Source organism: Amblyraja radiata, chromosome 40, assembly GCF_010909765.2.
Source record: "Amblyraja radiata isolate CabotCenter1 chromosome 40, sAmbRad1.1.pri, whole genome shotgun sequence".
NCBI classification, from domain to species: domain Eukaryota; kingdom Metazoa; phylum Chordata; class Chondrichthyes; order Rajiformes; family Rajidae; genus Amblyraja; species Amblyraja radiata.
In genome coordinates this window covers 15,951,344-16,023,432 of record NC_045995.1, presented here as the reverse complement: position 1 = coordinate 16,023,432, position 72,089 = coordinate 15,951,344, and the positions used below count along the sequence as shown (strand labels likewise).

The following is a 72,089-nucleotide window of genomic DNA, read 5'->3' as shown; positions in this document are numbered from 1 at the left end:
GTTGGATCAATTCCATAATTGAGGTCCACTGGTTTTATACGCTTTGGAAACTCATAGGAACAGAGGAAGATGGGAAAAACCGTGTCCATACCTTCCATCAGTACTGTCTGCTTCCTTCCATGAAACCAATTTTCTATCCAGTCAGCTAGGTCTCGCTGGATCCCTTGTGATCTGGCCTTCCAGAGCAGCCTAGCATGCAGAACTGTGTCAACTGTCTAGCTGAAATCCACACATACTGCACAACTTTGACAGCCCTTCCCTCATCGACATTTTGGTTATATCTTCGAAAAATCAATCAGATTCGTGAGACTTGATCTCCCATGTACAACACCCTGCCCACTATCCTTAAACAGCCCTTGTCTATCTGAATGCATGTATATCCCTCAGAATACTCTCTAGTAACTTTATGACCACAGATGTTAGGCTCACTGGCCTATGGTTCCCAGGCTTTTCTTTGCAGCCCTTCTTAAATAAAGACGTTTGCCACCCTCCAGTCTTCCGACACCTCTCCCCTAATTAATTATGACATATATCTCAGCTGGGACACCTGCAATTTCTTCTCTAGCTTCCTTCAGTGTCTATGGCCACATCTGATCAGGTCCTTGTCTACCTTCATACACGTTGGGACGTTCACTACCTGATACTGATTGCACTCAAAACACTTCCTTTGATTGCCCCAAGTTCCACAATCTCCAAAGACGTACAGGTTTGTTGGTCAATTGGCTTGATAAATGTCCCTAGTGTGTGCAGGATTGTGTTAACGTGCGGGGATCGCTGGTCGGCATGGACCCGGTGGGCCGAAGGGCCTGTTTCCGAGCTGTATCTATAAAATTAAAGCTACATGACTTCCTCCATGGTAAGCAACAATGGTTGTGAAGTTTCACTATGTTGAAAAAGTTACAGCTACAATTCATAAAATTAGATAAAAACACAACATAGTAATTACACACAAAATGTGTGGGAAGGAACTGCAGATACTGGTTTAAACTGAAGATAGACACAAAATGCTGGAGTAACTCAGCGGGACAGGCAGCATCTCGACTCAAAACATCACCCATTCCTTCTCCTCAGATTGGCTGCCCGTCCCGCTGTATTACTCCAGCATTTTGTGTCTACTATAGTAATTACACATGCGTTCTCAACAAATGATCTGGGTGATCGATGGCTTCAAGTGATTAAATAAATGCAGCAAACAATAAATCACTATTGATTAGTCACAGCTGACAGCTCACTGGAAGATAATGCACTATCTGGGTCAAAATCATCATAGCCAAAACAATGCAAGAAGATTTACTTCAGAAGATACACAAACACCTTTTGAGAATCGAAAGGTTAAGGTGAAAACTCAATCAGCTATAGAATACATTGACATATGCAAAGATAGAGAGGAGAATGGTGTCAACATGGGAATTATCCAAGTATGTGGCCCAATGGTGCAGCTGGTAGAGCAGCTGTCTCACAGTGCCAGAGACCTAGGTTCAAATCTGACCTTGATGATGTCTGTGTGGAGTTTGCACATTCTCCCTGTGACTGCACGGGTTTCCCTCCACATCCCAAAGACATGCGGATTTGTAGGTAAACTGGCTGCTGTAATGTGTGGGGAGAGGATGTAGAAGTGGGATTACATGGAATTAGTAGGAATGGGTGATGGATGGTTGGCGTGGACCCGGTGGACAGATGGGCCTGTTTCCATGCAATATCTTTCAATTCAATTCAGTTCAAAATAGAAAAAACAGAAACATAGAACAGAAAGGTAGACCAAACACAACAAAACGGAGAGGCAATGGCTATTCACATATCACCAAGACATAGTCTAGGAGCAGATCTGTTCACATGCAGTCGGGAATGGCACCAATATTTCCTCCATTTCTGTGCTGAACTAGCAGCAATTTTTTGTCCTTTTAGATTAAAAAGGGGGTAAACCACAGGCTGTGAAACATGGAAGACAAATCAATCCCTGAATGCTTTTGGTCTCAAGATAATGCAAAGAGAAATTGCCTAATCATAGCAGATCAACTATTGATCTGGTGTCCGATAATTATTTGCACTCCTTGTTGCCGTTATTTTCTTGTATAACTATATATGTTGCTTGTATTATGTTTGTGATATCATTGTGTTGTGAACCAGCCATGCCAAGTGAAAATATGTGCACACAAATTAAGACATTGACCACAATCTGATAAATGTGACAACACATTTACAAATCCTAACAGCCACAGGGTCATGACGGTTTCAGAATCACTGTGGAGTCTGAAAGGTCTGGGGAACTATCGGCTTTTATCTGTAGGGTTATAAAATATTGATAACTCTGGCAGATAGTAACATGAGAGGGATGTAATTCAGTCTGATCCTTCGAGTTTCTGAATATCTGAAGTTAAATGGAATGTCTTTTCTTCAAACTAAAGCAGCATAGCAACAAATGCTTTTGACAAATGAATCAATTTAGAATTGTACACCATATGTGTCCATCTTATTTACTATAGACTTTAGAAATACAGCATGGAAACAGGCCCTTTGACCCATTGAGTCCATGCTGACCAGCGACCCCCCTGCACTAGCACTACCCTATACACTGCCCTATACCCACACAACTTACAGAAGCCAATTAACCTACAACCCTGTACGTCTTTGGAGTGTGGGAGGAAACCGTAGCACCCAAAGAAATCACGTGCGTTCACAGGGAGAACATACAAACACCATACAGACAGCACCCGTAGTCAGGATCAAACCAGTTCCTCTAGTGTCGTAATTAGCAACTTTACCACTGTGCTATCCTATTTTTGTAAAGGGATAGGACATTTCAGGTTTGAGATAGCCCCATAATGTGATTTGTTTTGTTTAAAATGCTGTTGTACTGACCAAAGGGGTATTTAACTGTTATTTGTCATTCTTGCAGTAGCAGAATATTACTAACAAGAGTCACCTATTGGAGAATAGGTTTATCATATTGTATATCCACTCCATCAGGCTGAAGAAGGATCCTGATCTGAAACGTAGTCTGTCTATTTCCTTCCACGGATGCTACATGCCCAGTTGAGTTCTTCAATAGTTGGTTTTACGTGGCATATGCCTTTGGTTTTACAATTCATTTTGAAGATGTAACGGCACAATTTTAAAACTGTTAAAATCAATGGTTAAAATGAGTAAAATCACTATTCAGACTTCTGAACCAATATGGGGATTTTACATTCCACATGGGTGCAGTGCAGTGGGAGAGTTGCTGCCACACAGTGCCACCGGGTTCCATCCTGACCATGGGTACTGTCTGTACGGAATTTGTGCGGTCTCCCTGCGATCGCATGGGTTTTCTCCGGGCGCTCTGCTTTTCTCCCATATTTCAAAGACACGCAGGTTTGTAGGTTACTTGGCTTCTGTAAATTGTCCCTAGTTTGTAGGATAGAACTAGTATATGGGTGATCGCTGGTCAATGTGGACTTGGTGGGCCCAAGTATCCATGGATCTTGCTTCCAAGTTGTATCTCTAAACTAAACTAAAAAGTACAGGGACATCAGATCAATGTCAGATTAGAATAAGCTCCTCACTACCCCAACACGTAAGCAATTTTCAACACCTAACTTCAATTTAACTTCCATTTAGTCATAAGTCACTGGCAAAGTTCAACGATTCTTTAAATTGAAAACAGTTAGATAAAAACACAAATACATTTGTTCAGAATTAGCCTCTAACATTGGTGCAAAATAATAACATACCCCAGGGAGTTAAAATAATAATGACCGCTGAAGCTTAAAGCAAAATAAATCTAATAACGAAAAATAAAACCTCCCTCTGTGTTTCATATTCATCCCGCAGACAGAAAATCACAGAAACCTATTCTTGGGATAGTCGAATGCACAGGGAGGAATTAATGAACAGTAAAGACATGAAGATCACTGTCTCAAAGCACAATTGCAGCATGTTGAATACTGAAATAGTGCAACCAGTATACAAGTTGTACCGCAGTGATGATAATATGCTCCTTGGCCCAGAGTCTCAGTTCCAGCAATTGGGAGAAGCTAGGCCACACTGTTGATCTCGGAGCTGGGAATAAACCATCGACCCTGCCCTGGGGAAAAGTCGGAGACTCTGCTGGGGGTTCGGGGATCGTTAGTAAAGAATTGGAGTCACAACTGCTGTAGGAAGGGATGTTTGGGTAGGCAGCATGGTGGTGCATTGGTAGAGTTGCTGCCTTACAGCATCAGACATCCAGGTTTGATCCTGACTATGGGTACTGTCTGTGCGTAGTTTGCACATTCTCCCAGTGACTGAACGGGTTTCCTCCTACATTGCAAAGACATGCCTGTGTGGGTTTGTAGGTTAATTGGCTTCTGTAAATTGCCCCTTTGTGTGTAGGATAAGGGATGACACGGTGGCAGTGGGAGAGTTGCTGCCTTACAGTGCCAGGGAGCCAGGTTTGATGCTGACTACGTATGTGTGGTGTTTGTACAAAGCTTGTATGTTCTCCCCATGACCGCGTGGGTTTTCTCCAGGTGCTCTTGTTACCTCACACACTCCAAGGACGGTTAATTGGCTTTGGTCCAAAATGGATAACCACACATTCCTCCCCTCCCCATCATCTCTCTCCCCCACATCTCTGTCTCCCCATCATCTCTTTCCCCCACATCTCTGTCTCCCCATTATCTCTCTCCCCCGCATCTCTGTCTCCCCCATTATCTCTCTTCCCCACATCTCTCCCCCACACAATTCTCTCTCCCCCACATTCTCCAAACATCTCTCTCTCCCCCACATTCTCCCCACATCTCTCTCTTCCCCACAATTCTCTCCCCCCCACATTCTTCCCACATCTCTCTCTCCCCACATTCTCCCGCACATCTCTGTCTCCCCATTATCTCTCTCCCCCGCATCTTTCCCGTCTCCCAAACCTTTGTCCACTCATTTCAATGATCAGATAAAAATTAAACCCACCAAAGATGAGAAGAATTCACCAGAGGAACTCCACCTTGGGGTTATTCAAATGCCATTTGGAAGATTGCTGCAGTAAGTTAAAAAACAAACTCCTTGATTGGAGACGGTACACACAAAAATACTGGAGTGACTCAGCGGGACAGGCAGCATCTCTGGAGAGAAGAAATGGGTGACATTTCGGGTCAAGACCTTCTTCAGACTGATTGGAGATATTAGTCATGTTTCCTGGACAAAAAGGAAATCCAAAATATATTATCCAAGGTTTGTGAGTCTTTTGTTCTTATCTGCCTAAGGTGTTTTTGTTTTGGTTAAACAAATTAGAATCCAGTTGGCCATTTATTTAAATTGAATTCCTGCTATGTTTTGTGTCATTAATTAAGTTCTCATCAAACAATTACCTCAGCAATGTGTATGGTGTTGAAGAATTTGTTGCTGTTAATATAGCTGCACTTTTTAAATTTCCACAGCAATCTTGTGAATAATTATTTTCTGAGCTCAAGTTGCTGGGTGGTTACACATTGATGCTCTCAGAGTAAATCACATTTATGACCATTTCCAGTTGAAACCATGCCAATTATATTTGTCCAGGCTCGTTCAGATGTGAGTTGTTCAGGCATCACCGATGAGAATGCAGGGAGGAACACGATGGTTTCATTCTCTGTGCTATGTTCCATTTGGAGCACCTCGGAGGAATTTGGTCTCGAAGGCTTCCTGATGTCAGTGTGCTCCCAGGAGCATGTTTCACCAATCTTGCAGCATTGGGCTACTTGTATGCAAGATAGAACCTGTATCATTCTCCATTTATCGCACTGCATGACTGCCATTCGTCAACACATCTGATCACCCACACCACCAACCTCCTCGAATCTGCATTATTCCCCCCTCCACCCACCCTGCTTCTTATTCTACCACTTTGGACATCCCAACCTGATGCTGACCTTCCCACTCCACCTCTCTTGATGATAGCTATGATTCTCATTCCTCTCAATGCCTTTGGCCAGCTGCCCCAAAGCCTCCCTAATACTTTCCGCACAGTCTTCCCAATATTTCCTTAATCTTGAACTGTACAAAATTGAGATGGGGGCCAACAGGATAAGAGGAGAGGATGGACACAAAATGCTGGAGTATCTCAGCGGGACAGGCAGCATCTCTGGTTAGAAGGAATGAGGCATTTCAGGTCGAGACCCTTCTTCAGTGCAGAGTTAGTTTATAGCCCAAAGGGGTCACAGTCTTAAAATATAGGGTTGGCCACACCCCAGTCACTTCCTCTTCTCCCCTCCTTTATCAGGCAATAGATACAGATGTGAAAACGCATACCTCCAGTTTCAGGGACAGATTCTTCCCAACTTTATCCGGCAACTGAACCATCTAGTCACTAACTAGAGAGCGGCCATCTACCTCACTAGAGACCTTCAGACAGGAATGGGCGATTGTTCCACTCATGCTTCTACTTATTTCCTTGTGATTCCTGTCCACTGCTGCCAGACAGTCACCAATTCCCAGCCTCCATGGGTGACCCAAGACCACTTCTTCTCCTACCCCATGTGCGTCTGTGCACCACCACCAACTGCCTCTCCCCACCCACGCAACCCACTTGGCCTGCCCACCTCCTCCCCTCACTGGAGGCCTGATGGGACATGTAGCTGGCCTCTTGAGCAATATCTTGGGAAAAGTGTGCTAGGAAGCACATTTGCAAACATGACAACATTTAACATTTGGTTGGAATGGAACACATGTGACAAGGCACCGTGAAATTCTTTGCTTGCAAGGTATGTAGATAATCGCCACATAAACGGCGCTGCAAAGTTGCAAAGTACCCCTGCCGGCTCCTCTTTTGTTCTCCCCCCACCCCACCCCCACCCCCCACCCTCCCCACCCTACTCCACACCCTCCCCCCCTCCTCCTGGTGGTCCCCACATGCCTGCTCCTCTCTTGTTCTCCCCCCCCCCTCACCCTCCTGGTGGTTCCCCCCATGCCGGCTCCTCCATTGTCCCCCCCCACCCTCCTCCTGGTGGTCCCCCCATGCCTGCTCCTCCATTGTTCTCCCCCCCCCCACCCTCCTCCTGGTGGTCCCCCCATGCCTGCTCCTCCATTGCTCCATTGACAAACAGTGACTGTGGTCTTGCACTGGGATAATAACCAAAATGGTTTATTTCCGACATATGTGTGCTCCACAGTAAATTCTCTGTGAGCATGCACACCAAATGCATTTACTCATGCAAGCAGAGGATTTTTTGTAGCTTTGCAGTGGTTTGGGTACTTTGGAATTGGCAGGCTTCTGTACAAAAGGTCAAGCTTAGCTGAAGTGACAAAGGGACACCAGGTGCAAGAGGCTCATGTAATTAAATGTTGCCATCAAGTCTTTTTTGTATACATTGTTTGTAAGTAAGCAGAGTAAGTGCCTCTTAATGTGATATCATCATATGTGTAAGAAGTGATTGGCATGTAGGGATGGCCCTCCCATTGCATCTTCGTGCCTTTAGTGTCCCCGCATCCGTTTAGGGGTATAAAAGTGTAGGTGATTCGTTTGGCCGTGCCGCTTGTCTCTTTCTTCTATTCTGTTTACATGAGGCAAGTGTGGGCTCGAGTGAGTGGATCCAAGTCCGGCTCCGTGGTACCGTTTACAAATAAAGAAGAGTTTGGACTCCAGTGTTTGTTTCAGTGACAATTAGATCTAATTACTGATGATTCATTAAATAATGTTTCGTGCGCTGAAGCACTGAGATTTACAAAGGAAAGGACTTTTAATTCATTGCAAAAAAGCCAGTTTCCAATTTGTCTTGAATCAGACTTTATAAAGTAGGTCAAATTAGCATAATTAATTCATCCTTATTCCAATAAGGTTATCAGCCGCACCAGATCTGTTTAAATGATAGGATTTTAAGCTTTTGAAAATAAATTACAGATGAAAAAACTGGAAATGATTGTGCATAAATCTTCATGTTGAGTATTACAAAGTAGAATTGGCAAAGATGTGAAGCAATAAGGTACCTTTTTATCTTTCATAATATTTTTAATTAAAATTGAAACCCCACGAAATTGATTACCTATTATGTTATTCTTTAAACTAATTATTCTTTGTGTACAAGGTATTGAAAATCATGACCCATATGAACTTTGCTTTTAAATGTTGCTATAATCTTGCCAGTGTCAGGCTTTCAAATCACCTCACTGTAATATCTGGAACCATGATGTATGTGTAGGGCGCAAATGTCAATTATTTTTCTTTTGTTTTTTTTAAAGTTACTGCATTTTCAGAGCCTCCAGCCCTTAGTAGAAGAATATTTCACAGATTCCTCAGCGATTCCTACTCCCTCTGTTCCCTGCTGAATACCTTGCCCATCGGGAAGATTTGTTTTCAGCTGCAGTCTATGGGATACCATAGGCAACAAATGGGCTGAGTACTAATAAAAGGTGTTGTAGATAGAAGCAGTTATGAGCTCTCCAGTGTTCATGACCTTGAACAGTGAGAATCAACAAATCTCAATTGAAACTGAATTAATGCCAAATGAGATACAAGGCGGATCCCTACACGGGCCAACTCCGTAATGTAGTAGATAGACACAAAAAGCTGGAGTAACTCAGCGGGACATGCAGCATCTCTGGAGAGAAGGAATGGGTGACGTTTCGGATCAAGACCCTTCTTCAGTCTCGACCCAAAACATCACCCATTCCTTCTCTCCAAGAGATGCTGCCTGTCCTGCTGAGTTACTCCAGCTTTTTTTGTCTATCTTCGGTTTAAACCAGCTTACAGAAATGTTTGCACCAAGTAGGTTTGCAAATGAAATCACATTGTTTAAAAAAACATTTGGGCAGGTACATGGATAGGATAGATTTAGAGGGATATGGACCAAACGTAGGTAGGTGGGATACGTTGGTCGGCGTGGTCAAGATGGGCCAAACAATGGGCCTGTTTCCATGCTTTATGAATTGATGACTGTATGTGTGAGAGTTTTAGTGCTGGCTAATATCAGGAATATGAAATGTTCACAGGAATATGAAATGTGAAGACTTTGAGTTGAAATTGGAATCATGCATACCCTGCTCACGAATGGCATAGGAAATATGTCAAATTACCCTGCATAATGTAACCATTGTGCCATTTATATCTCCTACATTTTCCATTCAAATAGCCCACTACAAACAAAAAATCCCTTGCAATGTTCTGATGATTGTTACTTTATTGCATTGTTAGCAGCTGCTTAGTAATAATCCAAATTTAATTTGTAACCCATGCCATCTTCATAGAGAAAGACAATGTGATTAATATATCAAACTTTATTGATGCATTCAAAACCTGAAAAATCCAACATAAATTATTAAAAGTTCAGTTATAGAGTCATAGAGTGATACAGTGTGGAAGCAGGCCCAACTTGCCCAACATGCCCAACACCGGCCAACATATCCCAGCTACGCTAGTCCTGCCTGCGTGCGTTTGGTCCATATTCCTCCAAACTTGTCCTATCCATGTACCTGTCTAACTGTTTCTTAAACGTTGGGATAGTCCCAGCCTCAACTACCTCCTATGGCAGCTTGTTCCATACACCCCACCATCCTTTGTGTGAAAATGTTACCCCTCAGATTCTTATTAAATATTTTCCCCTTCACCTTAAACCTAAGAGGTTGTGATTTTAACACCAGTGACATGGCTCAATGTTGGTCCTCTCCTACCATGGCAACCATCTAAGACTTTAATATGTCAGTGGACAGAGCTAAATAGCTGGATGGCAAAGTTAAATCCATCACTGCTGGTCTGTGATACAGAGGCAATGCACATAATTGTCAGTCCAATTGCACTGATTACATTCAACGCCCCTAAGTATGACCAAAACAATGGTTTGTTCAGCTGCAACACAACATCCCAACTCCAATAATGCTTCAGTCTATTAAGACAAGCTTGCTAAATTACTTTTTCAATACCCTACCCACCTGTGATTCCACTGTCAGGAAGCTATGGTCTTGCACCCAATGTTAATGAGTTCATAAGTTCTTGGAGCAGAATTAGCTCATATAGCCCATGTCTACTCATGGCTGATCTATCTTACCCACTCAACCCGATTCTCCTGCCCTCTCTCCATAACCCCTGACACATTACTAATCAAGAATCTGTCAAGTTCCGCCTTAAAAATATCCATTAGCTTGGCATCCATTCTTGCTTTCACTGAAACATAGCTGACTGGGAATGACAACAGTGACAGCATGCACATAGATGGCTTCGGGTCTCCTGTAAGGTTAGACCGTGATACTGAACTGACTGGCAAGCACCATGGCGGTGGTGTCTGCCTCTACATCAATCCACGCTGGTGCAAAACAGTTGTTGTCAGAGAAGAACTGTGCAACCCTGACATTGAACTCTTGGCTGTCTCCCTGCGTCCCTTCTACCTTCCCAGGGAATTCTCACAACTGTTTTTCATTCTGGTTTATATCCACCCCAGAGCAAATGCATCCACTGCTACGGAACATATAAGAAATATGCTCGACAGACTCGAACTGATATCTCCGGACGCCCCCAAATTCATCATGGGTGACTTCAATCACTGTTCAATTGACAAGTCACTTAAAGGATTCTACCAGTATGTCAACTGCACCACCCGTCTAGGGAAAACACTGGACAAATGCTATGGGTCAGTCCCAGACGTCTACAGAGCCGTCTCCCTCCCTCCCCTAGGCTCTGCTGACCACCGCAGCATACTGCTCGTTCCTGCCTACACACCTGTGGTAAAGAGAACAGAGAAAGTCATCAAGGACATCAAACAGTGGACACCGGACAGTATTGACAGGCTTCAAGGGTGTTTTGAAACCACAGACTGGAACACCCTCACATCCTCCTCCACCAACATCAGCGAGCAAGCGGATACAGTCTCAGCATACATCACTTTCTGTGTAGACAATATTATCCCCTCCAAGAAGGTCACAATCTTCCCTAACAATAAACCCTGGGTGACTAAAGATCTAAAAAACATATTGAATAAGAAAAAGAGAACATTTTTTACCGGTTCTGAAGCTGAGAAGAAGGAGGTAAACAGAGAGGTCAAGCGGGCCATAAAAATTGCCCAGCTGAAATACAAGAACAAAGTGGAGCAGACCTTTGGAAAAGGGAACCTCCGTGCGGCTTGGCAGGGCCTCAAGAACATGGCAGCAGTGAACTCTGTCTCTACCAGCCGCAAGCCCATTCAGGTAGCAGGAAGCAGCTTCACTTTACTCCCGAATAATCTCAACTCCTTCTACACCAGATTTGAAAAGGACAACAGCACCCAGCTAGAATCAATCGTCTCCACACTCAGACCTGATGACTCCGGCCTCAACATCAACACATCAGAGGTGGTGAGAGCCCTCAAACGGACTAAAAAGAACACAGCTCCAGGGCCAGATAACATATGTGGGCGGACCCTATGGCACTGTGCTGAGCAGCTGGGAGGTGTGTTCCAGCATCTGTTCCAGGGCTCTTTGACCAGCAGCACAGTCCCCGCGATGTGGAAAAACTCAACAGTGATTCCCATCCCAAAGAAGGGCACCACCAAGGTCCTGAATGACCTTAGACCGGTGGCTCTCACCTCCCTGATCATGAAGGCCATGGAGAGGATCATCAAGGAACACATCACCAAGGCAACTGGCTCGATGATGGATCCATTGCAGTTTGCTTACCAGGCTGGCAGGGGTGTCGATGACGCAAAAATATTCATCTGAAACACCATCCATAAGCATCTGGAAATCCCCAAGACCATAGCCAGACTTCTGTTTGCAGACTTCTCATCAGCATTCAACACCATGCAGCCACATATTTTGGCTGAGAAGCTCATCACCCGCTTCCACCTCAACCACCAACTCACTCTGTGGATTATAGACTTCCTCACCAACTTCCTTCACCAGGTTGGTGAACCACACCTTGTCCGACACCCTCTTCACCTTCACTGGCTCTCCACAAGGCTGTGTCCTCTCCCCACTTCTCTTCATTCTCTACACTGAAGACTGCAGATCCACCCAGCCAAACTGCCACTTCGTAAAATTTGCTGATGACACAGTCCTCCTGTCTCTGCTTCCCAGCCATACACAACATCACAGCTCAGCCCTGCAGGACTTTATAGTATGGTGTGAAAAGTCTTGTCTTGAGCTAAATATAAGCAAAACCAAGGACATGATTGTGACTTTCCCCCCCCCCCCAACAGAGACAGATGGCTGAGGCAGCCACCACTATCATCCAGCAGGAGCCAGTGGAGATAGTGGAGGTATACAAATACCTGGGAACAGCCTTCGACAACCTGCTAAGGTTTTCCTCTAACACAGAGGAAATCCTTAAAAAGTGCCATCAGAGACAGTACCTACTCATGAAGCTGAAGTCATTTGGGATTAACAAAGACATTCTCACCACATTCTACTACGCATTCATTGAAAATGTAATAACCTTCTCTTTCACTAGCTGGTTCCACTCCATCACCCTGCAAAACAGAAACCGCCTGTTGAATGGAGTCAAGGTCTGCTCAAAAATCATTGAGCAGCCCGTCCGAACTCTCACTGCCCTATGCGACCAACAGTCTGTAAAGTTAACACGCAGGATTCTTCACGACCCCTCTCACATCCTGTTTCCTGAGTTTGAGTGGCTCCCCTCAGGACGCAGACTCCGCTGTCCGGGTTGCCGGACACAGAGGAGGAAGGCAACCTTCATCCCCAGGGCTGTCCAGCTTTTTAATGCTGATCACTGACTCATGAACATATGAAATGAAATAACCTTCTATATGCACTTTTTAATTGAAGCACTTAGGAAGCACTTTAAATACTATTACTATGTGTTGAATGTTGATGTGCGGTGTGTGTTGTGTGATTGTGCAGTGTGTCTGTGAAATGCGTGTGTTGGTTTATTGTGCAGTATGCGTGCTGCTTATGTTTGTTGATTGTGTCCCTTTTAAAAAAGCTACTGCAATGCGCCCTTTTAAATTGCTCCTCGGGGACGAATAAAGTGCTTTGAATTGAATTGAATTGAATCCACAGCCATCCGTGGCAATGAATTCCACAGGTTCACCACCCTCTGACTAAATAAATTCCTCCTCATCTCCTTTCTAAATGTACATCCTTTTATTCTGAGGCTATGGCCTAGACTTTCCTACTAGTGGAAACATCCTCTCCACATTCACTCTATCCAGGCCTTTCACTATTTTGTAAGTTTCAATGAGGTCTCCCCTTATCCTTCTAAACTCCAGTAGGTGCAGGTCCAGTGTCGTTAAACGCTCATCATATGTTAATCCAATGATTCCTGGGATCTTTCTCCTAAACCTCCTCTGGCCCCTATCCAACACCAACACATCCTTCCTTAGATATGGGGTCCAAAACAGCTCACAATACACCAAATGCAGTCTGATGCCTTATAGAGCCTCTGAGTAGTCAATCAATTGCACTGAAGCCTTTTTCACTGTCATAGTTTTCTATAGTATTCTGTGCTTTCTTTATATATCACCGACTAACGTTGGTTCAAACACCATTATTCTATTCCCATGAGGGTTCAGTGGTCACCAACTCTATGTTTCAAAACAATTTAGGGAATAAATATATCTCTTTATAGCAAATTACTACTAAAATCTTTCTCAACTGTAATTTGGTTTCCATATGCAAAACATAAAATATAAATTACTTGGATAACTATTTTAGAAATTGATTATATTAACTTCTATGGCATTTCTCCATATTCCAGCTTTAAAGATGAAAGATTATTCATTTGGAATTTTCCCTTTGAAAGTGGGGAGAAAATGAAGATCATTTTCCTTCCACTGTTTACGGAAGGCTAATGGGCCTGTCCCACTCGGGTGATTTTTCAACGGATTGCTGGCGACTGTCGAGTTGCCGGCAGTCGCCTGAAAAACCGGGAACTGGAACGGCGACAGTCAGAGTGGAACACACACACATAAACACATCGCAAAGGCGGGGAACAAGGCAAGCGGGGGAGCGCTGTCTAAACATTTCCCACGGTGCAAAGCCAAGGAGATACAGACACACACCGCGATGAACAGGAAAGTTGATGCTGTAATTAAGACAACTAAAGCACAGTGTATGGTAAGTCCTTTAAAAAAAAGGGGGGGGGGAGAGGAGGGAGAAGTAGTGGAAACAACTTTTAAGAAGCCAGAGAGGCACAGCTGTGACGTTCAGTGGACATTTAACATTATCCGTCGGTTCCATGGTTCTGAAAACTACTGCTTACCCTTTTCCCCTCAATGAGCCAATGAAATTCACTGGTCAGCACCGGCTCCAACCTATGAGAACCTACAAGAACCTTCGACCTTCTGGTGACCCATCTACGGCTCGAGAATTCTCGCTAATCTCCATGGCGACTTCATTATAGTCGACGCTCATTTTCAACATAATGAGGCCGCAACTAGTTCCCAAATTGTGGGAACTCCTCATGACCATGAAGATGACTCTCCGGCAACCACCCGTGAACATGTGGGGACCATATGGCCATTGCAAAATCTCCTCTGCAGTCACCTAAAAAGTCGCCTTAGTGGGAAAGGCCCATTAGTTTTACTTTTTGGTTTTAGAAATACAGGCCCTTCACCCACCGAGACCAGCAGACCAGTGATCCCCGTAGACTAGCACTATCCCACACACTTAGGGACAATTTACAATTCTTACCAAAGCCAATTAATCTACAAACCTGTATGTCTTTGGAATGTGGGAGGGAAACGGAGCTCCTGGAGAAAACCAATGAAGGTCACAGGGCAAACGTACAAACTCCGCACAGACAGCACCCGTAGGCAGGATTGAATTCAGGCCTCTGGCGCTGTAAGGCAGTAACTCTACCGCTGTGCATTATTAGCACATGTACTTTTCCATAGGAAATAGCTCAAGCAAGAGTTAAGGGAAAACTGAATAAATATCTCAAGCAGAGGAAGATAACAAATATGGATTATAAAGTGGCAGATGAGAGCGGAGAATAGTGATGGTGGTGTAGATTTTGGGATTAGCATAAGGAAAGTAATAACATAATATGATGGAAGAAATATTTACAAATTGTTCTACAAGAGTCTGTTCTACTTATGTCCTACTGCATTGGTTTGCAAATACACTTTTCTACAACTGTGAAATAAACCCCAAGCCACAAAGTGGCATCAAAAATAATCCATTGGCTTTATTTGTATTATTACAAAACTTGTTATAGTGGAGAAAGGAAATCATAAGCTAGAGAATCAATTTATAACCAATGTCGGTCTCACAGGACTATGCTTGGTTTCAGTTTTTATATTTAAGAGTTAATAAAATTTGATACCGACAAAATTAAAATATTCTGTGTGTATTTTTCTTACTTTCTCTCTGTGCCTTTAACTGGGACAGTGTAGAAGAGATTGATTGAATTGTCTGGATTGACTGAAAGATACAGCATGCAAACAGGCTCTTTGGCCTACTGAGTGCACATTGACCATCGAGTCCAGATTGACCTGTTCACACTAGTTCTACATTATTCCTCTTTGACATCCACTTCCTGCACACTAGGGACAATTTGCAGAGGCCAATTAACCTACAAACCCACACGTCTTTGAGACGAGGTAGAAATCCGGAGCAACCGGAGGAAACCTACACGGTCACAAGCAGAGCGTACAAACTCCACACAGACGGTACTCGAGGTCAGGATCGAACCTGGGTCTCTGACCCTGGGAGGCAACACCTCTACCGGCTATGCGACTGTGCGTCCTGTGGCACTGTGATGTGATGAAACAAAGCCCACAAAGAAGTTTGTTAGTCATTTCATTCTAAAGTTGCAGATTTTGCATCCATTGCTCATCACAGAGTGAAGAAATATAAATAGGATCAAAAATGGCATCGCTGAAATATCGGTATTAAAATATAAATACTCGAAGCTTCACATACAATACTGTGTAAGCATTCCTCTTTGTTAACTAAATGATTATCTGTGAATTTCAAATATCAACTAAACTTTCACTGATTTTTATTGTAGACTATTTCTGACAGATTGAATATTTGTGTCAGCACGATTTTGTTCTATCATTTACTAGAAGAATCAAATACACAGGACAAGATGTTAAGAAGTCCCTTGTGCCAATAGGTGGGGAGCATTTCACGACATTCGTTGATTGTTGAGAGTGGTAGATGCTCAACATATGTGGGGGGGGGCGGGGGGGGGGTGGGGGAGTGGATACGTATATCTTGGCCTGGGTAACCTTTAGGACAGTTGGGCACAGGACACATCATCAGTAGTGTACCCTTGCATCACTGGGTCTTTCGGCCTTTTAACACTATACACCCTCCACAAGGGCGGCCCGCTGCAGGATGATCAGCCCTCAGCGCGTGTCCCGTGTCAAACCGTCCCAAAGATTCACCCTGAAATACTTGGGGCCCAGCATGGGTCTTTCCGCTTGAGCCAAATCCACCGGCTGCTACTCTCAGCCGCCTCTGAGAGTGATCTTATGGTCTTCCGCAGAGCCTGACCGTGGATTCCAAGCTCCTTCAGCAGTCTGATGGTAGATGATGCAACAAATCCTCTGCATCCCAATTCAACTGGATAGACTTTGGTGTTCCAGCCACGCTGCGTTGCCTCTGCTGCAAGCTCTGCGTAGCGCAGCTTCTTACGCTCATAGGCCTCCTCAACAGAGTTCTCCCATGGAACTGTGAGCTCTATGATGTAAGCAGTCTTCTGTGAAGGGGACCAGAACACCAAGTCTGGCCTGAGGTTGGTGGAAGCAATTTCAGGTGGAAAAACTAGTTGTCGGCCGATGTCCGCCAGCATCCTCCAGTCGCGGGCCCTGCATAGGTTTCCTTCTTCTGATCTGGTGGAAGGATGTTTAGATGTTTTCTGTCCTTCTCGGACAAAGGTTGTTGCCCTTAGTGGGAGGGGGTTGCTTGCTCGCGGAGGCAAGGAGTTGGTCGCACACCGCCTGTTCTCAAGGGCTGATGCCAGGCTTTTTAGTACCTGATTATGCCGCCACGTGTATCTCCCTTGCGTGAGGCTGGTCTTGCAGCCTACCATGATGTGTTTGAGGGTCGCTGGAGTTGGGCAGAGGGCACAGGTTGGATCCTCGCCGTACCACTGATGGAGGTTCTTTGGTGATGGAAGCACGTCATAAGTCGCTCTGATGATAAAGCTGATCTTGCTTGCTTCCATTTCCCATAGTTCTTTCCAGCTGATCTTCCTCCGCTCCACACCTTCCCACTGCATCCATTGCCCCTGTTTGGCAAGAGAGACCGCCTTTGCACTTCTTGCGGCCTCCTCTTGTCGCCGCACCTCCTCGACCACCAATGTCCTCCGCTCTGATGTTGTGGCCTTTCGCCAAGTTGGTTTACTTGTCGTAAGGCCAAAGCCTCCTCTTCCCTGCTGGACTTGCCCCACGATGTCTTTGTATCTCAGGGCTGATGAAGCTTGCTGTACTGCATCAGATGGCGTCCACTTCCGGCCAGTTACTAGGGGCGGCGCAACAGCACTGATGGTCTTGTCTCTAGATTCCCTCAGTATCATCTGAAGTCTTACTTTAGAACACTTGTATTCCTCTGTTAGACTAGTGAGAGGTAGTTCCAGGACCCCTTTGCCATATAGGCCGATGTTAGTTAGACATCGTGGGACCCCGAGCCATTTCTTCGCGTATGAAGGTATGGTTCGCTCCATCTTCTCCACAGTTGTTATTGGGGCTTCATAAATGGTCAGTGGCCACATTGTCCGAGGAAGGAGTCCAAACTGTAGGCACCAGAGCTTCAGTTTCCCAGGCAGTAGGGTCTGATTGATGTTCTCCAGGCCATTGACAATTTATTGCCTTAGTTGTTCCACCTGCTCTTTATCCTTGAGACTTGCATTGTACCATCTGCCCAGGCTTTTAACTGGCTGTTCAGACACTGTTGGTATAGGGTCGTCACCGATACAGAACCTTGTGTCTCTAAGCACCCCCTTGACTATGGAGATGCTTCGAGATTTACTTGGTTTGATCTTCATTCGGGCCCACTTGATGTTCTCCTGCAGCTTTCCAAGTAGCCGCTTGGTGCATGCTGCAGTAGTGGTTAGTGTGGTCATGTCGTCCATGTATGCCCTGATGGGTGGCAGACGGAGCCCAGCCCTGGTTCGTTCACCGCCCACCACCCATTTTGAGGCCCTGATGATGACTTCCATGGCCATTGTAAAGGCCAAGGGTGAGACTGTGCAGCCTGCCATGATGCCTACTTCCAAGCGCTGCCATGTTGTACTGAAGTCAGCTGTTGTGAAGCACAGCTGCAGGTCTTGGAAATAGCTCTTGACCAGTGTGGTGATGAGCTCTGGTACATGGAAAAAGGCAAAAGATTCCCAAAGGAGTTCATGGGGAACTGAACCAAATGCATTGGCCAGATCGAGGAAGATCACATGTAGGTCTCTCTTCTCCTTCTTAGCTGCTTGGATCTGGTGCCAGATCATGCTTGTATGCTCCAAGCAGCCCGAAAATCCTGGAATTCCTGCTTTCTGTACAGATGTATCAATGTACTTGTTTGTTACCAGATAGGTGGACAGCCTTTGTGATACAATGCTGAAAAAGATTTTTCCCTCGACGTTGAGGAGACATATTGGCCGGAATTGGCTGATGTCTGACGCATCCTTTTCTTTAGGTATTAGCACGCCGCCGGCCCTTCGCCACGCCTTAGGTATTGTTTGCTTCTTCCACACCACCCTCATGAGCTTCCATAGAAAGCGTAACACATCCGGTGCGTTCTTGTAGAGCTTGTATGGTACTCCATTTGGCCCCGGAGCTGATGCTGCTCTTGCTCGCCAGACAGTGTTCTCTACCTCTTTCCATCTTGGAGGGCTGGTGTCCAGGTTGAATTCAGGTGGTTGAATAGGCGGGATGTCATGTGGGATGACTAACTGCTCATGCCTTTTCGTGTCTTGGTGGGCCTTTTCCAGGTGTTCCTCCAATTCCCGTTTTGATGTTTTCAAAGTTCCACTTTTTTCCTTTGCGAAGAGGTCTTTGATGAACTTGAAAGGGTCTTTGTAGAACCGTGTTCTTGTGTGTTCTTTCTTCCTGCGAAGTTTCCTCAAGTTCTCTGCTTTTCGCAAGGTTGCCAATCGGCTCTTGATGTCCTCTTGGAGTAGCATGAGACCTTCTCTCTCTGCCTCAGTTGCTTTTTTCCATTGCTTTTTCAACTGTCTCCTCTCTCTGATTAGCCTCTCGATCTCCTGCTGCCTCCTGGACTTGATTGGTGTTGGTAATTTCTTTCCACCTCTCCCTTTACTCACCCCAAACCGTTCTTCTCCATAGCTGTAGATTGTGTTGCCCATCCTTTCAAGCTTTTCCACTGCTGTGCCCGCTTGTTGCTCCAAGATATGTATAAGGTCACTGTTGACCGTCTCCCACTCTTTCTTTTCAACAGCTTTGGGCCATTTCACTCCAGGTTTGTGCCCTTTGATCTTTCCCTCCAATGGAGGTCTTTGTCGTTGTTGCGTGGGCTCCTCCACCGGCATTTCTGTGCTTGTATCACCCTCTTCCGTGACATGGGTGCTGATGCTCTGCGAACTTTGGTTTGAGTCCTGTCGCTGTGCTTCACTCGACTGATTTGACTGGTTGCTTCGTAAGAAGTACTGGTCAATGCGAGGCCCATGTCTCTGCTCTCTCAAGCACTTTTTCTTCCCTTGGTGGATCTTCAAGCCCTTCACTGATGTAATTTTCTCCCAACCACAAATGCACACCTGAAGTTTGTGTCCCGCAGCTGTTGTGGATGTCTCATGTGCCATGCTCTCCTTGTCCGTAGTCGTTTCCGTTCCTGGGTCTGTAACCGTGTTATCAATCGGTGAGCCATCTTCCGCCCCCGCTCTCGCAGGCTCTAGGGGTATTCTCTTTAATTTACTTTTAGTAGCATTTAGCGGGTGTCTCCAACTAACTGAAACAGCGTTGGGGACTGCTATCATGGGTAGCTAGCCCATGACGGCCCCAGTGGGGTCTGTTCCCTCCTGTCAGCTGTCTCTCCAAGCTGTCACGTGGACTTTCCCATGTTGTCAGCTGTCCTTTCACAGCAGTCACTGGACGAGTCCAGATTATCATAATCAAATACACAGGACAAGATGTTAAGAAGTCCCTTGTGCCAATAGGTGGGGAGCATTTCACGACATTCGTTGATTGTTGAGAGTGGTAGATGCTCAACATATGTGGGGGGGGGGGGCGGGGGGGGGGGGGGGGAGGGGGAGTGGATACGTATATCTTGGCCTGGGTAACCTTTAGGACAGTTGGGCACAGGACACATCATCAGTACTATATTACAAATTGTTCATTTCTATTGCAAAATAATTGTTAAGTACAGCACCATTTTTCAAATACCAACCAAATGTTTTGCTTTATTTGATTTGCAAATGTCTGATCCAAGAATATTAATAAATAATAATCAAATTATCTGTGTTTTTTGATTTGCTGCGAGGAAGAGTGTTTAACATTGACCTCAATTTGGCTAATTAGACAAAGAGCAGGAGGAAGAAAATCAGGGATAGGTTAATGTCTTAACAAAGGGAGTAAGGTTAAGACATTAACCTATCCCTGAAGGTTCTTGACTTTTTCCCACAGTGAAAATCCAGTCTATCACAGGCTCGTCACTTCTTTCCATTCAATCCAACTTCACGGAGGATGCCATCGGGAATGCTGGAAATATTGTCATGGATGTCTACTATCCTGGCTATTTCCCTTTTTTCTCTTATACTTACTGGGAGACGAAACAGGACTTAAAAACTTAGATGTTGAGACTTGAGAACAGGTTCTTTCCCACTGTATCTGACTCATGAATCAATCAAACCTTTCATAGCCCATTTCCGGAGATATCACCATATAACCATATAACAATTACAGCACAGAAACAGGCTATCTCGACCCTTCTAGTCCGTGCCGAACACGTATTCTCCCCTAGTCCCATATACCTGCGCTCAGACCATAACCCTCCATTCCTTTCCCGTCCATATAACTATCCAATTTATTTTTAAATGATAAAAACGAACCTGCCTCCACCACCTTCACTGGAAGCTCATTCCACACAGCCACCACTCTCCGAGTAAAGAAGTTCCCCCTCATGTTACCCGTAAACTTCTGTCCCTTAATTCTCAAGTCATGTCCCCTTTTTTGAATCTTCCCTACTCTCAGTGGGAAAAGCTTATCCACGTCAACTCTGTCTATCCCTCTCATCATTTTAAAGACCTCTATCAAGTCCCCCCTTAACCTTCTGCGCTCCAAAGAATAAAGCCCTAACTTGTTCAACCTTTCTCTGTAACATAATTGCTGAAAGCCAGGCAACATTCTAGTAAATCTCCTCCGTACTCTCACTATTTTGTTGATATCCTTCCTATAATTAGGCGACCAAAATTGTACCCCATACTCCAGAATTGGCCTCACCAATGGCGCGTACAATTTTAACATTACATCCCAACTTCTATACTCAATGCTCTGATTTATAAAGGCCAGCACACCAAAAGCTTTCTTTACCACCCTATCTACATGAGATTCCACTTTCAGTGAACTGTGCACAGTTATTCCCAGATCCCTCTGTTCACCTGCATTCTTCAATTCCCTACCATTTACCATGTACGTCCTATTTTGATTTGTCCTGCCAAGATGTAGCACCTCACACTTATCAGCATTAAACTCCATCTGCCATCTTTCAGTCCACTCTTCCAACTGGCATAAATCTCTCTGTAGACTTTGAAAATCTACTTCATTATCCACAACCCCACCTATCTTAGTATCATCTGCATACTTACTAATCCAATTTACCACACCATCATCCAGATCATTGATGTACATGACAAACAACAGTGGACCCAACACAGATCCCTGTGGCACCCCACTAGTCACTGGCCTCCAACCTGACAAACAACCAGCCACCATTACTCTCTGGCATCTCCCATTCAGCCACTGTTGAATCCATCTTGCTACTCCACCATTAATACCCAACCATTGAACCTTCTTAACCAACCTTCCATGAGGAACCTTGTCAAAGGCCTTACTGAAGTCCATATATACAACATCAACTGCTTTACCCTCATCAATTTCCCGAGTAACCTCTTCAAAAAATTCAAGAAGATTAGTCAAACATGACCTTCCAGGCACAAATCCATGTTCCTAATCAGACCCTGTTTATCCAGATGTTTATATATATTATCTCCAAGTATCCTTTCCATTAATTTGCCCACCACTGACGTCAAACTAACAGGTCTATAATTGCTAGGTTTACTCTTAGAACCCTTTTTAAACAATGGAACAACATGCGCAGTACGCCAATCCTCCGGTACTATTCCCGTTTCTAATGACATTTGAAATATTTCTGTCATAGCCCCTGCTATTTCTACACTAACTTCCCTCAATGTCCTAGGGGATATCCTGCCCGGACCTGGAGACTTATCCACTTTTATATTTCTCAAAAGTGTCAGTACTTCCTCTTCTTTGAATCTCATAGTTTCCATAGCTACTCTACTTGTTTCCCTTACCTCACATAATTCAATATCCTTCTCCTTGGTGAATAGCGAAGAAAATAAATTGTTCAATATCTCCCCCATCTCTTTTGGCTCTGCAGATAGCTGTCCACTCTGACTCTCTAATGGACCAATTTTATCCCTCGTTATCCTTTTGCTATTAATATAGCTGTAGAAACCCTTTGGATTTACTTTCACCTTAATTGCCAAAGCAACCTCATATCTTCTTTTAGCTTTTCTAATTTATTTCTTAAGATTATTTTTACATTCTTTATACTCCTCAAGCACCTCATTTATTCCATGCTGTTGTAGATCTCTCTCTTTTTCCGAACCAAATGTCCAATTTCCCTTGAAAACCATGGCTCTTTCCAATTTTTACTATTTCCTTTCAACCGAACAGGGACATAAAGATTCTGTACTCTTAAAATATCACCTTTAAATGTACTCCATTTCTCTTCCACATCTTTCCCATAAAACAAAATGTCCCAATTTACGCCTTTTAAATCCTTTCGCATCTCCTCAAAGTTAGCCTTTCTCCAATCAAAAATCTCAACCCTAGGTCCGGTTCTGACCCTCTCCATAATTATATTGAAACTAATGGTATTGTGATCACTGGTCCCGAACTGTTCCCCAACGCATACCTCTGCCACCTGACCCGTCTCATTTCCTAACAGGATGTCCAGCACCGCCCCTTCTCTAGTAGGTACTTCTATGTATTGCTGCAAAAAACCTATCCTGCACACATTTTACAAACTCCAACCCAACCAGCCCATTTACAGAATGTGTTTCCCAGTCTATGTGTGGAAAATTGAAATCTCCCACAATCACTACCTTGTGCTTACTACTAATATCTGCAATCTCCTTACATATTTGCTCTTCCAATACTCGCTCCCCATTTGGCGGTCTATAATACACCCCTATAAGTGTTGCTACCCCTTTCCAATTTCTCAGTTGCACCCAAATAGCCTCCCTAGACGAGCCCTCTAATCTATCCTGCCAAAGCACTGCTGTAATATCTTCCCTGATAAGCAATGCAACACCTCCACCTCTTGCCCCTCCAATTCTATCACACCTGAAGCAACGAAATCCCGGAATCCCCCAACCATACTAGTTTAAAGTCTCCCCAGTAGCCTTTGCAAATCTCCCCGCCAGGATATTGGTCCCCCTCGAGTTCAAGTGCAACCCGTCCTTTCTGTACAGGTCGCACCTTCCCCAAAAGAGGTCCCAATGATCCAGAAACTTGAATCCATACCCACTGCACCAGTCCCTCATCCACTCATTTATCCTCCACCTCGCTCCATTCCTACTCTCACTGTCGCGTGGCACAGGCAGTAATCCTGAGATTGTTACCTTTGCAGTCCTTCTCCTTAACTCTCTACCTAACTCCCTAAATTCTTCTTTCAGGACCTCTTCTCTTTTTTTACCTATGTCGTTGGTACCTATATGTACCACAACCTCAGGCTCCTCTTCCTCCCATTTCAGGATTTCTTGGATACGTTCAGACACATCCCTGACCCTGGCACCAGGGAGGCAAACTACCATCCGGGTCTCCTGTCTGCATCCACCGAATCGCCTATCCGACCCCCTGACTATAGAGTCCCCTATTACAATTGCCCTCCTCTTCTTTTCCTTACCCTTCTGAGCAACAAGACCGGTCGTTATGCCAGAGGCCCGGCAGCTGTCGCTGCCCCCAGGTAGGCTGTCTCCCCCACCTTTACTCAAACATGAGTACTTATTTTCAAGGTGTACAGCCACCGGGGTACTCACCAGTCCCTGCCTCTGCCCGTTGCCCTTCCTAACTGTGACCCAGTTTTCTGTCTCCCGTGGTCTTGGAGTGACCACCTCCCTGTAACTCCTATCTATGACCTCCTCATTCTCCCTGAGCAGACAGAGGTCATCGAGTTGCTGTTCCAGGTTCCTAACACGGTCCCTTAGGAGCCCCATCTCGACGCACCTGGCGCAGATGTGGACGTCTGGAGGGCACTCAGACTCCATGACCTCCCACATCTGACATCAAGAACAGTAAACTGCCCTGGGCCTCATTCTCCCCCTTATCCGAATACAATAAAGCCTTACCCGGGATACAAGCCAATCAGCTGCTTCCTCCAGTCCTGTAACGGCTGCTTCCTCTAGTCCGTTCGACCAATCAGAGGCTTCCACCAGCCCCCTTAATTTGATGTGTGATCTGCGAAAGGAACGTTGCAGATTTTGGTCGCTTCTCCCTCTGTAACGGCTCCCGGGCCTCTGTTGAGACAAGCCCCGCGATGGGTTTTTTAACTCACCACACGAAGGTCGCTCCTCCCTCTGTAACGGCTCCAGGGCTCCTGGGATGTTGGAGTCGGCGGCCACAGCACTACAGAGCTTACCGCACGGCGACCCGGTAATGCATCGTCCGCTCCATGAAGGTGTCCCAGCGCTGTGCCGCCGCCGAAGCTGTAGTCCCGGCCGGTCCCGACAGGAAACTCCGCTCCAGTCTGATGGTAGGCCGTGGGTTTTGAATTACATTTTACTCAGACGCAAGCCAAGGAATGGCATCATTGTTAGCTGTTAATTGGACATAATCACCCTCAGCAAATTGACAATATCCTATTGAAAGACAGTGGGTGTTTAAGCTGTCAGGCCATTTTATTATTTGCCAAAATATACATCTCAATAGCATAATGATAGAAAACTTTTCTACACATCACTCATAAGTCTGGAGATTTTTTTAACGATACATTTAGCTTCAGAAGCATTTACCTTTTGCATGTACAAACCCACTTCAGAACCATGGGCGATTTAAAAATTTTACAGACAGATTTATCACTTCTGAAACTTTTTAGATACCAAAGGAATCAAGAAAAAACACAAATAATGCCTCGCTGTTGATGAAATGCAGTGAGCAAAGCCGATAATTCCCAATATTTGCAATCTCGATATCTGCACGGCCAATGTTCACCAAGCACTTTAGCTGTTGTTGTTCCTTCAGCTCTCGCTTCTCTTTACCTTCATTTCGCTTCACTTTTGGAATTCTGAAGAAGGATAGATTTCTCTCACGGTTACCCCGACTTCCACAATTATTTACAGCGCAGAAATTCGCCATTTTGGCAGTTTTTAACCAGTAGGAAAGTATGCCTCCAGATGGATTGAGCGGCTTCATGCGTCATGCCCTTTGACCCGGTGACCTTGCATGCAACCCTCTTATACACACACACGCTCTCAGACACACACACTCTCAGTCACGCACGCACTCTCACTCACGCACGAACTCTCACTCACGCACACACTCTAACTCATGCACACACGCACGCACTCTCAGACACGCACACACTCTCAGACACGCACGCACTCTCAGACACGCACGCACTCTCAGACACGCACGCACTCTTAGACACGCACGCACTCTCACGCACAAACACACAGACTCACTCAAACACAGACTTACACACACACAGACTCACACAGACTAACTCACTCAGACTCACTCACTCACTCACTCAGACTCACTCACACACAGTCACACACTCACACACACACAGTCAAACATACACACAGTCACTCACACACACAGTCACTCACACACACAGTCACTCACACACACAGTCACTCACACACTGACACACACACACAACCAATAATAAAATGCCAAGTAACCTCAGAAAGTGGTAAACATAGTGTGGAAACCGAATGATTCAAACGTTTAAAGTCTCCAAATTTGCAAACACTTTACAACCAATACATTTTCTGCAAACACAAACACACACACACTCACACACTCACACACTCACACACTCACACACTCACACACTCACACACACACACACACACACACTCACAATCAATACTAAAACATTAACAACTCTGATTTTTCATCGATGGGAAAAAGCCTCCGGTCCAGCTCAGCGGAGGGGGACCCTGAGCGAGGTGGCCAAAAATCACGGCCGTAAGTGGCGGCGTTCTTTCAGAAAACACGATACAGAAAGTCAGAAAGTGGTCAAGATCTTAGTTTTAGTAATATAGATGAAGTAAACAATTCAATTCCAAAAATTGCAATGTTGCGCTTGTCAAAGTCCAAGCCTTTACTTTCCACTCTCTTCATGTTTATTTTTTTGCTGTTTCAGCATAGATGACAGACTCATCTTCCTTTGAAGAAACAAGGTTCTGAAAGAGAAAAATATACCAATTGTACGTCTGTTGCTGTTGTCGCTGTTTAGATCAGTAAACAGATTACAGCTTTAATTCATACTTGTACGATCTGTGATTTCAAGAACATGAATCAATATACATACAGTGCCTGATGCTTGATTGGAGGACAGTGTATTATCGCTGTTGCCTGCAATAAATGCAAATATCACAATTAAAAATGACATTGGTGGATGATGTTGACAAAGGAAACGACAAATGGAATATAAACGTCTAAAGCTTACTACATTTTGCTCTTCCTGACAGATCAACAAGACATTGGATTACAGAAAACCCATCTGTCATACCTCTGCATTTACAGTGAGCTGCAGGAATGGTCACCATGAACAAGACACCCTTATATTGCTACAGAAGGAATCGACTATGAATAAGAGAACTAGCACAGCAATTGACAGAGCAGCAGCCCTGGCAGGCCATAAGCTACTAAGCTGCATCTGTGGCTGGGAAAAGATAACATCAGAGAAGGGTCTCAAGATCCACCAGGGCAGGGAAAAGTGCCTTGGAGAGCTTGGTGTGGGGCCTCGCATTAACCATGACCTTCTAAGAGGAAGGCCAAACCAGTCGAGTGACGCCCAGTGGCAGGTTAACCACCACAGGCCACAGGGTATCAGCAACCCAGGCGAAGCTCAACCAAGTACTGTCCCACCAACGGACATGAGTCCAGAGCTCAACCAACCACAGTCAGCGGTAGAGAGGAAGATGGAAGGAAAAAGCAGAATGGAGCAGTCACTGGCTGTGGCTGAAGAGAAAAGTTGCTGTCTGGGCTGCCACGTGACTGACCATCTAGAGGCTAACCATAAGACACACACCCAGGGCTGATCACCCTGCGGTGGGCCTGCCTCGACTGAGGGTGGGTGTCTTGTGATAAAAGGCCGAAACACCCAGTGATGTTGAGGTACACAACTGAAGATGTGTCTGGTTGGTAGCAAATTCACCTAGTGGTCACCCCCAAGAATATCGGGTGTCAGTTGTGGTGAAGAACCTTAGGGATTGTAACATCCAGTCCTACTAATCAATATCAAAAAAATATTGTAATTCAAGGAAGATTGTGCTGATCACTTCGAGCTCAGTCAGGAGTTGTGCAGAAGAATGTTCTTCAGATGGACATAAATGGTGTCTTGGTTTCACTCCCCATCACCAACGCCAATGCACAACAGTGTTGTAACAGCAGCCTGGATGTCACTGGTTGGATCTCTGGAGTGGCTATTGTACCCATTCAGAGTAGGCTAGGGGACCAGAGCCCACAGAGTAGGTTAGAGGACCAGAACACACTCCCTGTAGTTTAGGGGACCAGAACACACTCCCTGTAGTTTAGGGGATCAGAACACACTCCCTGTAGGTTAGGGGACCAGAACACACTCCCTGTAGTTGAGGGGACCAGAACACACTCGGAGAAGGTTGGGCTCCTAACTGAGCCTCAGCTGACTGTCCCACTTCATGTCGATGGGCCGAGTGAAGGACTTTATCCCAGGAATGCCTGATGCTGTTGTAAGGTGGGCAAAGACAGCAGGGTTTCAGACTACTCAGTGCCAATAATCCTCACTGTGATAAAAGATTAAAACATATTTAAATAAAGCCATTTTACCACCAGTTGCTTTAGGCTGGAAGGAGATGGATCCATAGTGAATACCTTCCTCTGTATCTGCGGAAATAAGTTGGAAACAAAGAATTTATTTGTATTTGAAAAATGATGATTTAAGTCAATGTAGGATCACGATATGAAACGCTGATCATTGTTTTCCCTCCATAGATGCTGCTCGACCCACAGAGAACCTCCAGCAGTTTGAAAAAACCCTCCATGAAAAGTCACATCTCCTAACATCCTTGTTTTGACTTCTTCCTGGGACGGTGGAAATTACAAAGAGAATTTGAGTTAATTTGGCTCGTGGAGTTTAGAAGAATGACAATGATTCTCATGGAAACATAGACAATTCCAACAGGTAGACCAGTCTGGATGGAGGAAGATGTTCCCTGTTGGGGGGAGACCATGACCAGGGGTAAAGGTTTAAGACAAGAGACAATAAGGATTAAGATGAGGAGAACAAAGAATCTGTTACATTCTCCACCACAGATTTGACTGGAGCCAAATCATTCAGTACATTTGAGGAGTTGTTGAATTCATTGACAGATACACAACAATGGCGAGATACAGATACAGGTACAATGACAATGTTGCCTGCAGCAGCAGCATCAGAGGCATTTGGACTAAGGCAACACAACACATAAATGAAGCATAAATTACAAAGACCACTTGTTAGTGGAAAAAAACTCCAAAACACAAATTAGAGACCTTGTCACATGTGGACTAAGATCAAGGAATATGGGGAGATATGATCAGCTGAGGTTCAGTTTAGTTTATTGTCATGTGTGCCCAGGTTCAGGGAAAAGCTTTTGTTGCATCAGCAGAAAGACAATATATGAATACAATCGATGCCTTTACAGTGGATCACAGTGGAACACAATTGATCCATACTGTGGAACAAGGTAAGGAATTTATATTTTTCTCATTAAAACATGAGCAATGTCTGATTTATTGAAATGTTCCTTCAGATATTTCAAGAAAGATTACTCTGTTGTTCATCATAAATGTGATCTAAATTCTGGCAAAAACAATACTGTCCACCATTTGACCAGCACTGCAGAGGTACTCCAGATGGCCAGCCCTGCCGGCAGTCTGTTCGTTTTTTCATCTTTTTGTTATTTTAGCGTTTGTCTAAAGTTTGTTTTAATGTACTTCAGTTTGTTTTATGTGGGGAGAGGGGGGAAACTTTTGTATGCAGATTCTTACCTTCCCGGAGAGGTGATCATTTTTCAGGTCACATTCTCCTGGGTTAGGCTCTGCGGCCTACCATCGATGGAGTTGAAAAGCCGCCTCGGACTGTGGGGCGCGGACTTAACACCGGAGCGGATCCCTTGCCTGGGATCACTCCCACCGCGGCCTGCGGACTTTCCATCAATGGCTCGCAGTCTCGGGAGAGGCTATTCGGGAGCTCCAACGCCGCGGAAGGTTCAACCAGACCCGACGCGAGGTGTAAACGCCCGGCGTGGGGAGCTGACATCCCCCCCCCCCGATGCGGGAGCTGAACGCCTCGACGTGGAGGGCCTGAACGCAACTGGCTACGGGAGTCAAGATCGTCCCGTCAACGGGGGCTCGAGGCCCATGACCGTGGAAGAACACTAGTGAAGGACTTGAACTTTATTTCTCCTTCCATCACAGTGAGGAATGTGTAGGAGTCACTGTGGTGGATGTTCATGTTGAAATGTGTTTTTGTGTCTGTTCCTTTTTAATTGTGTCTGACCTGGCCAGTGAAATTCATTGTATGTTGCAAAACATACTTGGCAAATAAAACCTGATTCTGATTCTGTCTGAGGTGGAAACAAAGAACTGCAGATGCCGGTTAATACACAAAGGGACACAAAGTGCTGGAGTACTTCTGCAGGTCAGGCAGCATCTCTGGAGGACATGTATAGGTGATGTTTCAGGTCGTGACCCTACTTCAGACTCAAAAGAAGGGTCTCGATCTGAAACATCACCTGTCCACCATCTATTAATGATGCTCAAACCATTCTGAAATGTTCTTGTTATTTTCACTTTAAAATAAAACCTGAACTAGTGGCAAAGTGAATTGGAGGCATTTCATGCTAGATGATATTTTGTGAAAGGGATGGTGACTTTGAGCCACTAACCAAGCTGTTAATCAGGATCAACTATAAATTAGGAGTGTGAATATGTTGTTCATGGTGATGTCTTAACATTGATGGGTTGGCCATGATAGTCCAGTGAAAGTTAGTCAATTGACCAATGCAGAGTAAGACCTGCAGTTGGATGCGGATGATTGGGGCTGAGGGGTGAATTGACAGAAGAGAGACTGTTGAATTGATCAATTAGTTTGTGTGTTTGAGGTTCCCTTCCTCACATTCTTGTTACAAAACTGTGAAATGTGAAACAGGTTGCCTCATCAAATACAACACCTGTACAACTAGAGATTCATTGACAGAGTCATCTATTTACCTTCTTGCTTTGCGTTCCTACTCACAGACATATATTCAGTAACATGGCTCATCTCAGGTACTGGGGTCACACTGATTTCTGGAAAATAAGTATTATTTTCTGATGAAGACTTTAATTTGGTTTGATTTTAAAGAAGCAACAATCCAATGTTTAAACTGTACCCCATTAATAATGAAATCCACCAGAATGACCAGGAACATGGCTTCAGATGTATGTCAGAGACATTTAATTGTGGGATAAGACCATGTGTATAAAATCAGAGTCCATGGAAACACAGTGTTCCCTAAATTATGACCACGTTAGGATGGTACACAAGGCAAAGTTTTCACTTGAAGTTTGAACCACCAAAGTGCAGTGGAGATACATACCTTGGTCTCCTGGTTTCCTGGCCCATATTTATCCCTCAGTAAATAGGAACATATTGAGGACAAATTGGAGACCATATTTTCTACATAACTACACTAGCTATACTTCAACTTCTGGCATGTTTATTTAATAATGGTTTACACAGGGGATGGTGACACAATCACCACATGGTCAGATCATTGCAGATCACCACCTGAACAGCATCATACAGCAGACTCCTCATGGCAACGCAGGTATACAGGACAATGCACATTGCATAAATAATGCTTCAATTGACAACAAGTCTAAAATCAATTTCTCAACAACATAAGCACAAACAGATGCTTTTCTATCCAAAATATATTGTTCTTTGCTCCTTGTAACAAAGATAACACTGTCATTGATAATTTGGGGGAATCTGTGCTGCATTAAGGATGTCTTCATGTACTTTACCTGTAGGCTTGTGCCTTCTTTGACACCACACCACTGCCAGTACAATGACGAGGAGAAGAGCCAGGCCTCCGATAATTACAACAATGATGAATATCAAATCGTAATTCTCTGTCAAAATAATAAACACAGAGTTCACATTTGTAGAATAAATGCGCATCATTCAAAAGCTCCCCCAAAGACCAGGCATTAACCACACTGACTAATTTAGATCAGAAGTCTTGAGTTTAACTTGTGATCCAGATTAACTGAGACACACGGTACTGTAGATGATAGTTTATCAATAAAAGACACAAGGTGTTGGAGAAACTCAGCAGGTTAGGCAGGTGACATTTCGGGTCACAGCCCTTTAGTCTGAAGTAGGGTCCCAACCCAAAACCTCACCTATCCATGTTCTCCAGAGATTCCGCCTGACCCGTTGAGTTACTCCAGCATATTGTGTCTTTTTTTCCAGATTAATTGACCTTGCTCAGAAAGATCAGAGAGCCACAACTTGCCTCAGTAGTCATCAGTTAGAGACTGTAAACATTCACACGTTTCTATTTCTTGGTTACAATCAGCTGACATTTCTCAGGCAGGAGATGGGAGCTGATGGTTGGCTGATAAAGTAGCTGATTCAGCTGTGATACTTCCTACTGTACAGTGGACAAATTTCTATCATAATCTAAGCCTGGAACAATGGTTGAATGAGCACTGCTGACAACAGAGTGGACATTGCCCTTGTGCTTCAATCCTCTCTAACCAGGAGCACATGAACTGTAAATGTTAGAAATACTCAGCCGTTTGAGCAGTATCTGTGAAGAGGGAAAGAAGTGAGTTCATGTTTTATGTTGAAAGATTCAAAGAAAGGATCTTTGACAATAGAAAATAGACAATAGGTGCAGGAGTTGGCCATTCAACCCCTCGAGCCAACACTCAACATTTATTAACAAGACAAAGTACACATACAAACAAGATATACAAATCACACAGCAGCTGTCAGCATCACATCAGATCATCCTAGAGTTCTGTCACAGAAACATCACATTCACAGGCACCCACGCAAGCTCATCATATTTAATCCAACTTAATATATAGTCACCTGTTATGTTAAACCTTCACTTGTATGCCACTAGAATAACATATTTTGTCATTGATGGCCACTATGTATGTACTTATACACAGTCACACACATGTATGTACATATGGTTCCAAATACACGTATACAATACTGTGAGAGAAGGGTTAATAGGGATGGTTGATTAATACTAGAACTCTGAAAATTATAACTTAGAAAGAAATAAGGTGTCAGCAGAAGCCAGACTGCTGGTCGAAGAAAGTAACAATATACAGGACAGAGTGAACTTCTAGATAAAGAAGTAACAGATAAATACTCCAGCAGAAGCCTTTGACGTCAGGAGATGTTCCGAGACGTTTCTGGACGTTCTCGTGGGAATGTGGGCTTTATGTTATGATTGGACGAAGCTCGATGGGGAGACATGAGGTGGTGACCATAGTGAAGAAAGGTATAAAAGACAGATACAACCTCCATTTTTGTGTGTCTCTAGAGGATGATAGAGGAGGGACACCCTTTTCTGCGCAGAAATGTAATAAAGGAAAACTTGTTTCTTTGATTTTGTCTCTGAAGAGTTTGTGATTGAATTTGTATCTCACAGATGGGGGCTCGGTTCCGGGATCAATTACTCCAGCCAGCTGACGGGAGTAGACGGACGAAGGGAAGGTGCACCCTGCTGATTTCAGCAGTCTCAGACTCCTTGCTTGCCGCCAGCTGTTTGAGCAGTAGTATCCAGGACCACGCAGAGAGACACGAGAAACAAGTGATAGCGTGGGAGTGGTTGGAAATCGCGAAAAATCAATTGAGCAATTCCAGTGCATGGAACCCAGGTAGGAAAATGACTATTAAGTACTTCCTGGGCGATTGAGAATGATGAACACGGTATTAAGAATATAAGACCTTGTACAGGCAAGGCAGGTATGATGAACACGGTATTAAGAATATAAGACCTTGTGGTTAACGCCCTGAAAGATTCAGGGGTCTATACGGGCAAGGCAGGGATGATAAACACAGTGTTAAGAAAAAGGGAGGGAAAAGGCTGTGGGCCAAATCCCCGCATTCTGCCCAATTGGGGCAAATGTTGGACCCTGGAGGGCAGGAAATACCCAGGGGTTGGAGAAGCCAACAATGATAAGGTATAGTCAGTTGGGGAAAATGCAGAGCTGCATATGGGCAGGAGATGTCCACGGAAAATGCAGAGCCGGAGGGGGCCAAAATACCCAAGGGAAAGAGAAGACAGGGGCCGGGGTGGACGAAAATCACCCGGCCAACAAGACGGGGAGTCAAAGGGCAGAAGGGGAAGATAAGACGTTCGGTAGAAATTAGACCCGAGGGAGGTACCTAGGAGAGGACCCTGAGGGGGAAGGGAGTTTGCCTCCTTGAAGATTCATTAGGTCTGACGAGAACAGTTAGATCAATTCCTGAGAGACAGGAAAATTCCTGAGACAGGATGATAAGGGAGTTACTCCCGAAAGTAGCAGATAAGAAGACGGCAGAGGCCGCGAAAGGGGGATGTGATAGAAGACGGCAAAGGCCGGGGACAACAGTGCAGGCAGGGAGAAAATATAAATTGATTAATCTATTTGAAGTAAGAATGAAACAAAGTGATTTGTTTGAAAACCGGTTTGGAACAAATGGTTAAAATGAGCAAGTTGTAAAATTGAACACAGACGCCCCCGTGGCGGAGGTGGGAATTCCCACTGTGTTTGGGCCGTGGGGGATTGTGAACAAGCTGCAAAAATTAACTCTTTGTATCCTGGTAACCTGAAAAAGAGAAGTTGTAAAAATCGTTTCTTGATGTTCTTTTAGATTTCTTGTCAGTAAAGTTAACTGGAAATAAGTTAATTGATGAAACATGACCAGCTTTTATGTTGTTTTATGGTAGACATACAAGTTGAGAAACACAGACAGAGAGAGAGAGAGAGAGAGAGACAGACACAGAGACACAGAGAGAGCCAGATACAGAGAGAGAGAGAGAGATACAGACACAGAGACAGCCAGACAGAGAGAGAGAGATTTTATTTATTTAGCGAATGCAAAATCCTTTAGCCAAGCAGTTGCCTCTTGATCTGCTGTGTGAAGGGTGACAAGTCCTCCTTTGAGTCTTTGTTGAAGGCATGCTTCAATGATGTGTTGTACGGGAGTGCCACAAGCACACCGTGGGGTTGGGCTGCTGCCCCATTTGTGAAGGCTGGCCAAGCAGGGGCCATGTAGTCCTGAATCTATTCAGCGTCGAGAAAGAGAGAGAGAGAGACAGACACAGACACAGACAGAAAGAGAGAGAGACAGACAGAGAAACAGAAGTAAGAGACGACAGATTATCCCTTGGAGCACCCATGAACTGAGGGCTAAAATTAAAATTAAAAAAAAAAAAAAATGGATTAGGGCTTTGGAGGAGGAGAACGTGGGACGATTGTTGGCCATGGAAGATTTGAAGGCACCATTGGTGAAGTAGTGGGAACCACTATGTAAATTGTTACAATGACCGACAATAGACTACAAACATGGCCGCCGTTCACAAACTTACCGGCAACAGCGCCAACGTTAGGTCAGCTGCTGTTACTGCAGCCTGACTACCGGCTACAGCGCCATCTTCTGGTTGGATGCCGTCACTGCAGCCTGACTACCGGCCACAGCGCCATCTTCTGGTTGGATGCCGTCATGAACGAGGGTATGCAGGCCCCTCAGCAAATGTTACCCACTTAAGGTGAACCCCAAGGAACAAAGGGGAATGAAAAGGTGGAGAGTTGAAAATGAGCAAGAAATAGAAGGCAACCAGTTGATGAACATTATATTATGAACTATTGTGGTGGAAGCCATTCTTCTTAAAGTCAAGCAGAATCAGTAAACAGTTGGTCTCTGCGGTCAATGTCAATGAACAAAGCCCCTGGTTGAAAAGACTGAAATAAGTGATGAACTGACACAAGTGAGCCCTATGACGGAACCAAGCGGGGCCAGAGAATTACATGCCAATAATACATGTCTTGGGGAACTTTTCCTCGAAAAGTCCTATCAGGAGTGAAATTAATCTGGAGATGATAAGCCCTAACAGGACTGGGGTCCCCAAGAGAGAGGAAGGGATTTAAGGAAGGATGTCAAGAAAGGCTAGGATGAGGTAGGTTTTTTAAATTAGATGGGAAAGGCAGAGTTGAAAGTTGAGGGGGAACTTGTTTACTCAGAGAGTGGTAGCTGTGTGGTATGAGCTTCCAGTGAAGGTGGTGGAGGCAGGTTCGATTTTATCATTTAAAAATAAATTGGATAGTTATATGGACGGGAAAGGAATGGAGGGTTATGGTCTGAGCGCAGGTATATGGGACTAGGGGAGAATACGTGTTCGGTACGGACTAGAAGGATCGAGATGGCCTGTTTCCGTGCAGTAATGGTTATATGGTTATACCCTTAGAAAGTATTTGCTGATGTGGACAATTTGTTGGTTTGTTCCACAAGTAAAGAGAGAGAGAGAGAGAGAGAAATACTTCAGAATATAAGACAGCAGATGATAACCTTGGGAAAGGCAGGATATAGTTCAGACTAGGTCGGAAAATATGTTGAAATTGTATGGTGAAACGGAAAAAGTACATGTCAAAGAAGTTAAATTAAAATGCAGACAAAGCAGCTGAAACAGCATCTGGAAGAGATGTCCAGGGTAAGTCTGAATCAATTTAGGTATAAACACTAGAGTGTCGTTTATGATAAATAAGGTAATTAAGAGGTTTGGTAAACCTACAGAAATCAGCTTTGACAACGGATTGTTTTCATTTGATGAAAAGAATAAATGGAACATTTGTGTAATGCTCTTCCATTGGCACTGAAGAAATGTTGCATGCAAACTAACCAGCCGTGGGTGGCACAATAGAGAAGTCCCTGCAGGGGACCGAGTTTGGAACAGTTACAGATCGAATAATAAAAAAAAGTATATGAAACAGTTAATAATGATATACAAGTCTATTTATGAACAGGTAAAGTAAAAGCTGTCGGAGATGGACCAGGAGGAAGGACCCTTTAAACCTGAAGACAAGGTGTATGTATGAGTTTTCTAAATCACCGACCGATGTTCGTTTAGAAGGTTGAGATACCTAGTACAATTTCAATAATTACATGAGGGCTGTCCTGCAGGTATGAATAGATAATAGCCCTGAGGTAAGTGAACAAGAGGACAAAGAAGAGTAGAGTTTTAACAAGAACGTTGTTTGACATCAGTGGTGGGAAATAATGGAAAGGATACTAAAGGCAATATTATAGGGATTTGGATAAATAGGGTAGGATTAGGAAGAATTAGCATGGATTTGTGATTGTGATATTTGACTAATCTTGATTTTTTTACTTTAAAAAAAGAGGTTATTAGGGAAATTGATGAGGTTAAAGTGGTGAACTTCAGTAAGGCCTTTGACAAGGTTCAATAAGGAAATAAGGTTGGTTAAGAAGAGGTTAGTAAGGAATAGCAAGATGGATTAAAAAGTGGCTGTATGGGAAATGAGGGAGAGTAATGGTGGATGGATGTTTGTCAGGTTGGAGGTCAATGACTAGAGGGGTACCTCGGGGATGTGTGCTGGGTCCACTGTTGTTTGTCATGTGAATCAATAAAATGGATGTTGGTGTGGTAAGATAGATTAAGAAGTATGTAGATGATACTAAGATAGGTGGTGTTGTGAATAATGAAGTAGATTTTAAAAGTGTACAGAGAGATTTAGGTCATTTGGAAGAGTGGGTTGAAACATGACAGATGGATTTAATGTTGATAAGTGTGATACATCTTGGCAGGACAATTCAAATTAGACGTACATGGTAAAAGATTGTGAATTGAGGAATGAAGTTGAAATCAGAGCATTGTTTATAGAAGTTGGGTTGTAATGTTAAATTGTACAAGGTATTGGTGAGGTCAATTGTGGAGTATGGTGTATAATTTTGTTAGGCATATTTATAAGAGCAAGGTTGAACGAGTTAGATATTTGGGGAAAGAGAGAAGGAATACCCACCATAGAGGGTAGTGATGTTTTCTTAAGGAACTTTTTACTGGCAGTATCTCGTTCTATTACAGAATTAAAAACCAAGGGGCTGCTGGCACAGAGTCCCGATCTCGACTTGCCACTCCATTCTGTGAAAGCAGAGAACTGGGATCTTGTAAAATCATGGAAGGAAGAAAAGCTGTAACCTAGGTGGACTGGACCCTACCTTGTGTAATTAATCACCGAGACAGCAGTACGAACAAAAAGAAAAAGGGTGGACACACGCAAGCCGATTTAAGGGTCCTGTGGAGGCCCCACCGGACAATATCAGCCCATGGACTGTGCGTGAAGGGAAGGAACCATTGACTTTGTGCCTATTCGGATGTTGTATAATTCCCTGCGCACGGGGTCTGGCTCAGCGATTTATAGAGACAGCCCTGACAAAGAACAGCACCGTCATGATGGCCTTCAGAACACAGTATGACTAGCGAGAGGAGGATAGGGAGGCGAAGAATCTGCTGCTAGCACTAGAAAAGGAAGATATAGTATAAATCAAGAGTTGCGTAGCAAAAAGAAAAATGGTGGATTGTGAGAGAAGGGTTAATAGGGATGGTTGATTAATACTAGAACTCTGAAAATTATAACTTAGAAAGAAATAAGGTGTCAGCAGAAGCCAGACTGCTGGTCGAAGAAAGTAACAATATACAGGACAGAGTGAACTTCTAGATAAAGAAGTAACAGATAAATACTCCAGCAGAAGCCTTTGACGTCAGGAGTTGTTCCGAGACGTTTCTGGACGTTCTCGTGGGAATGTGGGCTTTATGTTATGATTGGACGAAGCTCGATGGGGAGACATGAGGTGGTGACCATAGTGAAGAAAGGTATAAAAGACAGATACAACCTCCATTTTTGTGTGTCTCTAGAGGATGATAGAGGAGGGACACCCTTTTCTGCGCAGAAATGTAATAAAGGAAAACTTGTTTCTTTGATTTTGTCTCTGAAGAGTTTGTGATTGAATTTGTATCTCACAATACCAATCGAACTCCTCCCCTCCACTGGGGCTATGGAGAAATTGTGTCCTTAATCAGTCTTGGCAGTTGTAGTAATACCAATGTCCACATAATGTTGAAAGCATCCGTCCTTAACTGGAGTTTAGCTGTTATACTTTCAATCATATATACACTTTTCAATCTTTCCCTCCACTGTTGAACATTTGGTGACTTTACATTTCTCCATGACTCTGTAATCATCTTCTTTGCAATCAACAGCAACACCCCAAGCAAGCATGTCTGACACGCTAGAATTTAGAAGATTGAGGGGGGATCTTATAGAAACGTACAAAATTCTTAAGGGGTTGGACAGGCTAGATGCAGGAAGATTATTCCCGATGTTGGGGAAGTCCAGAACTAGGGGCCACAGCTTAAGGATAAGGGGGAAATCTTTTAGGACCGAGATGAGGAAAACATTTTTTTTCACACACAGAGAGTGGTGAATCTGTGGAACTCTCTGCCACAGAAGGTCGTTGAGGCCAGTTCATTGGCTATATTTAAGAGGGAGTTAGATGTGGCCCTTGTGGCTAAAGGGATCAGGGGGTATGGAGAGAAGGCAGGTACAGGATACTGAGTTGGATGATCAGCCATGATCATATTGAATGGCGAACGGTGCAGGCTCGAAGGGCCGAATGGCCTCTACTCCTGCACCTATTGTCTATGTTTCTATGTTTATCCCACAGTTACAGCCGCCACCGCCATCTCCATCATCAGGGTCCGGGTTCCATCTTGTTCCCGCTCAAAGCTCCAACCGCCAACCGCCAACCGCCAACCGCCAACCGCCAACCGCCAACCGCCAACCGCCAACCGCCAACCGCCAACCGCGCGCCGACCTCACCTGCCCTCACCAAGATGGCCGCCGACCTCACCTGCCCTCGCCAAGATGGCCGCCGAGCTCACATGCCCTCACCAAGATGGCCGCAGACCTCACCAAAATGGCCGCCGACCTCACCTGCCCTCACCAAGATGGCCGCCGTCAACCCCATATTTAGACCAAAGATCCTATAGCAGAGCTCCGCTATAGGATCTTTGATTTACACGGTGCAGGTGCAGCAGCAGCAGCTTCTGTGGAGCGTCTCGGGGCTGAAACAACCTTCCATTTTTCAACATCTGCAGTTCCTTCTTGAAAACAACCCCCTCACCAAGATGGCCGCCGGCTGACGACCTCACCAAGATGGCCGCCGGCCGACGACCTCACCAAGATGGCCGCCGGCTGACGACCTCACCAAGATGGCCGCCGGCTGACGACCTCACCAGGATGGCCGTTCTTCCGCCCGCCCCATCGACCGCATCAAAATGGCGGCTGAGAAGAAGCGGCGGTTCCTTGCGGACGGACAGAGTTGAGGTAAATAATGTTGTCTCGATATCGTGTAGTAAATATATAGTTGTCGTTGTAGTTATAGTGTAGTTTAGTCTAGTCTAGTGTAGTGTAGCGTAGTGTAGTTGTAAATATATAGTTGTCGTTGTAGTTATAGTGTAGTTTAGTCTAGTGTAGTCAATGTAGTGTAGTGTGGTCTAGTGTAGTGTAGTGTAGTCTAGTGTAGTCAATGTGTAGTCTAGTGTAGTCAATGTAGTACAGTGTAGTGTAGTGTAGTACACTGTGTGTGTGGTCAATACAGTGCAGTCTAGTGTAGACAACACACACAGTGTAGTGAGGTCAATGACCACATAATCTACAGTACAGTGTGGTCAATATGTAGCAATGTAACTAGTGTAGTGGAGTGTAGTTATAGTGTAGTGTAGTATAGATATCGTGTAGTGTAGTGTAGTGTAGTCTAGTTATAGTGTAGTGTAGTATAGATATCGTGTAGTTGTAAATATATAGTTGTAGTTGTAGTTGTTGTGTAGATATCGTGTAGTTGTAAATATATCGTTATAGTGTGAATATAGTGTAGTGTGTAGTGTAGTTATAGTACAGTGTAGTGTAGTGTAGTCTAGTGTAGTTATAGTGTAGTGTGGTCTAGATATCATGTAGTTGTAAATATGTAGTTGTAGTGTAGTGTGTAGACAATGTAGTGTGTAAATATATAGTACAGTGTAGTGTAGTGTAAATATGTAGTGTAGTGTAAATATATAGTGTAGGGTAGTGTAGTGTAGTATAGCTATATAGTTATAGCAAAGATCATAGAGGAGCAAGATAGACCACTCCTCTGAAATCCAATGGACTGACGTGTAGTACGTGACGGAACGTCACGGCCGCCATTTCATAATGCGACACGCGACTTCCGGTATGCCACCCGCTGTGATCCAAAGCAAAGATTATAGAGCACCTCTATAATCTTTGATCCAAAGCAAAGATCCTCGAGTATCTTGTAGCGGGAACAGCCCCGTCCTTTGCGTAGTTTCCCTTGCATTGTATTGTGTAGTTTCCCTTGTATTGCTTTAACACACACTGCACAAAATTAAATTTAACGTATATATATTTTATATATTTATATGAATGTGTGTCTGTGTGTGAGAGGCAAGTTAGAGATAATAAAGTTTATTCTCATGGATCAGAAGCAACTTTGATTTAAATAATCACTATTAATTCATTTGTCTTGTAAGATGATATACATAAACCATAAAGGCAATTATATATATAATTATATAGTAATAATAAATATATGCATATATATATATATATATTTATACACATACATATATATACACATACATATATACACACATACATATACACATACATATGCACACATACATATGGATACATTTATATGCATACATACACACATATATAAACATATACATACATATATACACACATATACATGCATATATACACATACATGCATATATACACATACATATATATTTATACATATGATCATTTTCCAACGATCAATAGATTTACGATCAGTTCCTGTGGATTGGAGGATAGCTAATGCTATCCCACTTTTCAAGAAAGGAGCGTGAGAGAAAACGGGGAATTACATACCAGTTAGCCCGACTTTGGTGGTGTGAAAGATGCTGGAGTCAATTATTAAAGATGTAATAATGGGGCATTTGGATAGCAGTAAAATAATTAGTCCAAGTCAACATGGATTTATGAAAGGGAAATCATGTTTGACTAATCTTCTGGATTTTTTTGCCGCAAGGCTTGGTGTTGGGGCTGCAACTGTTTACCATATATATTAATGATTTGGAAAAGGGAATTAGGAGCAAAACTAATGCATACATACCTACATATTTAAATTCATCTGATAAGTTGGTCAAATAACATGGGCACCTTCTTGCTTTTTTGAGACATGGATTTTTTAAATGTGAATGTCTCATAGCAACACATTTGTGGGTCAGCAGTATTTTGTACCAACCCCCACAATTTCAAATAATTCTAAATTGAACTTCTTAAACAAGGAAAACAATTTTTATTTACATCATTTTGTGTGGCTGTCAAGGTGGCTGTGTTGACTGTAATTATGAGACTGCCGGGCAGTATCACTGTGAATGGCGGTGGCTGTGTGTTTTAATGCAAGTGTGAAAAGGAGAGTAAATTTAAAGAGACAATGTGAGAGCCATCAGGGTTTCATCCAAGAACCAATTTAAAGGCAAGGTTCCATCAATTACAGTATTTTAATTGAAAATCTTACTCTTAATATTCTTCCTAATTAGGCTTTTTGTGTTCCCTCTTGAACTTTGTGTCTCCCAGAGCCTCTGGGGAGGTTCTGGAGATACAATAATCCAATCTTGAGGCAAATAACCATCTTTAAAACTGGCATTGCCTCTGCCTTTAATTCTACATTCTCCGAGGATGCTGGATGCCGCGACAATCTCTTGCAACAAGTACAGAAAGGCAGTCAACTGCAAAAAGATCAAAGAGAGGAAAGAGTATGGAAGGGAAAGGCTTTTCAGAATCATTGTCAAGTCTCCTAATGTTTTTGCAGATTCCCCGCTTGAAAGGGATTTGATTTATCTACCCCGAAATGATGAACTGGATTCACTCAGACCAAACACTTCTTTTCCACCTTTTATTTTCTCCTTCTTTTATTTTGGCAGATTAGTCTTTAGCAGTTTTTGGCAGTTTTAGTCTTTACCAGTTTTGGTCTTTATCAGTTTTGGTCTTTAGCAGTTTTGGTCTTTATCAGTTTTGGTCTTTATCAGTTTTGGTCTTTATCAGGTGAAAAACCTTTAGACACAAAGGCAAAAAATATACACATTACTGTAACCAAATATAAATAACAGAAAATTACATGTATTTAACATTCCAACTCATAGCAGCGATTTTGTTTTTTAAATAATTTTCACATTTCATTAAATGAAAAATACAAATAATGCCCACTCCTGTTACCAATTTTTTAGCTTAATATCATATGAATCTTTACTGTTTTTTAACACATTTTATCATATTTTTAAAAGTGCAATTATTTAAACTAACACCACACATAGCATATAAGTATTAGAAATTAGCTCACATTAGCCCTTAACATATGCACTTTACATAGGCAACAAACATTATCATCACCCTGTCATCTTGGTTAACAAACACCACCAATATCAACACGTTAGCCAGACAAGTTTCTCAGCTATTAAAGGGTTAAACAGAGTCTCTGGGGCTGCAGTCTTCGACTCAGTCCATTTAGAGTTCAGTCCTTACCGGCTGCCAATCGGGTCTGTAGAAAATCAGTCCTGCTTGCCTTTTCTGGCTATCGCGGCAGTCTTTTCGGACAGTCCTTTTGATTTACTGTTCAAGTTCTCTGCTCGCAAGTCTCTTGTGTCTTCTTCACTGGCTTCTGGTGCTGTGTGCCCTTTTGACCCCCAGGCAGAACTCGGCAGGCTGGGGTTCGGCCCACTTTAATCAATGTCTCGTGATTTCAATGTAGCATTTCTCTGCACCTGTTCTTTCATTTTAGTTTGACTTGACACCTCCCACTCGATCTTCCAATGGAACCACTTGGGAGATCGACGCTTTAAAGTCAAACTTTGAAGTCTAGGTTTGAACTTAGTCACCTGATGCATTTCTGTCTTGTTCTTCTACTGGAAGTAAGACAACCAGCCACCTAACATCCCTGTGAACTATCGTGGCTTGGATCCTCTCCTTCCCCTGAGTGGAATGCCTTGCCCTTCCTTTCAAAGCTTTTGTCAGAGGAATGGAGTAGCTTGGAAAGATCCGTACATTAACGTCTCTCACGATGCCTTTGCGGTCTGGATTGGAGCTGACGACTCTGCCCAGCTTGAATTGCCCCCTCAGTGCATTTTGGCCACTTAACCAGACAATGTCTCCAGCAGTGACATTTCTCTGAGTGGTGTGCCACTTGCTCCTTATAAACAAGTTAGGACCAGCGAGTTGGCTCCAGCTCTTCCAAAACTTGATCACCTCCGACTGCATTGCTCTAAGTCTTTTGTAGGGGTAGCTGGAAAAGTCAAAAGTCTTGATGTCTCCGCACTGAGATGCTCGGCCAAGCAGAAGAGTATTTGGTGTGATGTACTGAACGCAGTCTTCCCGGCTTTGTATCCTGGCGTCGATTGGACGTTCATTTGACAGGTTGGCTGCTATGTAAAGAGCTGTCTGAAACTCACTATAACTGAGTGACGATTCTTTTCCAAAATTTTGGAGCGCTCTCTTCACAACACGCACAGCAGCTTCCGCAGCGCCATTTCTGTGTGGAGAATCAGCAGGATGGATTTTCCACATCCACTCTGTTCCATTTTTAGCTGCGTTCTCCTCCAAAGCTGCTCTGTCCAGGTTGTACAAAAACCTATATAGTTCCTCTAAGACTGGTTTTGCGCCAATAAAATTAGTGCCTGGATCTGACCAGATCTTCTTGGGGTGCCCACGGATTGCTGTGAATCTTTGATAAGCCATCAGAAACCCTTCACTTGATAAGGTGTTGACTAACTCTGTGTGGATGGCTCTGCTGGCCATACAGCAGAAGACAACTCCCCAGACTTTGAGTTTTACCCTCTTCTTGACGTCATCGTGTACGTGGTAGGGTCCAAAGAGGTCTACTGTTGTAAACTCAAAAGGAGCAGCAGGTTCAGTTCTTTCAGGCGGCAGATCACTCATTACTTGTTGACATTTCTTTGCTTTTGCTTTCTTGCAGATTATGCAGTGATCAACGACTTTTTGAGCAATTCTCCTTCCTTTTATGACCCAAGCCTTTCTTCTCATTTTAAGCAAGGTCCCAGCCACTCCGTCATGACTCTCCCTGTGAGCCTCCTGAGCTAGCAGCATGGACACCCAGGCATCAACGGGCAGGATGGGAACAGCAACTTTATCCTCTTCAAAGCTCTGCACTCTGCCACCACAAACCATCAGCCCAGAATCTTGGTCTTTATAGGCTACCAGTCGATCTGTTGTGGTGCTTGGGAAAGTTGTGCCCAATTGCGCAGCACAAAAAATGTCTTTTAGAGCATTTTCTCGTTCTCTTACTGTAATGACTCCTGTCAAAGAGATGGCCTCCCACTTTGGATTGTTTAGGGCTTTGTTCTTGCCAAGAAACCTCTTCGCTGCTCTCCAAATCCATGCGACTGTCTTGATCAGTCGAGTTAGAATGCTGAACCGCTTGACATCAACAAGGTTCTGAATAGCTGACCCTGCAGGTGGTCTCTTTGGGCTTGTTGGTTCCGGTTCTTGGTTCTCTACTTTGGCTCTTGATAGTGCTGCAACAAAAGCTTTCTTCTGTAACTTGTTGATGTTCTCTCTGGCAGTGGCAGCCAGTTCTTTAGCTGATTTTATTGGCCACTCACTCACAGGCAATACCAGGAACTTCGGTCCATTTTGCCACTCCGAATACTGATCAAGGTCTTGAGGGCTGGCACCTCTGGTGATTACATCAGCGATGTTTTGTGGGCCAGGAATCCACCGCCAGTCCTGAATGTTGGTGCTTGTTTGAATCTCTCCAATCCGATTGGCGAAGAATGTCTGAAATCCGTAGCTTTCTCGCTGTATTGCACCAAGGATTGTTTGGCTATCCACAAGATGATACCACTTCTCTACTTGAATTTGACTGTGTAGCTCAAAATACTTCTTTAAGCGTGAGGCGAACACTGCTCCGCACATCTCTGCTTTAACAGCGTCTCCTCTGTGGTCCAAGGGAGTTAACTTGGCCTTGGATTCCACAAGTCTGACAATTGGGCCATGGTCTGAATCCCATCTCAGGTACATCACTGCCCCGTAGGTGTGCTCACTTCCGTCAGAAAAGGTGATTCCCAAGGGTTCAGTTGCGGAGCAAGAGGGAGTCAGTGCCCTGACGAACTTGACTTTTCCAAGTTGTACGTACTCTTCAAAGAGCTTAATTGCATCCTCCCTGAGTCCATCTGAGAGTGCCATGTCCCATGTGTCTCTGACCGAACAGCTTCCCTCTTTTGCTTCTTGGAAAGCTCTGCGTACTAGAATCGCTCCCTTTTGCTTAACAGGAGCCACTATGCCGATGGGGTCATATAGCCCTGCTACCTGGCTGAGAAGCTCTCTTCTTGTTAGGGGATTTGGCGTCTGAGTTTTGATTTGCTCTTGTAGAAGGCCTTGACCAAGCCGCATCTTTTTCTTTCTCTTGGAGAAATTGATTACCACCATAACGTGGAGCATGTCCTCTTCAACAATGTAGCCCAGACCAAGTGCCTTGCTATCATCATCATGCATTTGGTTTGGTAGGATCATGCTTTTTGTTTTGCTTTTCTTTAAAGCATCATTGTCCTCCTTCCTCCCACTTTGGCCAGACAGAACCCAAGGCTTGAGCTCAAACCCACCAGCTTTTAGGATTCGTTCCACATTTGCTGTGATGATTCTCAACTGGTCGAGGCTGTTGTGAGATGTGAGGATGTCGTCAACATAGCTGTCTTTCTGGAGTACTTGCTGCTCATCCTTGAGGTGGGTAAAAGAAGGAAGATTAGCAGTCTCACGCATTGCCAACTGTGCAATGCACCCCGCAGGTTTGTCTCCGATGTTCACTCTTGTGATAGCATACTCTCCCAGCTCCTCGTCCTCGGAATCTCGCCAGAGGAATCTGTGTAAGTGTACTTCACGGTCCTCCAACCAGACTGAGTTATACATCTTCTTTATGTCTCCCAGAGCAGCATAGATTCCGCCTCTGAATCTGAGGAGGACGGCGCAAATTTGGTTGAGGACGTCTGGACCTTTCATCAGCAAATCATTTAAGCTGACACCATTGCACTTTTGGCTGCTGTTCCACACTAGTCTCACTGGGGTTGTGACAGAGTGGGGGTTTGGAGCAATAAGGTGACTCACATACCACACTGGTCCCTTCCAGTTTGCAATCATGTCTTCGGACAATTTGATTGCAGCCTTTCGGTCCACCATGTCGTGCACCTGAGCTGTGTAGGCACTTTTCCATTCAGGTTCTCTGGATAGCTGCCGCTCCGTCCTGAGAAATGTGGCTTCCACTGTCCTTTTATTATTTGGTAGAGAAGCTGGGTCTTCCAACCAAGGATGGCTAGCATGCCAAAGTGGGTCTTTACTGTGACGGTCTCCTGTTATGTAGGTGAGGCCTTCCCTTACCACTTCGAGCTCTCTCTCTTCAGCAAGAGTCATTTCTTTTCCGCCTGGCTGGCAGTTTCCACAGCGGCAACCCCCGCACTTTGGCTCACATGCTGCTCCAATGCTATCCCACTTCCACCAATCCAAGAAGTCCCGATTGGCGGTTGATGTACGTGACTTCTGGACTTTGATGGCGACCTGTCCGTTTGGTGAAAGTTCCTCAGGGACTGGGGCAGTGAGCTCCTCATACTTTAAAGCAGCTGCTCTCATTGATCTTGCGAAGTGTGTTTTGGACATGTGGGCTGACATGGTAAGCTTCTCAAACAGCTCAGGATGACAACCTCCAACAGTCTTTCCCAGTGGTCCATCCCACAGAATGAGATCTCCAACAGTTCTAGTCCTCTGAGGCGCTAGCTGACCTTCTCTATGGCTTATGAGCAAATGTATCTCTTTTGGTCTCACAAGTTCCTCAAGTGGGACGTCTGGAAAGAACTTTTGCAGCTGCTGTGGTGTCACATGTTTGTGAACATCTGCAATGCTGTCCAATCCATAACAAACTAACTGGTGCGACTTGAGTGTGCCCTTGGGAGTCTTCACTCGGATCTTTAGAAGGTAGCGCCTCGTCTCTACGTGGACCTTCATCCCCCCAACTCCATGGACGATAAGCGTGACGTCTTCACTCCTAAGGTTCAGTCTACTCGCAGCCTTGTGAGTTATGTAGTTGGTATCTGAAGCCAAGTCAATTAATGTCCCAACCTTTTGTAACAGCACTCAAAAACACATTTTAATACGGACATTCACCAGTGACTCCTACACATTCCTCACTGTGATGGAAGGCGAAATAAAGTTCAAGTCCCTTCCTTTTGTTCTTCCTCGGTAGGGGGCCTCAAGCCCCCCGTTCAAACTCCGTTCAATGGTGAACTCCTCTTGGTCTCCAGGCCTATAGTGCTGCACAAATCACTGCACCACATGCATCTATTTATTCCCTTTTCTCATGGTTCATGCAGCTGGATATTAACTTGCCGACATGGAAAGAGATGCAGTGAGCATTCAATAGTTCAGACTTCTGGGTGAATTAAGGGGCTGCTTGATGGGCTGAGGGTAATCGAGATTGTATGATTGTCATTCCTTTGGAAGAACTGATGGAAGTTCTTATGGAAAAGCTGATGAATTGACTACGGGATGAGCTGGTGGGCTCTAGGATTGCTGGATGAGTGTTCTAGAAACATAGAAAATAGGTGCAGGAGGAGGCCATTTGGCCCTTCGAGCCAGCACCGCCATTCATTGTGATCATGGCTGATCAGCCGTAATCGATAACCCGTGCCTGCCTTCTCCCCATATCCCTTGATTCCACTAGCCCCTAGAGATCTATCTAACTCTCTCTTAAATCCACACTGCCCTCTGTGGCAGGGAATTCCACAAATTCACAACTCTCTAGGTGAAAAAGTTTTTTCTCACCTGTCTTAAATGGCCTCCCCTTTGTTCTAAGACTGTGGCCCCTGGTTCTGGACTCGCCCAACATTGGGAACATTTTTCCTGTATCTAACTTGTTCAGTCTTTTTATTCATTTATATGTTTCTATAAGATCCCCTTGCATCTAACAAGAGTGTTTTATTGTCATGTAGAACAATTTCCTGCATCTAGCTTGTCCCAGATAGAACAATTAAATTCTTACTTTCAGCAGCACAACAGAATCTGTAAACATAGTACACTGTAAACAATATGATAAGACCCCCCTCATCCTTCTAAACTCCAGTGAATACAAGCCTAGTCTTTTAAATCTTTCCTCATATGAGATGCATTCCTGGAATATGTAGGAAGTTTATTGTAACCTAGTGCCCTTGTGGATTAAGGGCGGCATGGTGGTGCAGCGGTAAAGTTGCTGCCTTACAGTGGGTGCTGTCTGTACAGAGTTCGTACATTCTCCCCGTGACTGAATGGGTGTTCTCCGAGATCTTCGGTTTCTTCCCACACTCCAAAGACATACAGGTTTGTAGGCTTGGTATAAGTGTAAATTGTCCCTAGTGTGTGTAGGATGGTGTTAGTGTGCGGGGATCGCTGGTCAAAGCGGACGCGGTGGGCCAAAGGGCCTGTTTCCGCGCTGTATCTCTGTAAGAAATAGAAGCAAGGATAAGCCATCTAAGTTCACACCACCATCAGTAAGATTATTGTTGATCCTGCAACTCAACACCTTATTCCCACATTCTCTCCATTATCCTTCATCCTTTTCGTATTTGAAAAGAAATATCTCTCCTTTCAAGGACTCGACTTCCACCATCTCACGCGATAAAGAATTCCAAGATTCCCAGCCCTTGAGTGAAGAAACTGCTCCTTGTCTCATTACTAAATATCATGACCCATATTCTGAGACTTTGGCCCTCGTTCTAGATCACCAGACCAGCCGCAATCTCCACCCACGAATCCAATCTAAACAGAGATAGACACAAAATGCTGGAGTAACTCAGTGGGTCAGGCAGCATCTCTGGAGAAAAGGAATAGGTGACGTTGCAGGTCGGAAGCCTTCTTCAGACTGCGTTCTGACACTCTTCTTCTTCTTCTTCTTCTTGCGTATGGCGTGCACAGCCTAAAGTTGTAGGACAACTTGTTCTAATTGATCTTATTTGACTGTGCACACCAGGTTGATTGGATTTGTCGAAACAGGGCGGACCACGTGAAGGTTGCAATCTCCCACCCCGCGTTCTGACACCAAAGAGCAAAATGTCCAACGTAGATACAATAATAAATATATCGCCATTTGCATTAGTTTTGTGCAGTTAACAAATCACAATTTCACACAATGTACATAAGACGGCAGTTATTTGACAAATACTCTGCAGTTCGGTGCAGGAGCTCTTGTCGACGAGTATTCTGGACCCACTGTTGACATCTGAAATTACAGGAGATATAATTTAGGATTAACTAATAAGAAAAAAGATGATCATAACTACATGCCTGAACAATGGATGATATATCACTTAAATGCAATTGTTTTCAGTTGTGTGGAGAGACCTGTATGTTGAAGATGCTTTTTGCCTCTAATATGTCAATTTATCTTAAATGTAGAAGAGCTTATTAAAATCTTACAAAGACCATTAAGTATTTTCTTTCTATCCTCTTTTGGACCCAAGGCATAGCTGAGCTGCCAACTCTCACGAAGAGGTAAGGGAGGGAGAGAGGGAAGGGAGGGTGATCGAGAAAAGAGAGGGAGAGAGAAGAGAGGGAGAGAGAGAGAGATCGAGAGAAGAGAGGGAGAGAGAGAGCGAGAGAAGAGAGGGGAGCGAGAGATCGAGAGAAGAGAGGGGAGAGAGAGATCGAAAGAGAGGGGAGAGAGAGATCGAGAGAAGAGAGGGAGAAGGGGGGAGAGGGAGATGGGGGGAGAGGGAGAAGGGGGAGAGGGAGAAGGGAAAAGGGGGGAGAGGGAGAAGGGAGACAGGGAGAAGGGGGACAGGGAGAAGGGGGAGTGGAATGATAGCACATTATAACGTGCAGCCGTCCCATTCCAACCAAAGATTATAGAGCAGATCTCCTCTCGTATCTTTGATTGCGGCCGCCGCCGCCGAACCCCCCGGCCCACCATTGCACCCAAAGATGATAGAGCAGAGTTGTATAATATTTGATTGCACCCTTCTTCACGGCGGGCTTGTGATCTTTGCTTGTGATGTCTCGACAATTCGAGGGCTATAACGGGTAACAGCCGTCGCGTTCTCGGACTCGAATCTGAGTTCGAAAAATCTCCTGGTCACTGGGCCTAATGTGTCCCGCGGGCCATATTTTGGAGACCAATCCCTTACAAGAACAAAACCAAAAACATACAGAAGTGTTAAAATTGTCTTTATTATTATGGTAAGTAAATATCTATTAAAAATAAGTCTAATAACTTTCTAATGTACCGACAAACCTAGTTTCCCAATGGCCGTTGATGGGAGAACAGAAAATAACATTTTCACGACAGAATATCGACTGAAAATAATAATAATATTTTCTCACCTTTCTTTTTTATTGTGGAACCTAAAGATTGACAGGTCAGGTCGTTTAGATTTACGATTAGAACAATTGATAGCAGAGCAGTGATGTGAAGATTTAGATAAGGCCGCCATGACAGTGTGGGGGGAAGCCCAATAAAATGCCTCAAAAAATGGCGTCGACAATCACACGCGTCATACTACGCGTTTTTCGAGGAGTGGTCTATCTTGCTCCTCTATGATCTTTGGTTATAGTGTGGTCTAGTGTAGTTATAGTGTAAATATATAGTACAGTACAGATACAATGTAGTGTGGTCTAGTGTAGTGTAGTTATAGTGTAAATATATAGTACAGTACAGATACAATGTAGTGTGGTCTAGTGTAGTGTAGTTATAGTGTAAATATATAGTACAGTACAGATACAATGTAGTGTGGTCTAGTGTGGTTACAGAACACTGTGTGTAACTGGTCAATACACTACACAGTAACTAGACGGACAGAGCTGAGGTAAATAATATTGTCTTGATATCGTGTAGTTGTAGTTGTAGTTATAGTATAAATATAGTGTAGTGTAGATATAGTGTAGTGTGGTCTAGTGTAGTCAATGTAGTACAGTGTAGTGTAGTGTAGTACACTGTGTGTGTGGTCAATACAGTGCAGTCTAGTGTAGACAACACACACAGTGTAGTGAGGTCAATGACCACATAATCTACAGTACAGTACACGTGTGTGTGTGGTCAATATGTAGCAATGTAGCTAGTGTAGTGGAGTTTAGTTATAGTGTAGTGTAGTCTAGATATAGTGTAGTCTAGTGTAGTGTAGTGTAGTTTAGTATAGATATAGTGTAGTTGTAAATATATAGTTGTCGTTGTAGTTATAGTTGTAGTTTAGTCTAGTGTAGTGTAGTGTGGTGTAGTCTAGTGTGGTGTAGTCTAGTCTAGTGTAGTGTAGTTGTAAATATATAGTTGTAGTTATAGTTTAGTTGTTGTGTAGTTGTGTAGATATCGTGTAGTTGTAAATATATCGTTATAGTGTGAATATAGTGTATTGTGTAGTGTAGTTATAGTACAGTGTAGTGTAGTGTAGTCTAGTGTAGTTATAGTGTAGTCTAGTGTAGTTATAGTGTAGTGTGGTCTAGATATCATGTAGTTGTAAATATATAGTTGTAGTTTAGTTATAGTGTAGTGTAGTGTAGTTGTAAATATATAGTTGTCGTTGTAGTTGTAGTATAGTCTAGTGTAGTTATAGTGTAGTGTAGTGTAGTTGTAAATAAATAGTTGTCGTTGTAGTTGTAGTTTAGTGTAGTGTAGTTATAGTGTAGTGTAGTGTAGTTGTAAATATATAGTTGTCGTTGTAGTTGTAGTTTAGTCTAGTGTAGTTATAGTGTAGTGTAGTGTAGTTGTAAATATATAGTTGTCGTTGTAGTTGTAATAATAATAATAATGGATGGGATTTATATAGTGCCTTTCTAATACTCAAGGCACTTTACATCGCATTATTCATTCACTCCTCAGTCACACTCGGTGGGGGTGAGCTACTTCTGTAGCCACAGCTGCCCTGGGGCAGACTGACGGAAGCGTGGCTGCCAATCTGCGCCTACGGCCCCTCCGACCACCACCAATCACTCACACACATTCACACACAGGCAAAGGTGGGTGAAGTGTCTTGCCCAAGGACACAACGACAGTATGCACTCCAAGCGGGATTCGAACCGGCTACCTTCCGGTCGCCAGCCGAACACTTAGCCCATTGTGCCATTTGTCGTCCCTAGTATAGTCTAGTCTGGTCTAGTGTAGTGTAGTGTAGTTGTAAATATATAGTTGTAGTTATAGTGTAGTGTAGTCTAGTGTAAATATATAGTTGTAGTGTGAATATAGTGTAGTTGTAGTGTAGTGTAGATATCGTGTAGTTGTAAATATATAGTGTAGTTGTAGTTTAGTGTAGTCTAGTGTAGTGTAGTGTAGTTGTAAATATATAGTGTAGTTGTAGTGTGGTGTAGTTACAGAACACTGTGTGTAACTGGTCAATACACTACACTGTAACTAGACGGACAGAGCTGAGGTAAATAATATTATCTAGATATCGTGTAGTTGTAGTTGTAGTTATAGTATAAATATAGTGTAGTGTAGATATAGTGTAGTGTGGTACACGTATAGTGTAGTGTAGTGTAGATATAGTTATATAGTTGTAGTTACAGTGTAGTACAGTACAGAACAGTTACAGTAGTGTGGTACACGTGTGGTCAACATGGCGGAGAAATTACTGAGGTAAATAATGTTGTAAATCAGCGGGAAATGTCTGTCTAGTGTACATATAGTTATAGTGTAGTGTAGTCATATATAGTGTAGTGTAGTTTAGTGTAGAACACTGTGTGTGTGTGTGGGGTCAATATGGGTCAATATCACCATATAATGTACAAAATGGAGAAATTACTGAGGTAAATAATGTTGTAAATCAGCGGGAATTGTCTTTGTCTAGTGTAGTGTAGATATATAGTGTAGTGTAGTGTAGTTTAGTGTAGTGTAGTACAGAACAGTTATAGTGTAGTCATATATAGTGTAGTTACAGTACAGTAGTACACGTGTGGTGTAGTACAGAACAGTTATAGTGTAGTCATATATAGTGCAGTTACAGTACAGTAGTACACGTGTGGTGCAGTACAGAACACTGTATGTGAGGTCAATAAACTAGACGGACGGAGCTGAGGTAAATAAAGTTGTAAATGAGCGGGAATTGTCTTTGTAGTTTAGTCTAGTGTAAATATATAGTTATAGTTACAGTGTAGTACAGTACAGAACAGTTACAGTGTAGTGTATACACGTATAGTATAGTCTAGTACACGTGTGTGTGTGGGGTCAAAATGGTGTATATATATATATATATATATATATATATATATATATATATATACAGTACAGTTCACGTGTGTGGTCAATGACCACATAAATAATGTTGTAAATGAGCTGGAAATGTGTGTGTCTGTGGTCAATACATATAAATATATAGTTACAGTGTAGTGTAGTCTAGTACATGTATGTGTGTGTGGGGTAAATATTGTTAATATTGTAAATATATATCGTTATAGTGTAGTGTAGTATAGCGCACGTGTAGTACAGTCCAGTACAGAACACTGTGTGTGTGGGGTCAATATATATATATATATATATATATATATATATATAGTACAGTACAGTACAGTACAGTACAGAACACTGTGTGTGTGTGGGGTCAATATTGTTAGTGTAGTGTAGTGTAGTACACGTGTGTGTGGTCAATATTGTTAATGTAGTGTAGTGTAGTACATGTGTGTGTGTGGTCAATATTGTTAATGTAGTGTAGTGTAGTACATGTGTGTGTGTGGTCAATATTGTTAATGTAGTGTAGTGTAGTACATGTGTGTGGGGTCAATATTGTTAATGTAGTGTAGTGTAGAACACGTGTGTGTGGGGTCAATATTGTTAGTCTAGTGTAGTACATGTGTGTGTGGTCAATATTGTTAATGTAGTGTAGTGTAGTACACATGCTGCCGCTCGCCTTTTGACCGGAACTCGAAAGAAGGAGCACATTACGTCAATGCCCAGTGCACTTTCGAGTTCATTTTAAAATTCTTTTATTTGTTATCAAATCGTTGATTGGGCTCGCCCCGCCTTACCTCTCTGAGCTGCTCCACCTATATGCTCCTGCCCGGTGCCTCAGGTCAGCTGATCAGCTGCTCCTTGAGGTAACAAGGTCTATGCGGAAGCTCAGAGGGGATAGAGCCTTTTCTGTTGCTGCTCCGGCACTTTGGAACACCTTGCCGTTGCACATCAGACAGGCCCCCTCACTGTTATTCTCTGGCTTTCGACACTGGCTGAGACATTGCTCCTGTTCTTAGTGCTTTTAATGTCTTTTAATTTTTACTGTTTTTTAGTCCTTCGTTTTACGGTTTTTAATGGTTTGTAATAACTTTTGTCCATGAGTTCTCATGCACAGCACTTTGTGGCAACTGCGGTTGTTTAAAGCGCTTTATAAATAAAGTTATTATTATTATTATTATTATTATTATTATTATTATTATTATTATAATATAGTGTAGTGTAGTACACGTGTGTGTGGTCAATATTGTTAGTGTAGTGTAGTGTAGTGTAGTGTAGTACACATGTGTGTGGGGTCAATATTGTTAGTGTAGTGTAGTACACGTGTGTGGGGTCAATATTGTTAGTGTAGTGTAGTCTAGTACACGTGTGTGTGTGGGGTCAATATTGTTAATATAGTGTAGTCTAGTGCACGTGTGTGTGGGGTCAATATTGTTAGTGTAGTGTAGTCTAGTACACGTGTGTGGGGTCAATATTGTTAGTGTAGTGTAGTGTAGTACATGTGTGTGGGGTCAATATTGTTAATATAGTGTAGTGTAGTACACGTGTGTGGGGTCAATATGGGTCAATGACCACATAAATACAGTATAGTCAATAAACTAGACGGACGGAGCTGAGGTAAATAATGTTGTAAATGAGCGGGAAATGTGTGTGTCTGTGGTCAATAAATATAAATATATAGTACAGTGTAGTGTAGTCTAGTACAGAACTCTATGTGTGTGTGTGTGTGGTATATAAATATATAGTACAGTTACAGTGTAGTGTGGTGTAGTCTAGTACAGAACTCTATGTGTGTGTGTGTGGAGAAATTAGTGGGGTAAATGATGCTGTAAATGAGCGGGAACTGTCTGGTCAATATTGTCAATATATATAAATATAGTGCAGTTACAGTCCAGTACAGTGTAGTACAGAACAATGTGTGTGTGGGGGGTTAATATATATATTAGTACAGTACAGTGTAGTGTACAGTATAGTCTGTGGGGTCAATATTGTCAATATCACCACATAAATACAATTATAGTACAGTGTAGTGTAGTCCAGTACATAACACTGTGTGTGGGGGAATTAGTGAGGTGAATAATGTTTTAAATGAGCGGGAACTGTCTGTGGTCAATGTTGTTAATATCAGCACATCATCTACAGGTAGGTGTGTGTGTGTGTGTGTGTGTGTGTGTGTGTGTGTGTGTGTGTGTGTGTGTGTGTGTGTGTGTGTGTGTGTGTGTGTGTGTGTGTGTGTGTGTGTGTGTGTGTGTGTGTGTGTGTGTGTGTGTGTGTGTGTGTGCTGGTTATAAATAAACCAGCCTCCACCCTCTGTCGTATTCACTCAGGTCAATAACCAAGGTTCTAAATAAATAAATAAATAAATCAGCAGCGGAATCAGCGAAATAAATAAACCCGGTAAATCTGGGGGAGAGAGAGAGAGCAGAGGTCAATCTCCACATAAACTACACGTCTGGGGGAATAAAACTGGGGTCAATAATATAAACTCACCGTCTGGAGCAGCGTCCTGAGATAAAACACGTTATAAACATCTATCTCCCCCTCTCTGGCTCTTAACCCCCCCCCCCTCTCTGTAAATAATCAATAAATCACCAAATAAACAATACGTCTGGGGGAATAAACCCAGTAAATGTGGGGTAAATCATGTTATAAACACATAGGGGAGTGGAATAAACACGGTCTGGGGTAAAACGGGGGTAAATAATGTTATAAACACACAGGGGAGCAAAATACACCCGGTCTGGGGTAAATCTGGGGTAAATAAGTACGTTTATTGGCCAATTATTCACATACAAGGAATTTGCCTTGGTGCTCCGCCACAAGTAACAACATGACATATAGTGACAGTAAATAATGTTATAGACACACAGGGGATCGGAATAAACCCGGTCTGGGGTAAAACTGGGGTAAATAATGTTATAAACACACAGTGGAACAAAATACACAAACAGCCCCACAACCATCAGGCTATTGAACTCAACTCAAAAAAACTCTGAACATTAATAGCCCATTATCAGTTTATTTGCACTTTATCTGTTTTATTTATTGATGTGTGTATATTCACACAATGGTATATGGACACATTGATCTGTTCTGTATTCATGCCGTCTATATTCTGTTGTGCTGAAGCAAAGCAAGAATTTCATTGTCCTATCTGGGACATATGACAATAAACTCTCTTGAAACTTGAATAAACCGGGTCTGCGGTAAAACTGAGGTGATTAACGTTATAAACACACAGGGGAGCGGAATAAACCAGGTCTGGGGTAAAACTGGGGTAAATAATGTTATAAACACACAGGGGAGCAGAATAAACGGGGCTGTGGAGTCGTTCCAAAAACATCCGACCTCGACCCCTCGGTAAAATAATTCTAAATCTGCTGTGATGACATTACACAAGTTGACATTTCATAAGAACCACATGAATCATCAGGCTGCCTTTTCAACCCATGCCCATAAAGTTTTGAGTCTAAAGGTTGTGGCTTTTTTATAAATGTTTATTCTTGAAATAAAAACCATAATTCATTATGCTAAAAGAAAACAAAATGACAGAAAGGACCAGGACAAAATTAAAATTCCATTGAATTAAGTAAAAATTATAAAAGCATTACTCCAAAATGTATTAAACCAAGGCCACAGGTCTGAGCTAAACGGTTAAATTATAACAAAATAAATCTCATGTGCAATAGAAATTAAAGGTATATGCCTAGGTAGTTAAGTTTGCTACAAAAGTATATGCCTAAAATGTATTAATAACGTCTGAGGAACAGAATAGCTTCTGTCAGAGAGACAGAGAGAGAGGGAGAGTGGAGGGAGGGAGGGAGGGAGGGAGTGGAGTCTGAGTGCCCTCTAGACGTCCACATCTGCGCTAGGTGCGTCGAGATGGGGCTCCTAAGGGACCGTGTTAGGAACCTGGAACAGCAACTCGATGACCTCTGTCTGCTCAGGGAGAGCGAGGAGGTCATAGAAAGGAGTTACAGGGAGGTGGTCACTCCAAGACCACAGGAGACAGAAAACTGGGTCACAGTTAGGAAGGGCAACGGGCAGAGGCAGGGACTGGTGAGTACCCCGGTGGCTGTACACCTTGAAAATAAGTACTCATGTTTGAGTAAGGGTGGGGGAGACAGCCTACCTGGGGGCAGCGGCCGGGCCTCTGGCACAAAGACCGGTCCTGTTGCTCAGAAGGGTAAGGCAAAGAAGAGGAGGGCAATTGTAATAGGGGACTCTATAGTCAGGGGGTCGGATAGGCGATTCTGTGGACGCAGACAGGAGACCCGGTTGGTAGTTTGCCTCCCTGGTGCCAAGGTCAGGGATGTGTCTGAACGGGTCCAAGAAATACTGAAATGGGAGGGAGAGGAGCCTGAGGTTGTGGTACATATAGGTACCAATGACATAGGTAAAAAAAGAGAAGAGGTCCTGAAAGAAGACTTTAAACTAGTACGGTTGGGGGGAGGGACTCAAATTGGGAAAGCTAGCAGTCAGTGTGTGAAGCAGGAGGCAGAGAATGGTAGCACTCTGACCCAAAATGTAGGGGAGAGAGAAGAAAAAGACAATAAACAGAGAATAAGAGAGGGTGGGTTTCTTAAATGTGTATATTTTAATGCTAGGAGCATTGTAAGAAAGGTGGATGAACTTAGAGCCTGGATAGACACCTGGAAGTATGATGTTGTGGCGATCAGTGAAACATGGTTGCAGGAGGGCTGTGATTGGAAACTAAATATTCCAGGATTTCGTTGCTTCAGGTGTGATAGAATTGGAGGGGCAAGAGGTGGAGGTGTTGCATTGCTAGTCAGGGAAGATATTACAGCAGTGCTTTGGCAGGATAGATTAGAGGGCTCGTCTAGGGAGGCTATTTGGGTGGAACTGAGAAATGGGAAAGGGGTAGCAACACTTATAGGGGTGTATTATAGAACGCCAAATGGGGATCGAGAATTGGAAGAGCAAATATGTAAGGAGATGGCAGATATTAGTAGTAAGCACAAGGTAGTGATTGTGGGAGATTTCAATTTTCCACACATAGACTGGGAAACACATTCTGTAAATGGGCTGGATGGGTTGGAGTTTGTAAAATGTGTGCAGGATAGTTTTTTGCAGCAATACATAGAAGTACCTACTAGAGAAGGGGTGGCGCTGGACCTCCCGTTAGGAAATGAGACAGGTCAGGTGGCAGAGGTATGCGTTGGGGAACAGTTCGGGACCAGTGATCACAATACCATTAGTTTCAATATAATTATGGAAAGGGTCAGAACTGGACCTAGGGTTGAGATTTTTGATTGGCGAAAGGCTAACTTTGAGGAGATGCGAAAGGATTTAAAAGGAGTAAATTGGGACAGTTTGTTTTATGGGAAAGATGTGGAAGAGAAATGGAGGACATTTAAAGGTGACATTTTAAGAGTACAGAATCTTTATGTCCCTGTTCGGTTGAAAGGAAATAATAAAAATTGGAAAGAGCCATGGTTTTCAAGAGAAATTGGACACTTGGTTCGGAAGAAGAGAGAGATCTACAATAATTATAGGCAGCATGGAGTAAATGAGGTGCTTGAGCAGTATAAAGAATGTAAAAAGAATCTTAAGAAAGAAATTAGAAAAGCTAAAAGAAGATATGAGGTTGCTTTGGCAAGTAAGGTGAAAGTAAATCCAAAGGGTTTCTACAGCTATATTAATAGCAAAAGGATAACGATGGATAAAATTGGTCCATTAGAGAGTCAGAGTGGACAGCTATCTGCAGAGCCAAAAGAGATGGGGGAGATATTGAACAATTTCTTTTCTTCGGTATTCACCAAGGAGAAGGATATTGAATTATGTGAGGTAAGGGAAACAAGTAGAGTAGCTATGGAAACTATGAGATTCAAAGAAGAGGAAGTACTGACACTTTTGAGAAATATAAAAGTGGATAAGTCTCCAGGTCCTGACAGGATATTCCCTAGGACATTGAGGGAAGTTAGTGTAGAAATAGCAGGGGCTATGACTGAAATATTTCAAATGTCATTAGAAACGGGAATAGTACCGGAGGATTGGCGTACTGCGCATGTTGTTCCATTGTTTAAAAAGAGGTCTAAGAGTAAACCTTGCAATTATAGACCTGTTAGTTTGACGTCAGTGGTGGGCAAATTAATGGAAAGGATACTTAGAGATAATATATATAAGCATCTGGATAAACAGGGTCTGATTAGGAACAGTCAACATGGATTTGTGCCTGGAAGGTCATGTTTGACTAATCTTCTTGAATTTTTTGAATGAGGTTACTCGGGAAATGGATGAGGGTAAAGCAGTGGATGTTGTATATATGGACTTCAGTAAGGCCTTTGACAAGGTTCCTCATGGAAGGTTGCTTAAGAAGGTTCAATGGTTGGGTATTAATTGTGGAGTAGCAAGATGGATTCAACAGTGGCTGAATGAGAGATGCCAGAGAGTAATGGTGGATGGTTGTTTGTCAGGTTGGAGGCAGGTGACTAGTGGAGTGCCACAGGGATCTGTGTTGGGTCCACTGTTGTTTGTCATGTACATCAATTATCTGGATGATGGTGTGGTAAATTGGGTTAGTAAGTATGCAGATGATACTAAGATAGGTGGGGTTGTGGATAATGAAGTAGATTTTCAAAGTCTACAGAGAGATTTATGCCAGTTGGAAGAGTGGGCTGAAAGATGGCAGATGGAGTTTTTAATGCTGATAAGTGTGAGGTGCTACATCTTGGCAGGACAAGTCAAAATAGGATGTACATGGTAAATGGTAGGGAATTGAAGAATGCAGGTGAACAGAGGAATCTGGGAATAACTGTGCACAGTTCCCTGAAAGTGGAATCTCATGTAGATAGGGTGGTAAAGAAAGCTGTTGGTGTGCTGGCCTATATAAATCAGAGCATTGAGTATAGAAGTTGGGATGTAATGTTAAAATTGTACAAGGCATTGGTGAGGCCAATTATGGAGTATGGTGTACAATTTTGGTCGCTCAATTATAGGAAGAATGTCAACAAAATAGATGAGATTTACTAGAATGTTGCCTGGGTTTCAGCAACTAAGTTACAGAGAAAGGTTGAACAAGTTAGGGCTTTATTCTTTGGAGCTCAGAAGGTTAAGGGGGGACTTGATAGAGGTCTTTAAAATGATGAGAGGGATAGACAGAGTTGACGTGGATAAGCTTTTCCCACTGAGAGTAGGGAAGATTCAAACAAGGGGACATGACTTGAGAATTAAGGGACAGAAGTTTAGGGGTAACATGAGGGGGAACTTCTTTACTCAGATAGTGGTGGCTGTGTGGAATGAGCTTCCAGTGAAGGTGGTGGAGGCAGGTTCGTTTTTATCATTTAAAAATCAATTGGATAGTTATATGGACGGGAAAGGAATGGAGGGTTATGGTCTGAGCGCAGGTATATGGGACTAGGGGAGAATACGTGTTCGGCACAGACTAGAAGGGTCGAGATGGTCTGTTTCCGTGCTGTAATTGTTATATGGTTATATGGAGGAGAGGGGTAAGAGGCTGGAGGTGGAATGGGGGTGAAGTGAGTAGCAGGGGGAAACAGGGAGCAAAGGGAGGGGGAGGATTCAAGGGGGAGTGGGTTTGGTGCCGATGGGGATGAATGGGGGGGCAGGGAACTGGGGGGAGGGGGGAGAGGGGTCAAGTGACCCCAGGAAGGGGGTAGGGAGCCAGGTGGGGTAAGGTGGGTTCACATTGTTTGGGGGTGGGGAGGAGGGGGGACGGAGCAAAGGGGGTTAAGGAGCAGGCGGCGGCAGGGGTATGGAGGAGGTCTCATTGTTTGGGGGTGGGTACGGTGTTCCAGTTTAGGAAGTCAAACCAGGGCAGGATCTTCACTGTGAATGGCGGGGCGCTGGGGCAATGTGTGGAGCCGAGGGATCTAGGCGTGAAAGTACGAGTTGGGCCGAAGGGCCTCTTTCCAAAGCTATATCACTCTATGAATCTATGGCAAAGTGCTGGTCAGGCAGCATCTATGGAGAAGATAGACGCAAAGTGCTGGAGTAATTCAGCGGGTCAGGCAGCATCTGTGGAGAGATTGAATGGGTGACATTTTGGGTTGAGACCCTTCTTTGGTTTAGTTTAGTTTAGAGATGCAGCGCGGAAACAGGTCTTTCGGCCCGCGGTGTCCTCGCCGACCAGCGATCACCCTGTACACTAGCACTATCCTACCACATTAGGGACAATTTAACAATTTTGCGGAGGCCGATTAATCTACAACCGTGAACGTCTTTGAAATGTTGGAGGAAACCGGAGCACCCGGAGTGAAAACCCACACAGGTCAAGGGGAGAACGTGCAAACTCCGCACAGACAGCACCCGTAGTCATGATCATACCCGGGTCTGTGGCGGTGAGGCAGCAACTGTACCGCTGTGCCGCACAGGATTATATAATGGTTTCCTCCGCCATAAACGCACCCGATATGTGCTAGTAATGTCCTGTTTGCCAGCTTGTTGACCCTCTGTGTTCCCCTCCTGCAGGGTTTGGTAGCCGTTGCTGTGGACAGAGACCAGGGACATGAGCGGCCATTGAGGGCGGCGAGGGTGCCGGAGAGCACCCCCCCCCAACTGCTTGGTGTGTGGGCTGAGCTTCGAGGGGCTCAGCTTCGATGGAGGACCACATGACGGGGCAAAACCAGGAGAAGCGTTATGAGTGTGACGTGTGTGGCAAGGCCTGGCGGTGCCTGAGCGAGCTGGGGATCCACCGGCGGATGCACACGGGAGAACGCCCCTTCACCTGCTCCAACTGCGGCAAGAGCTTCACCAGCTACGCCAACCTGCAGCAGCACAACCGCGTGCACACGGGAGAACGCCCCTTCGACTGCGGCAAGAACTTCAAGACAGCGCTAAACCTGACGAGACACCGGCGGTTGCACACGGGCGAGAAGCCCTATGGCTGCTCCACCAGCGGCAAGAGCTTCGCCAGCTACGACAATCTGCAACAGCACAACCGCGTGCACTCTGGTGAGAGGCCCTTCACCTGCTCCACCTGCGGCAAGAGCTTCGCCAGCTACGCCAGTCAACAGCAGCACAACTGTGTGCACAAGGGAGAAAGCCCTTTCACCTGCTCCGACTGTGGCAAAAGCTACAAGTCGTCGCAGGACCTAAAGAGGCACAGGCTCGTGCACACCGGCGAGCGCCCCTTCACCTGCGCCCAGTGCGGCAAGGGCTTCCCCCAGTCCCACAACCTGCTGTCCCATCAGCGCACCCACACCAGCGAGCGCCCCTTCACCTGCACCCAGAGTGGCAAGGGCTTCACCAAGTCCCACTACCTGGTGTCCCATCAGCGAACGCACACCGGCGAGCGCCCCTTCACCTGCGCCCAGTGCGGCAAGGGCTTCACCCAGTCCCACAACCTGCTGTCCCACCAGCGCACCCACACCGGCGAGCGCCCCTACACCTGCAGCTACTGCGGCAAGAGCTTCATCCGCTCCTCCAACCTGCTGGTGCACCAGCGCACCCACACCGGCGAGCGCCCCTTCACCTGCGCCCAGTGCGGCAAGGGCTTCACCCGCTCCGACAGCCTGCTGTCCCACCAGCGCACCCACACCGGCGACCGCCCCTTCACCTGCGCCCAGTGCGGCAAGGGCTTCACCCATTCCAGCACCCTGCTGCTGCACCAGCGCACCCACACCGGCGAGCGCCTCTTCACCTGCGCCCAATGCGGCAAGGGCTTCACCCGCGCCAACAACCTGCTGGTGCACCAGCGGACCCACACCAGCGAGCGCCCCTACACCTGCGCGCAGTGCGGCAAGGGCTTCATCCGCACCTCCAAGCTGCTGGAGCACCAGCGCACACACACCGGCGACCGTCCCTTCACCTGCGCCCAGTGCGGCAAGGGCTACACCCATTCCAGCGCCCTGCTGGTGCACCAGCGCACCCACACCGGCGAGCGCCCCTTCACCTGCGCCGAGTGCGGCAAGGGCTTCATCCGCTCCTCCATCCTGCTGGCGCACCAGCGCACCCACACCGGCGAGCGCCCCTTCACCTGCGCCCAGTGCGGCAAGGGCTTCATCCGCTCCTCCAACCTGCTGGTGCACCAGCGCACCCACACCGGCGAGCGCCCCTTCACCTGCGCCCAGTGCGGCAAGGGCTTCACCTGCTCCGACAGCCTGCTGTCCCACCAGCGCACCCACACCGGCGACCGACCCTTCACCTGCGCCCAGTGCGGCAAGGGCTACACCCATTCCAGCACCCTGCTGGTGCACCAGCGTACACATACCGGCGAGCGCCCCTACACCTGCGCCCAGTGCGGCAAGGGCTTCACCCGCGCCGACAACCTGCTGGTGCACCAGCGGACTCACACCAGCGAGCGCCCCTACACCTGCGCCCAGTGCGGCAAGGGCTTCACCCGCTCCGACAGCCTGCTGTCCCACCAGCGCACCCACACCGGCGACCGCCCCTTCACCTGCGCCCAGTGCGGCAAGGGCTACACCCATTCCAGCACCCTGCTGGTGCACCAGCGTACACATACCGACGAGCGCCCCTACACCTGCGCCCAGTGCGGCAAGGGCTTCACCCGCGCCGACTACCTGCTGGTGCACCAGCGGACTCACACCAGCGAGCGCCCCTACACCTGCGCCCAGTGCGGCAAGGGCTTCACCCGCTCCTCCAATCTGCTGTCCCACCAGCGGGTTCACGCGGCGACCGTCCCATCCTGAACCTGGTGCGTGAAGAGCGCTGTACCATGGCCTCCCACACTCTGTCTCACCAGTGCGTGCACACCAATGGCCAGCCCTACAACTGCCCGTACTGCGGTAAGGAGTTTGACAGCTCGCGGGGGTTGCGGCAGCACCAGCGGACCCACGCCGGCGAGCAGCTGCTCCAACTGTGACTAGAGAGCACGGGGCCTGCGGGACCACCAGCGGATATACACCGGAGAGAGACCTTATGTGTGCGCTGAGTGTCAAGTCAAGTTTATTCGTCACATACACATACGAGATGTGCAGTGAAATGAAAAGTGGCAATGCTCGCAAAAAAAAACAAAAAAAAAAAAAACAAACAAACTACAAACAGAATGGAACTGAATCACATATACTTTTACATATTAAATATTGTAGGCGGAAGGAAAAAGGGAAAAAAACAGCAATTTAAAAAAAGCAGTAGTGTGGTTCAGTAAAGTTAGTCCCTGGTGAGATAGGCGTTTACAGTCCTAATGGCCTCAGGGAAGAAACTCCTTCTCAACCTCTCCGTTCTCACCGCATGGCAACGGAGGCGTTTGCCTGACCGTAGCAGCTGGAACAGTCTGTTGCAGGGGTGGAAGGGGTCTCCCATGATCTTATTGGCTCTGGAGTTGCACCTCCTGATGTATAGTTCCTGCAGGTGGGCGAGTGAAGTTCCCATAGTTCGTTCGGCTGAACGCACTACTCTCTGCAGAGCCTTCTTGTCCTGGGCAAGGCAATTCCCAAACCAGATTGTAATATTTCCGGACAAGATGCTTTCCACAGCCGCTGAGTAGAAGCACTGGAGGATCCTCAGAGACACTCTGAATTTCCTCAATTGCCTGAGGTGGTAAAGGCGGTGCCTTGCCTTACTCACGAGTGCGGTAGCATGTGATGTCCATGTCAGATCCTCAGAGATGTGGACCTCCAGGTATTTAAAACAGCTCACCCTATCCACAGTATCCCCATTTATCTTCAATGGTGAGTACGTCCTCAGATGATGTGCCCTCCTAAAGTCCACGATCAGCTCCTTAGTTTTTTTGATGTTCAAGAGGAGGCTGTTGTCCTGACACCAGAGTGCCAGATCAGCCACGTCCTCCCGGTAGGCCTTCTCATCGTTGTCTGAGATCAGGCCCACCACCACAGTGTCATCAGCAAACTTGATTATCGAGTTGGAGCTGAACCTAGCCACACAGAACAATAGGGGGCTGAGGACGCAACCCTGGGGGGATCCTGTGCTCTGGGTGAGGGACTTCGATGTAATCCCTCCCATCTTGACTACCTGGGGCCTGCCGGTGAGAAAGTCCAGGACCCAGGCACACAGGGAGGTGTTGAGCCCCAATTCCAGTAGCTTCTCGGCCAGTCTGGTTGGGACTATCATGTTGAAGGCTGAACTGAAGTCTATGAACAGCATCCTCATGTAGCCCCCCTTCTGGCTGTCAAGATGAGAGAGAGCGATGTGCAAAACCAGGGAGACTGCATCGTCCGTGGATCTGTTCGGACGGTATGCGAATTGTAACGGGTCCATGTTGCGAGGGAGGAAGGCACAGATGTCAGTGGATATATTTAAGGCAGAGATAGATAGATTGTTGATTAGTGCAGGTGTCACGGGTTATGGGCTGGGGATGGGAGCAGTGGTCCTGGGCTGTGGATGGGAGCAGTGGTCCTGGGCTGTGGATGGGAGCAGTGGTCCTGGGCTGTGGATGGGAGCAGTGGTCCTGGGCTGTGGATGGGAGCAGTGGTCCTGGGCTGTGGATGGGAGCAGTGATTCTGGGCTGTGGATGGGTGGGAGCTGTGGTCCTGGGCTGTGGATGGATGGGAGCAGTGGTCCTGGGCTGTGGATGGGAGCAGTGGCCCTGGGCAGTGGATGGATGGGAGCAGTGGTCCTGGGCTGTGGATGGATGGGAGCAGTGGTCCTGGGCTGTGGATGGGAGCAGTGGTCCTGGGCTGTGGATGGGAGCAGTGGTCCTGGGCTGTGGATGGGAGCAGTGGTCCTGGGCTATAAATGGGAGCAGTGGTCCTGGGCTGTGGATGGGAGCAGTGGTCCTGGGCTGTGGATGGGAGCAGTGGCCCTGGGCAGTGGATGGATGGGAGCAGTGGTCCTGGGCTGTGGATGGATGGGAACAGTGGTCCTGGGCTGTGGATGGGAGCAGTGACCCTGGGCTGTGGATGGATGGGAGCAGTGGTCCTGGGCTGTGGATGGATAGGAGCAGTGGCCCTGGGCTGTGGATGGATGAAAGAAGTGGTCCTGGGCTGTGGATGGGAGCACTGGTCCTGGGCTGTGGATGGATGGGAGCAGTGGTCCTGGGCTGTGGATGGATAGGAGCAGTGGTCCTGGGTTGTTGATGGGAGCAGTGTCCCTGGGCTGTGGATGGATGGGAGCTGTGGTCCTGGGCTGTGGATGGGAGCAGTGGTCCTGGGTTGTGGATGGATGGGAGCAGTGGCCCTGGGCTGTGGATGGATGGGAGCAGTGGGCCTGGGCTGTGGATGGATGGGAGCAGTGGGCCTGGGCTGTGGATGGATGGGAGCAGTGGGCCTGGGCTGTGGATGGGAGCTGTGGTCCTGGACTGTGGATGGATGGGAGCAGTGGTCCTGGGCTGTGGATGGGAGCAGTGGTCCTGGGCTGTGGATGGATGGGAGCAGTGGTCCTGGGCTGTGGATGGGAGCAGTGGTCCTGGGTAGAGACAGGGAGTCTCCCCTTGTGTCTGATATGGCTCTATATCTCCAGGGCATGAGGTCGGTGAGAACACTATCGCTTTCTACTGAATTATGTTTGCTTCTTTGATTAATTCTGCTGACTTTTACTTTCAATTGTTGTCATTGGAAGTGTCCAGGGTTTTTAATGATGATTTTTTTCAGTTGCAACTGGAATTGTGTTGTTTCTGTGCTGTATCTCCAAACTAAAAGGATGTTTCCACTAGTGGGAGAGTCTCGCACCAGAGGGCACAGAGTCAGAATAAAAGGATGTAACTTTGGAATCTTATTTGTGGGATTCCCTGCCACAGAGGGCAGTGGAGGCCAAATCACTGGATGGATTTAAGAGAGAGTTAGATAGAGCTCTAGGGGCTAGTGGAATCAAGGGATATGGGGGGGGGGGGGGGGAGGCAGGCACGGGTTATTGATTGGGGATGATCAGCCATGATCGCAATGAATGGTGGTGCTGGCTCGAAGGGCTGAATGGCCTCCTGCACCTATTTTCTATGTTTACCAAAGTGATGATGCCCTAACCTTATCACAATTGAATCTGGCTGATGTAAATGTAGAAACAAAGACCTGTAGATGCTGGTTTATACCAAAGATAGACACATTGCTGGAGTAACTCAGTGGATCAGGCAGCATCTCTGGAGAAACAAGAGATTTTGGGATGGAATAAAAGGGTTCTTACCCAAAATATCACCCATCCTTTTCCTCCAGACATGGTGCCTGACCTGCTGAGTTTCTCCAGCACTCTTATCATGGTCTCCTCTATATCCCACAGTTCTGCTCTTACTCCCCATCCCCCTACTCGTAACAAGGACAGAGTCCCCATGTCCGCCATTGCAGGCAGTGAAGAAAGCCAATGGCTTGTTGGCCTTTATAACAAGAAGAATCGAATATAGGAGCAAAGAGGTCCTTCTGCAGTTGTACTGGGCCATGGTGAGACCACACCTGGAGTATTGTATGCAGTTTTGATCCATTTTAAGAGGGAGTGAGATGTTGCCCTTGTGGCTAAAGGGATCAGGGGGTATGGAGAGTAGGCAGGTACAGGATACTGAGTTGGATGATCAGCCATGATCATGTTGAATGGTGCAGGCTCGAAGGGCCGAATGGCCTCTACTCCTGCACCTATTGTCTATGTTTCTATGTCTCCTGGATAGGTGTCCAATTGTGTTTTAATTGGGGCATTCACTTTATGAAGACTGGTTTTCAGTTGATGATTAAGAAGACAGCGAGGAATTTAAAGTGGATCTACATTGTACTTGGTTGAGGGAAGTTAATGTGAACTAGTTGTTAACCACTTGTGTGAAATGGTTAATGTTAACTACCCTAATCACAGCTTATTTATTATGAGTTCTTCTGAAGGACTTTCAGGTGAAAGGAATATGTGTGGAGTGGTCATTCATTGAGTTTTGGACTGGACAGACTGTTGTAGAGATATTTGGATACTCTTGCTCAAAAGACAAAATGCTGGAGTAACTCAGCGGGTCAGGCAGCATCTGTGGAGAACATGAATAGGTGACGTTTCACAGAGTGCTGGAGTAACTCAGCGGGTCAGGCAGCATCTGTGGAGAACATGGATAGGTGACGTTTCACAGAGTGCTGGAGTAACTCAGCGGGTCAGGCAGCATCTGTGGAGAACATGGATAGGTGACGTTTCACAGAGTGCTGGAGTAACTCAGCGGGTCAGGCAGGATGCCCATAATAAAGAGTACAGGTTTGGTGGGCAACTCTGTGAGGGAGTTCACTGTTTGTGTGAAGTGTTGTCTTAGAAACATAGACAAGAGGTGCAGGAGTAGAGGCCATTCGGCCCTTCACCGCCATTCAATATGATCATGGCTGATCATCCAACTCAGTATCCCGTACCTGCCTTCTCTCCATACCCCCTGATTCCTTTAGCCACAATGGCCACTTCTAACTCTCTCTTAAATATAGCCAATGAACTGTGGCCTCAACTACCTTCTGTGGCAGAGAATTCCACAGATTCACCACTCTCTGTGTGTGCAAAAAAAATGTTTTCCTCATCTCGGTCCTAAAAGATTTCCCCCTTATCCTTAAACTGTGTGTGTCCCCTTGTTCTGGACTTCCCCAACATCGGGAACAATCTTCCTGCATCTAGCCTGTCGAACCCCTTAAGAATTTTGTAAGTTTCTATAAGATCCCCCCTCAATCTTCTAAATTCTAGCGAGTACAAGCCGAGTCTATCCAGTCCTTCTTCATATAAGTCCTGACATCCCAGGAATCAGTCTGGTGAACCTTCTCTGTACTCCCTCTATGGCAAGAATGTATTTCCTCAGATTAGGAGACCAAAACTGTACGCAATACTCCAGGTGTGGTCTCACCAAGACCCTGTACAACTGCACTAGAACCTCCCTGCTCCTAGACTCAAATCCTTTTGCTATGAAAGTGGTTTAATATTTGTGGACACTGTTTCAAGTTTACTAATCCTGCCCCTTCTGTTCACCCTACTGTAGTTATATAGTCAGTCTGAATCTATATCTGGTTTAGTCTGTGAGTGGGAACTACCCACAATCTATTTCCTGTTCCTCTCCCTGTGAAGGGGTGACATTCAGTTTCCACCGTGTATCTCCATAGACTGGGTCCCATGCTGCTGGAAGTGTCTTCTGTGGTTAGACATTCTCTTCCCATTAAGCCAAATGTTGGCAGGGATCTTGGGCAAAATCCTTCCCCATTCGCTGTTCCTCCGAGTTAAGTCATTTAATTCAAAGTATTTCTTCAAGTTGTGGAGTCTGAGTTGTGTGAAGTTCTCTAAATATTTTGAACTGACTGCATGTCCCTGTTTGTGTACAGGGTTTGATGCCCATAGTAAGAGTTACAGCATTGGGCAACTCTGTCGGTGAGCTCCCTGTGTGTGTGAAGTGTTGTCTTTGATACAGCTGGCATGTTGCTGTGCCAGGTTGATTATGAAAATAGTCAATGTATTCTTCTAAGGTACACAATAATGCTGGAGAAACTCTGCGGGTACAGCAGCATCTATGGAGCGAAGGAAATAGGCGACGTCTCGGGCCGAAACCCTATTGTCTATGTTGCTGTGTAATCTGTCCTCACAGTTACAACCTCCATCTCTCTCTATTTCTCTATATTTCTGTCTCCATCTTGTTCCCGGCCAAAGCTCCAACCGCCAACCGCCAACGCGAGCCGACCTCACCTGCCCTCACCAAGATGGCCGCCGGCGCCTGCCCTCACCAAGATGGCCGCCCTTCCGCCCGCCCCATCGACCGCATCAAAATGGCGGCGGAGAAGAAGCGGCGGTTGCCAAAGTTTATGGACGAAAAAGCTGATGGGTAATTTGTTCTGCGCCATTTTGGGAATCATAGATATGAGGGTTTCTGTAATGGCGCCGGCGGCATCATCCTGCTGGCGGGAACGTGACGGCGCTGCGGTAAATAATGGTGTAAATGTGTGTGTGGTCAATATATATAAATATATAGTGTAGTGTAGTGTAGTACAGATTAGTACAGAACTGGTCATTATAGTGCAGTGTAGTGTAGTCATATATAGTGTAGTGTACAGTACAGAACACGTGTGTGTGTGTAACAGGTTAATATAGTGTAGTGTAATCTAGACCACACACACAGTGTTCTGTAACTACACTGTACTGTGTATAATGTAGTGTAAATATAGTGCAGTGTAGTTACAGTACAGTGTGTGGAACTGGTCAATGTAGTGTAGTTCTGTAACTACACTGTACTGTAACTAGACAGACGGAGCTGAGGTAAATAATGGTGTAAATGTGTGTGTGGTCAATATATATAAATATATAGTACAGTATAAATATAGTACAGTGTAGAGTAGTCATATATAGTACAGTGTAGTACAGAACACGTGTGTGTGTGGAACTGGTTAATATAGTGTAGTGTAATCTAGACCACACACACAGTGTTCTGTAACTACACGTGTACTGTGTATAATGTAGTGTAAATATAGTGCAGTGTAGTTACAGTACAGTACACTGTGTGTGGAACTGGTCAATATAGTGTAGTGTAGTTCTGTACTACACTACTGTAACTAGACAGACGGAGCAGAGGTAAATAATGGTGTAAATGTGTGTGTGGTCAATATATATAAATATATAGTGTAGTGTAGTACAGATCACGTGTGTGTGTGGTCAATATATATAAATATATAGTACAGTGTAGTGTACAGTGTAGTACAGAACACGTGTGTGTGTGTAACTGGTCAATATAGTGTAGTGTAGACCACACACACAGTGTTCTGTACTACACTGTACTGTGTATAATGTAGTGTAAATATAGTGCAGTGTAGTTACTGTACAGTACAGTGTGTGGAACTGGTCAATATAGTGTAGTGTAGTTCTGTAACTACACTGTACTGTAACTAGACGGACAGAGCTGAGGTAAATAATGGTGTAAATGTCTGTTAATATCACCATATAAATAGTTATAGTGTAGTACAGTGTAGTGTGGTCTAGTATAAATTTAGTTATAGTGTAGTACAGTGTAGTGTGGTCTAGTATAAATACAGTTATAGTGTAGTACAGTGTAGTGTGGTCTAGTATAAATACAGTTATAGTGTAGTACGGTGTAGTGTGGTCTAGTATAAATACAGTTATAGTGTAGTACAGTGTAGTGTGGTCTAGGATAAATACAGTTACAGTGTAGTACAGTGTAGTGTGGTCTAGTATAAATATAGTTATAGTGTAATACAGTGTAGTGTGGTCTAGTATAAATACAGTTACAGTGTAGTACAGTGTAGTGTGGTCTAGTATAAATATAGTTATAGTGTAGTACAGTGTAGTGTGGTCTAGTATAAATACAGTTATAGTGTAGTTCAGTGTAGTGTGGTCTAGTATAAATACAGTTATAGTGTAGTACAGTGTAGTGTGGTCTAGTATAAATACAGTTATAGTGTAGTTCAGTGTAGTGTGGTCTAGTATAAATACACTTACAGTGTAGTACAGTGTAGTGTGGTCTAGTATAAATATAGTTATAGTGTAGTACAGTGTAGTGTGGTCTAGTATAAATACAGTTATAGTGTAGTTCAGTGTAGTGTGGTCTAGTATAAATACAGTTATAGTGTAGTACAGTGTAGTGTGGTCTAGTATAAATACAGTTATAGTGTAGTACAGTGTAGTGTGGTCTAGTATAAATACAGTTATAGTGTAGTACAGTG

At 44.8% G+C, this 72,089-nt stretch overlaps 1 protein-coding gene and 1 long non-coding RNA gene across 2 annotated transcripts; one reads left to right on the top strand and one right to left on the bottom strand.

Annotated features, from left to right (window-relative positions):
- Positions 1 to 26,369: 26,369 nt before the first annotated feature.
- On the bottom strand, positions 26,370 to 41,596 carry LOC116967613. The gene is made up of 6 exons (XR_004410275.1): positions 41,586 to 41,596; positions 31,314 to 31,421; positions 30,516 to 30,593; positions 28,089 to 28,145; positions 26,590 to 26,633; positions 26,370 to 26,461 (listed from the first exon to the last, which is right to left on the bottom strand). It is a non-coding gene; the product is annotated as an uncharacterized LOC116967613 (long non-coding RNA).
- A 17,160-nt stretch (positions 41,597 to 58,756) lies between these two features.
- LOC116967596 (gastrula zinc finger protein XlCGF57.1-like) lies at positions 58,757 to 64,530 on the top strand. The gene is made up of 2 exons (XM_033014212.1): positions 58,757 to 58,765; positions 62,364 to 64,530. The coding sequence occupies exons 1-2, from the start codon at positions 58,757 to 58,759 to the stop codon at positions 64,236 to 64,238; spliced, it is 1,884 nt and encodes a 627-aa protein (XP_032870103.1). The 3' UTR covers positions 64,239 to 64,530.
- The last annotated feature ends 7,559 nt before the right edge of the window (positions 64,531 to 72,089 follow it).